Source organism: Ricinus communis, chromosome 6 (genome assembly GCF_019578655.1).
Source record: "Ricinus communis isolate WT05 ecotype wild-type chromosome 6, ASM1957865v1, whole genome shotgun sequence".
Classification (NCBI taxonomy): Eukaryota; Viridiplantae; Streptophyta; class Magnoliopsida; order Malpighiales; family Euphorbiaceae; genus Ricinus; species Ricinus communis.
In genome coordinates, this window is record NC_063261.1 from 18,789,846 (window position 1) to 18,842,708 (window position 52,863).

Here is a 52,863-nt window from a genome sequence, read left to right on the forward strand (position 1 = left end):
CTACCGATGCAGCCTAGCACTAGTGAGTATCAAGGTCGTATCCCTGGAGATCGGGTGAACCTAGAGTTACTACTGTTTACTATGTTATCTAGTCTGAAATAGGGTGTGAAAGTTCTAACGTACCAGCTAATGGTTATGAGTGCAAATAAGTAAATGAAGGACAACGAACAATCAAAAGACAATTGCAAGGAGAGAAACAAACCCAAAAGGGAGCATAAGTGATGGAATTCTAAAGATGAATTTTATGGATTGCCGATCTTGCTTACCCGTGCCTAAATCCTGAATTGAATCTCGGTTCCTCTCTCGAGCTTACCGAATTCCTAAACCTGCACTAATCTAATGGAATCTCTTCCTATCGGATTACTACAGATTAGTATTAAGTATGATTTAAAACTATTAAGAGTTATTAACTATGATTTAAAACTATTAAGAGTTATTAATTCTTAATCCGGCGAGTAAATCAACATTATCTCTAAGTGTTAACTACTAGTCCTTACTATTCAATGTCCAGTTGTAACAAGCATTTCTCAATGTCAAGAAACAACCCAATAAACAATTAATTCAACGTCTCAAATTAACTGAATCAAAATTTTATTACTAAATAGCAAGAAGACTGCAAGAATGACAATTATAAAACTAAGAATTAAGCATAATCCATCAACAAAGGTGAACCCCAATGGGTTCAAAAGATCTAGCTACCCATGTTCATGGTTAAAGCAATTGGGGAACAAAATAAGGAAAAGAAAATTAAAGGCATGTACACCCTTCTCTTTCAAGCTGAATGAAAAACCCTAAATTTGCAAATTCGAAATCTCAAACCCTAGTTGCCTCTTGCTCGATTTGAGGACCAATCAGTGAACCTCGCCCAATCTTCAATCTATGAAGGAAATCCGATTGAAACCTTGATCCAAGTCTCATTTTTTCTTGGTTTCAGCTCAAAAAATCCTTAGAGAGAGAAAAATTAGGCTTTTGGATGTTCTAGCCTTAGCCTCCCCTTTTTCTTTCCTCTTTTCATTCTTTTAACTATTCCCCCTGTCGCCGCTAACACGACCGTGTTCTTGGCCGTGTTGGGGACACGGGCTGGTGTTCCTGGCCGTGTTACTCTCTATGGTCGTGCTCCCTAAGAACTTCCTTTTCTTTGACATTTTGATGCACGCAACACGGCTGTGTTGATGCCCGTGTTAGGAACACGGCCATGTTCAGCTTCCTAATGCTCGTTTCGGCAGCTTTGACGTCCAATTATGCTCCAATTCTTTCCTTTTTCATTCTTTGACTTCTTTTGGGCCTAATGCACATAAACATACACATAGGGTGAGTGTTGATTCCAATTCACATCCAAATATCCATAAAATCGATCTTAAAAACCCCATTTAGATGTGTGTATTTTACGCACATCAAATAACCCCACACTTAGCTCATTGCTTGTCCTCAAGCAATCAAAAGTAAAGTAAGGAAAATAAACCACTAAGAAACAATACCTAAACTGACAGGCAAGCTAGAGAGCTCCTGCACATATCTTTAACAAGCGCAAGTCAAACAAAAAGAAAAAAAGCAATCAATTCAAGTATCACAACCAAGATGCCAATAATTCACACAATACTGTCTCAACAAAATTATTCAGAACCAACTCCTCACCAGATTCACTCTAAATCACTCAAAGTGTTTAAAGGGTAGTGTTTAATCGCTCAATACATCAGCTACTGCCTTACTTACTATATGCTTGCTCTTAAATCCTACTCCTACCACTTATGGAGAGTCAACAACCATGTCAAGAGGTCTTTATAAAGGTTGTAATGGGGATTAGGTAAGGGTAGGTAAATTTGGTTAGAGTTGAACCTATGGTGTTCTGCAATGAAATACATGACCTGCATACAACCCACAATGATCACAAGGGGTAAACAATGGACAGTAGTCCAAGGGAAATAGGAATCAAGTCAAAATGTTTAGCTCACTTACTTTCTTTCTTTTCATCACCTTTCCCTCTTATTCTTTTTTTCTTTTCTTTTCTTTTTCTTCTTTCTTTTTTTTCATAAGGGAAGAACATTCACATAATAGAGTGAATTTCTTTTTGGATTGAAGTAAGCTGCTACAAGATTCCAACGTTATTCCCAAGATAAAAATTCCCAATAAGAACAACTCATATGCAAAATCATAACCCAAAGCAGAATAAAACTAAGTGGTAATGGAATATGATAAAAGAAAATGGTGAAAGAGGGGGTTATCTACAGAATCAATAAACGAATGAAGGCTATTTGGCTAGAATGAAAACCTAAGTGCCTCTATCATACCAAAGTGTTAAACTCTCATTGTGGCCCTCATAAGCATTACCGAGCAAGTTCTAAAAGTAAAGATAGTAATTGGCACTCTCAACAAGAAATAAATACAAGCATATAAAGTGTATGCTTACAATTTAGGCTCAATTTCTCACAAGTGTGCTTTTGAGTAGGTTCCAAATAAAAATCATCAAAACAGAATTAAATAAACCAAAGCAACTTAGTGCAAAACTCAAACTAATTATCTTACATTCTTCCGCAAAACTCAACACTATCGGTTTTACCCGATCACATGGACATAAACAGGATTTGAAAAGCAAGTCAACAGTAAGAGCATCGAAACAAAGTGAAAATTTTTTAAAATTTTACAAAAAATTGCACAAAGAATAAACAAATAACTGATATGGAATAAATGAAATGTGATATATACACTAGAAAAGGATCTGAATTTCATATACAAAATAATAGAATATGAAAGTAAGTATATATTGATATCACCACTCCACACTTGAAGGACACACTGTCCTCAGTGTACAAAATATATGAAATGAAAAAGGAAAAAGAAACTAATACTGCCTTGATTATGGCTCCGGAGTGAAAATAGGTGCATCAGCAGGTATATCAGAGGGTTGGCTAGTCTGTGGTAGAGGAATGGCTGCAAATAATAAAATAAAGAATTAAAATCAAAATTGAAACAAAAATTAAATAAAATATTAAAACTAAAACTAATAAAATGTTTCAAAATGAAAGGGTAAAAAAAATAAAAAAAAATAATAATAAAAAAAATAAAATAAAATTTGGGGTGCCTCTGAAAAGCGCTTCTTTTTGATGTGATGAGTCTTCTTAGCTGGACTCATGGTGAAAAGCAAACGGTGGGGATTGACGACCATCCATCCTTCTTCCAAGCAAATGGCTTCAAGTATCCACTTAAAGGGATAATCGTCGACTTCCTCTTCCCGACTATGAAGCAAGCTGCTAGTATGTTGGGCAAGACTCGCTCCTCGTATAATTGCACGTAGTCATGATGCTCTAGGGGCTCTTCCAATTTGAAAGCTGGAGTTTCACCAATTGGAAGGATCGATGGTTGGGCAATTTCTTCAGGAACGTTGATAGTTTTCTCTAGTCCTTGGCTTGGTTCACTTGCTAGAAGAAACTTGAGCTCCTCCAAGACTTCTTCATTGGATAACTTGTGCTCATCTTCCATCATCAAAGGGACTTGTGAAAAATCTACCAACAATTCCTCTAACTGCAACTCAGCATCATCAACTGTACATTCCTGTTGATAGTCTTTCAGAGGAATTATGTTCGCCTCTTCCTTTTCTGGTTCCATCTCCATGTTCAAGAAATCGTCCTGCACAGAAGCATCATCGTCAAACATAGTAGATAAACCAGAAAAATTCTCACCTGAACGCAAAGTGATGGCACTCAAATGCTCCTCGGATTCAGTAGCGTTTGATGGAGTTTCCAATTGCTCTTCACCTAGTAACTTGAAGATTAAGCCTACTTGATGCTCTATGTTGTTAATCGAGGCTTGTTGATCTTCAAGTATCCTCTCTGTTTGTTGGAATCTGTCATCAAGACTTGTAATGAACCTCATCATCAGCTCCTCCGACACTAACTCTTCATCTTGAGTTGAAGGTGCAAGATTAGGCTGCTGATGTGGTTGCTGAGATTCTTGTGGTTCTAGGCCATCTAAGCTCCATCCATAGGGTGAATGAGTGCTCCACTCTTGATTATAGGTGCTTCCATACGAGTCATTTGGCCAATTGCCCGTATAATTCACCTGTTCACAGTTATAAGAATAAGGAGTAAAATCACTACACAATGGACAATCATTACTCAAATGTAAACCACAATAAAAATCACAAAAAACTTGAGATGAAAGGATAGGAGTGGAAAGTTGATCGGTAGCCCTGCAAAACGATTCCACTCGAGCTTCTAAAGATGCACGGGTATCCCAATTTTTAGCACTCTCTTGGTTCCTATTCCCATTTTCCAATGCGTCATACAAAGAGTTTGAGTTTAGCATTGAACCTCCTTATCATTCACTATCTGAATCATAAACTTAAACTAAATAAATATGTACAAATAAAATAAAATAAATAAACAAAAAAATCATAAAATAATAAGAAAGAAAAAAAATGGCTAAATTAACAAATAGCAAATTTCACTCTAGTTTTCAAACAGCTCCCCGGCAACGGCGCCAAAAACTTAATGAGCTCTTTATGCAACCTACACCTAAGGCAGTGAACCTACCGATGCAGCCTAGTACTAGTGAGTATCAAGGTCGTATCCCTGAAGATCGGGTGAACCTAGAGTTACTACCGTTTACTATGTTATCTAGTCTGAAATAGGGTGTGAAAGTTCTAACGTACCAGCTAATGGTTATGAGTGCAAATAAGTAAATGAAGGACAACGAACAATCAAAAGACAATTGCAAGGAGAGAAACAAACCCAAAAGGGAGCGTAAGTGATGGAATTCTAAAGATGAATTTTATGGATTGCCGATCTTGCTTACCCGTGCCTAAATCCAGAATTGAATCCCGGTTCCTCTCTCGAGCTTACCGAATTCCTAAACTTGCACTAATCTAATGGAATCTCTTCCTATCGGATTACTACAGATTAGCATTAAGTATGATTTAAAACTATTAAGAGTTATTAATTCTTAATCCGGCGAGTAAATCAACCTTATCTCTAAGTGTTAACTACTAGTCCTTACTATTCAATGTCCACTTGTAACAAGCATTTCTCAATGTCAAGAAACAACCCAATAAACAATTAATTCAACGTCTCAAATTAATTGAATCAAACTTTTATTACTAAATAGCAAGAAGATTGCAAGAATGACAATTATAAAACTAACAATTAAGCATAATCCATCAACAAAGGTGAACCCCAATGCGTTCAAAAGATCTAGCTACCCATGTTCATGGTTAAAGCAATTGGGGAACAAAATAAGGAAAAGAAAATTAAAGGCATGTACACCCTTCTCTTTCAAGCTGAATGAAAAACCCTAAATTTGCAAATTCGAAATCTCAAACCCTAGTTGCCTCTTGCTCGATTTGAGAACCAATCAGCGAACCTCGCCCAATCTTCAATCTATGAAGGGAATCCGATTGAAACCTTGATCCAAGTCTCCTTTCTTCTTGGTTTTAGCTCAGAAAATCCTTAGAGAGAGAAAAATTAGGCTTTTGGACGTTCTAACCCTAGCCTCCCCTTTTTCTTTCCTCTCTTCGTTCTTTTAACTATTCCCCCTGTCGCCGCCAACACGGTCGTGTTGGGGACACGGGCTGGTGTTCCTGGCCGTGTTACTCTCTGTGGCCGTGCTCCCTAAGAACTTCCTTTTCTTTGATGTTTTGATGCACGCAACACGACTGTGTTGATGCCCGTGTTAGGAACACGGCCATGTTCAGCTTCCTGATGCTCGTACTTAGCTCGTTTCGGCAACTTTGACGTCCAATTATGCTCCAATTCTGTTGACATTTAGGGATTTGTATCTCTCCCACATTGTTAAGTTATTAATTTTTGAGGAGTATTTCTCCCACATTGCTAAGTTAACAATGTTGAGGTACCTTCCAAGCCTATATAATAGAGGCTTCACCTTGTTATTCTATCATCCCAAAAATAAGAGAAAAATATTAGAGAGTTAAGCAATTATTGTTCTCTTATTATAAAGAGAGAATTGTAATGTTTTCTCCTTTATAAATAGAGAATTTGTAACTCCTATTATTTTCTTATAGTAAAATTCTTCTATCCTTGCCCGTGGTTTTTACCCTAATTTGTTTAGGGGTTTTTCACGTAAATCTGTGTGTTCGATTGTGTATTTTGTCTTACTTTATTTTTATTTTCTCAAATTATTAGCTGTGATTTTGCTCTATCAGGTTCATATTTTTCTACAATTTTGGTCATGGCACAATATTACTATAATGCTAACTATGAAGTATTTCCCATGTAATATTTGTTTATGTCATGGTTTTAGTTCATGATTAGAAACTCTAACAGATTTCCAATTAGGTGGGCTGTTATAAGAGTGAATATGAATATCTTTTTAGTCCAGGATTCTCATATAGACAATTTCCTCCACCCTTTCAATTACTACTAAATCTACATCTTAACCTAGGTTTAAACAAGATGCATTAAACTCCAATATTACGTCGCTATAGAATAAATATTTTAAAAAATTAAAAAAAATAGAAAATTAGTGTCAAGTGCATCATATGGAAAATAAAGTAAAGCAAGTAACATCTTTACTAATAAGTATTGTGGTGAGTATTTTGCCTGAAAGAAGGCACGGAAAGAGTGAGAGTCAAGCTGAATTGTCATAAACAACAATCTAATCCTACTATAAATTACCATAATGTTGATAACCCTGAATATATTGGTATTGCATTTTCTTCCTTTCTTTTTATTTTCCTTCCGTTTTTGTGTGTGTTTTCTTAATACCTACATATTTTTAGCATTTATATATAACTCAAAATGGAAATAATAATAAATAAGAAAATCTTACAGGATTTAGAATATCTAAATGAATCTAAAATCATTATAGTAAAAATTATTTTAGATTTCACCATAATGATTCTAGATTATTACAGATTCTGTTATAATGATTTTAGATTTGTTTAGACATTTTCAGTTTTATAATGAGATTTCTTATTTATTATAATTTATTAATACAATGTATTCTGTCGCAATACCATAGGCACTTGTATTACAGGGAGTTCTTGTTCTGTACGGTGGATTGCATGCACCGTTTGGTTGTTTCTTAAAATTAATTTCAAAATCTGAGGCTAATTAAATTAAAATAGAGAGAATTTGTGAATAAATTTCAAATTAGTAGAGATAGACCAATGAGGTTGTAAATTTAAAATGGATTTCAGTTCTATTATATGAGCAATGTGTTAAGCATAAAATATATCCATCCTTATTTCAAATAAATAATTCATTTAGCTTAAACAATATGCTAAATATTGTAAAACCAAAGTGTCCTATGTTTCATAATCAAATCCTTTACTTCAAGAGTTTGGTAAACACTAATAAGGTGGATTAAATATGATAATATCATCATTATTTCATGGACATATATATATTCAAAGAAATCCCATGAATATTCCATCAAATCCCCTTACCTCAGTATTGATCTTTACAATTTAATATTATGTCGTCTTCGATTTGTAGCAAAATGATATGTCTTTCTTTGTGCAAGTTGCAGGTTGAAAGTGAAAAGAATTTATTTTTTTTCTATGCAAGTTAAAATTGGAAAATAAATCGATAAATTTTAGAACTGAAAAGACTAAAAATTCTTTTATAAATTAGAAAGGACAATATCTCGCACGTATAAATAAGTCGATAAGCATCACTTAACACTTGAGAAGATCGGCTCACCGGTCAACCCTTTTTATATTTACTCAAAATAAAATAAACCTTAAATAATCATTGATGTCGATAAGTTTACCATAAATATAATAGATTAGAACTAAGACTACTTTTTATATCATATTTTGGTGAAATGAACTTTAAAACCTTTTAAAAAATTTTAATTGTAAATTCAATATTTATGTAGTTAGTTGAAATAATAGTTCATTTTATGCTTATAAAATTTATAATACTTAATTTAAATTCTTTCAAAATAGATAAAATTTTCTAATAAGTTTTATACAGGTAGCCAAGTTAAGATATTTTATAAAACTAAACTACTCCCATTAATATTATTTGACTAAAAAAGGAATAAAATCTATTTACAAATAAAATGAATTCTATAATAATTTCAACCAAATGTTAGAAATACTTTTAGAAGATTTAGTTAATTATTTTATTCCATTCATATTCCTAATACAGTACGTTTTAATGTATATAGATATATTTTCAAACAACTCAAAATAGGGAACATAATTAATATGAACCAGGAAATTAAGCCTTTTCTGTCATTTCATGACATATTTTTTGCTTAATTGGCTTCAATGGAGGCCGAAATACATGATCTTGCAGACCTGAAACCATTGTAATAGAATCATTAAATTCCCACATGAGTTTCAATTCTTATAATTAAAAAGAAATGGTATTTTTTTTTCTTTCTACTTTTGTTGAATTCCCATGAAAATAACTTTAAAATAGTTTTAGAAGTAAAAGAAATAAAAATATGTCCAGCTAACTACATTTCTATTTCAAGTCACATCTATTATTTTCCTAAGATATTGTTTTTCTTTTCCCCTTTAGTTTGCATCTGGAATCAGTTTTTCCATATATACTAAAGGCTGAAGAAGTCAAATAAACGTTCTTCTCCGAAATCCTGTCAGCGCATCCGAAAGCAAGAAATTGAATAGAAGCAGAAGCAAATGAAACTTGAATGCATAGCAATTTCCAAGTGATAAACTAACCGACAGATTTTCCAGTGTTGAAACAGAAACTTTCAAAGTACGGTTTACAGTTCACAAAAATAAATAGATACTCAGGAGACGAAAGGAAAAGAAAATCAAGTGTATTCGTATAATTCTTGCCTACATATTGTCAATGTTGGTTCAATGATTAAAATTTTCATTGTCCCAAACAAGAATGTAATTCTTTTAGGTAGTATTACACTATCATTCTGATCAAATTTCATAAATCGTTCTAAGCTCTTTGTTAAATCAAATACACAATATCTTCATCATTCCAAGTTAAATATAATGTTTGTAAAGCCAAAAAAAAAAAAAAAAAAAGAAATTTCATCTTTGTAATTATGCTTTAAATTCCTTGTAACTGCTTTCATAATCTTGCTGGTTATTTGAATTGCTTAATCTTGCAAGTTAACAAGCGGCAGCGTCCAAGATCTTCCCCTTGGGAAAGCTCCCTTCACCACAAATACAATTCGACAAATCAGTGGAATACTTGTTGCAATGAAAACTTGCAAGTTTCTTAAGACACCCTTCACCTGTGATTTAGCCCACCTATGCCATTGAATCCCCGTACCTTAACCTCAAATCTCATCTTTCACAATCTAGAGCTAATAGGTATCAACAGTTATATAATCCATTTTAATCTCCTTTCATCCTTATTCAATCTTTAGCCAAAAGACCAAAGGCCGGAGTAGATGAATTAGATTAGCTCGAGATAGTGGAAGAAACTCTTTTAGTCGACAAGAGAATATGAGACTTTTGGTCAGGGCACAATATTGCTATCATTCTAATCATGATACATTTCCCACGTAATATTTATTTTATTCATGGTTTGAGTTCATGATTAGAAAACTCTAAAAGATTCCTGACTAGGTGAGCTGTTAAAAAAGTCCACATGAGTATTCTTTTAGTCTAGAATTCTCATATGGACCACTTCCTCCACTCTTTCAGCTACTATTGGATCTACATCTTGACCCAGGTCTAAACAAAATGCATCAAGCTCCAATAGTATGTCACTGTAGAATAAACATTTAAAAAAAATTAGAAAACTGGAACAAGTTTTACATGTGGCAAGTGGATCATATAAAAAAAAATAAAGCAAACAACATTATTACTAATAGGTATTTTGGTGACTTTCTTGCCTGAAAGAAGGCATGGAAGGAGTGAGAGTGAAGCTGAATTGCCATGAACAATGACCCAATTCATCTTTGGATTGCTACAATATTGACAACCCCTGAATATGTTGATATTGCATTTTCTTTCTTTCTTTCTTTCCCCATTTTTATGTTTGTTTCCTTAATGCTTATGTATTCTTGAATGGCATTTATATATAAGTGAAAAGGGAAATGATAATAAATACGAAAATCTCATCAAAGGATTGTAAATATCTAAATGAATTTAAAATCATTATGGTAAAGATTATTTCAGATTTCATCATAATGGCTCTAGATTATTATGAATCTCAAATCATTATAACAGAATCTAGATGAAATCTCAAATAATCTTTACTATAATGATTTTAGATTCATTTAGATATTTACAATCCTTTGATGAGATTTTCATATTATAGTACAATGTATTTGTTTCAATACCATGGGCACTTTTACCACAAGGAGTTCTTGTTTTGTACAGTGGTTGCATGCTCGGTGTTTCTTAAAATTAATTTCAAAATTTGAGGCTAATTATCAAAATAGATAGAATTTCTAAATAAATTTTAAATTAAAAACGGTGAATTTAAAATGAATTCCGGTCTTAATAAATGAGCTATGTGTTAAGCATAAAACTTATCTTTAATCCTTCACTTTAAAAAACTAATTCATTTTGATTAAACAATATGCTAAATGTTGTTAAACTAAAGTGTCCTATGTTTGTATTCAAAACCTTGAGTCAAGGAGTTGGGTAAACACTAATAACGCGGTCCGAAGTGGATTAAATATAATAATATCATCAGTATAGACATATATTTTCAAAGAAATTCCATGAATATACCATTATTTCAGGTGGTAAAAAGTTAGAATTGTAAAACTTGAAAAGCAATAATAGTCTCATGATAATATAGCTTTAAGAAAATCACTAAATAAAATAACTTTACAAAAAACACCTTAGAAAAGGGCAAAAGATAATATATTCACATACTTTATTATCAATTCTTCACAGTGTAGATCAAATTCGTTGATACATGTCCGACGATGAATTCTACTTTCAATTCTATATAAATTTTTTAAAAAATAATATAAATTTCCTTACCTCGGTATTGATCTTCATGATTAAATATTATGTCGTCCTCAATTTGTAGCAGAAAAAGATCTATCAGGAATTTATTTTTTCTTTTTTCTATATGCAAGTTAAAACTGACAAATAAATCGATAAATTCTAAAATTTAAAAATACTAAGGATTTTTTATAAATTAGGAAGGACGAAACCTCTCACATATAAATAAGTAAATAAGTCTTGCTTAACACTTGAAAGGATCGGCTCACACGCCAGCTCTTCTCATATTTACTCAAAAGGAAAAAAAATCTCATATAATAATTGATGTCGGTAAATTTATCTTAAATATAGTAAAATTAAAATTGGAGCACTTTTTACATTATATTTTGTTGAAATAAATTTTATAAATTTAATTATAAATTTAAACTTTATTTATTTAGTTGAAATGAAAGTTCATTCCGAATTCTACTTAATAAGCTTGTAAAATTAGTAATAATTAAACTAAATTATAACAAGATAGATAAAATTTTAAATAAATTCCATATAAAAAAGTATATCAATATATTTTTACTAGACTAAAATACTCCGTTCAATATTATTTAACGCAACATACATATAAATTTAATTACAGAAAGAAATAAAATCTATTTATATATAAAATGAATTTCATAATAGTTTCAACCAAACATAATGCTGACATTTCTGAAAGTCTCAAATTAGCATAAATATTCAAATATTTCCAGCTAACTACATCACATCTATTATTTTCTGCTTAAATCAATTGATATAAAGATGTAATGCACTTACCGTATGATATTGTATATTATTTTTCCTTTAGGTTGCATATGGGTCATTTTTTCCATACTAAAGGCTGAAGGATTTAAATAAACGTTCTTCTCCGATGTAGCTTTTCCCCCGGAAAAGATGCCTAAATTTACAACGCTCTGGTAGTTAAGGGTCGGGATACTATTGGTCAAGAAATTAATGTGACTTGTGAAGTGCAACAATTATTAGGAAATAATCGAGTTCGGCAGGCTGCAACTCGCCTGCATGAAGCCGGAATAGCTAGTAATTGTCGGTCAGCCATACGACGGTAAATTATTTTCCGGGCCTTGTACACATCGCCCGTCACACTATGGGAGCTGGCCATGCCCGAAGTCGTTACCTTAACCGCAAGTATTTACTAAAATCCCCTTTTAGAGGAGAAGGATGGATTGTTAGTACCTTTCCAATTAGTCCATAAAGATCAGACACCCATATTCTAGGACCATACAACCCAGTTTTTGGATATTAAATGAACCTCTCTATAAGGTAATTTTGATGTGGCCGATTTCCCATCTTTTGCAATCAGTTTTGCTACAGCACCTGCAGCTCTATCTAATTGTCCACCCTTTTGTATCCGCCTGTTCAGTTAATTCTAGCATTCACTAACATCACCGAAAACATTATTAAAATACTTTTACGAGAAGGTTTTATTGAAAATGTTAGAAAACACCAGGAAGACAACAAATTTTTTTTGGTTTTAACCCTACAATATAGAAGGAAGAGGAAGGGACCCATAGAACCAAACAAATTCCAATTGTTTCGAACTTTCTCTTTTTTTTTTTGGAATTACGACGAAACCTAGAAATCAATCACTAATCCAAATTGAGTACCTCTACAGGATAGACCTCAACAGAAAACTGAAGAGTAACGGCAGCAAGTGATTGAGTTCAATAGCTCCTCATAGAAAATTATTGACTCTCTGTCAGCAAGAAATTGCATAGAAGCACATGCAAATGAAACTTGGAAGCATAACATTTTGTAAGTGATTTACTGACAATTAAAATATTAGCTTACTGACAGATTTTCTAGAGTTGAAACAGAAATTTTCTAGATGTGCTTTGTAGTTTGCAAGATTACTTTGATATTCAGGAGCCAAAAAGGAAAATTTGTATCCACATTATGATCAACTTCTTGATCTTGATTCAGAAAACCGAGACATCTCGTAGATTGCTCCTAATCTTGCTTCTCTTGCTGGCACTTTCACCGCAGCGAAGCTTATAGTAACTGCTGGTGGTCTTCCAGAGTTGGCCAGCAGACCTGCTTGTGACATTTGGCTCCTTGGTTCGAAGAAAATCGATGTTGCAGGTTCTTTCCATTGCAAATTTTCAGTTTCCTGTAGGCTATATCGACCAAACAGAGAAATGCAAGACTATACCGCCTTTTCTAAGAAAGCGTGCAAGCAGACTCCTGGCTGCAAAATCAAGCCTAGCAGCAAGTGTTGATTCTGTTAAGGGAGATTAATCAGGAAACACTGGAAGAGCACTTAAAGAATCCTTTTATAAGAAAATTGAAAGAAGCGGAAGCTATTCTAAAACTCGAGCATGATGATACTCAACTACATTTTGATTCACAAATCCAAGCTTTTTCTGGAATGATATGTAATTAATTTTTCATTAGTTCTATGTTAGATAGCGAGTACGTCAAAAACTGAAGAGCTAATAATTCATCTAAGATCTGTTTTGTTTCTAAATTTTGATACATATCCTAAATTTCTGCCAATTATAGTTACTTGTTAGCTTATGTTTTCTGCTTGACCTCATTCTAGTTCACAATTAAACGTATCATAGAACCGCATCAAACAAGAATATGAAGCCTAAAACTCAAACTGGCAAAAGGATTATATCCCTTATTGAGCTAGAATACATGTTTAAATATGCAAATCATCTTTAGAAAAAAAATCATAACCACTTGAGTGCTGTTAATGGCCACTGATTGGTATTCAACAGAAGGGCATGTACTGATATAGCAATAGCTAATAACATTTGTGCTCAAAAGAGGCATGCCTGTTATCTCACTTGTAAATTGGATCATATACTTGCTTTTAACCTGTTGTTCATAGAAGGCACAAGAATTTCCTTGCAGTTTATAGGCAACAGGAAAAAGTTCACGCTGACAGAAAGTTAGAAAAAAAAAAAAAAAAGGTTTCCCAGCTCAATGCTATTGAAATGTGTCTTAGCCAATGATAGGATTTCAGAACAGGAGACAGAGAAAAGCGTGGTGTTAGACAAAAGGATAGGACCAAAGATAAAACAAAGCTTTTAGAAGTGAGGATTGGCATGTTTACAGGGAAGAGAATCAAATTGCTGTTTGGCTAGCGAATAAGCCCTATACTATACAAGAGGCCTTCATGAGTTGCAAGCTGTTCCTCCTGAGATTTCTCATAGGTTAGAGAGGGATATGTGGAGAGTGGCCTGGCCTAGGTTGGTGAGAGCTTAGTGTCTGGGGCTGTTTTTCTTTTTCTTTTTCTTATCCTTTCTAGTTTTTCTTGTCTGTTTGTTTTTGTTTTTCAGGTTTGAAGCAAGATATAATAATTTTATTAATTTTAAATGTACATGAATTCAAGGGATGACAAGGTAAATTATCGTAAATGAAATATCGAAATATAAACTATGGTACTGACTCCACCATTTTGGGTCTTGAAGCATCCTACAAAGTCTCAATCTGGTGACCGATCTTTGGATCAGAAAATTTTCACTTCCTCATATTTCTTCCAGCCACAGTTCTCTAATTCTATACGTGCAGCTAAAATGGCAGAAATAGTCCTATCTGCAATTCTGCAGGTAATTTTTGACAGATTAGCTTCTCCAATCCTACAAAAGCTTGGTAACTTGTGGGGTCTTAGTGACAACTTTCACAAACTGACAAGCCTTGTTAATGGCACAGGCTGTACTTGAAGAAGCTGAAGATCAACAGGTGACCAATAAAGCTGTTAGAACTTGGTTATTCAAACTCAAGAATGCAACTTATAATGCTGAAGACGTGCTTGACAAGCTCACAGCTCTTTCAAGAAAACTTAATGTGCAAGAACCACACCAAATTCTTGGAACTTTTCAAGCAACACAGGTCAAGCTGGATGCTGATGAGGTCAGGAAGATGCTTCAGGAACTAGAAGCGCTAGCTATGGAATGTTCCGTGTTCCATTTAAGACAAGATGACATAGTCACTGTGCAATCTGATAAAAGGGAGACAGGCCCTTTCATTCTGGAATCAGAAATTTTTGGGAGGAAGGAAGATAAGGAGAAGATAGTCAAACTGTTACTGTCGAAAGAAGTAAATGTGTCGTTCATTCCTGTCATTGGAATAGGTGGACTAGGCAAGAAAAAACTTGCTCAGCTAGCATATAATGATGAAGAAGTAATGATTTTCATGATTTTAAGATTTCGGTTATATCAGATGATTTTGATGTGAAAAGGGTAATGATGGCAGTCATTGAGCTCTCCATCTTGTCCATATTATTTGGAGGGCTTGGCTGAAGAAGATTGTTGGAAGTTATTCGAGCATCGAGCATTTCAACAGGAAGAAGAGAAGTATCAGAATCTCTTACCAATAGGAAAGGAGATTATCAAGAAATGTGGAGGCCTGCCGTTGGCTGCGAAAACGTTGGGAAGTTTGATGCGTTTCAAAAGAGGGAAAAGGAGTGGCTGTTTGTGCAGAACAGTGAGCTTTGGAAGCTGGGTGTATGCCACACTGGAGTTTTACAAGCTCTAAGGCTGAATTATCTTCATTTACCATCTCACCTCAAGGATTGCTTCTCCTTTTGCTCGATTTTTCCAAAAAGATATGAAATCCAGAAGGAAAAAGTAATCCGATGGATGGCAGCAGGCTTAATACTATCAGATGGTGCAAACAAACCGCCAGAGGTTAGAGGTGATGAGTACTTTCAGGATTTATTGTGGATGTCTTTCTTTCAGGATACAGGAGAAGCTGGCAAAAATGGCATAAAAAGATACAGAATGCATGATATTGTTCATGATCTAGCACAATCCATCACAAGAAAAGAGTCTGTCATACTAGAGCAAGCCTCCCTTCTGGTAATCTTGCACAAACTCGTCATTCATCTGTCATATGTGATTTTTGCTCTCCTAAGATTCCCATATCACTGTACGAAGCCAAGCACTTGCGTACCCTCATATTATTTCCACGAGGTGAATCTAATGAAACTGCTTGTATCTTAGTTACAAGTTTTCCATACTTACGTGTACTAGATTTGAATGTTTATGTACTTGATGAGTTGTGTTGTAGTATAAGCAATTTATTGTGCCTAAGATCTTGATCTCTCTTACACACCTATCGGGGTCTTAGGCTATGGTACTATTGAGAAACTACCATTTTTGCAAACATTGAATCTATGTGGTTGCTATAATCTTCAGGAATTGCCTTTTATTGCAAACATGATAAACCTAAGGCATCTCAATATAACTGGATGTGAAGCACTAACTTCCATGTCGCCTTTCTTTAATGGAAGAAGATACAGTAGCTACATTACAGATGAGCAAAAGCTCAGGACTATATCGGGGGAAAAATTATGACAAGTCAACATTAAGTCCAATGGAGGGAGACAGAAAAGCTGCATCTGAAAAAAGCAAACAGAATCAATCACCTGGACCATCATCAAGACACCTTCTTGATCCTAATGTGGAATGCTGCCAAAGGGCTCCAACCACATCAAAATATGAAGAAACTCATCGTGGAAGGATACAAGGGAACAAGATTTCCAAAATGGATCTTGCCGAATCTGACTGAGTTTATCTTATCAACTTTGAGAACTGTAATTGTCTTCCTGTATTACGGAATGTCGTGTTTCTTTGTACTCTCTCCCTACATGGAATGCCTGCTGTGACCTACATTGGAAGAGAGTTCTATGGTGACATTACTGAAAGGCCATTCCCTTCACTCAAAGAAATTGTTCTCTGTGATTTTCCTAACTTGCAGGAATGGTTTGCTGCAGATGGAAGAGATGCCTTCCCTGTGTTGAGCAAATTGATTGTCAAAAAATGTCCGAAGCTGACTGCAGCGCCGATAGTTGAGTCTCTTCAACATTTGGAACTGCATAGCTGCAGTGCAACATTATTTAATTCCATGCATGCTCTATCCTCCCTTAAAATCCTTGCAATTGAGAAAGTTGCAGACTTGGTATCTCTCTCAGGAGAATTTCTCACTAACAATCCTTTTCTTACTTCTCTGGAGATCATCTCTTGCCCCAAACTTTGCTTATTTCCATCAGAATTGTGTACGCTTGCTGCACGGAAGTCATTAAAAATACGGTGGTGTGAAGTTCTATCCTCTTTGCCTCAGGGTTTTCAGAACCTTAAGGCTTTGGAGTCTTTAGAGATTACTGATTGTCACAGTATAGTTTCCATGACACACAATGGAATTGGAGGTCTGAGTTCTCTTAGAAGTTTATCCATTGAGAACTCCAGTAATTTGATTTCTCTATCATTGAGTTTGCAGAATCTCACATATCTTGAGCACTTGACCATCATGTATTGTCCAAGTCTTGTTTCTTTGCCAAAGGGTTTGCATCACCTCTCTGCTCTTCGCAGTTTAACTATCATAAGTTGTCCTCAGATTTTATCTCTTCCTGAAGAGTTGCAATGTCACAACACTGGATTGCTTAGAAATTGGGAGTTGTCATGGGTTAGTAGCCTTGCCGGAGAAACTTGGTGACGTTACTTCTCTCAGATCTTTGATAATCTCAGACTGTCAAAATCTAGAACAGTTACCAGAAGGTGTGAAACTTCTGACTGCTCTACAACATCTCTCTATTCAAGCCTGTCCCAATCTCGAAGAAAGGTGCAACGAGGAGTCTGGGGAAGATCGGCTGAGAATAGCTCATGTTCCAATCAAATATATTGGATCATCTGCTGCTATGCATTTTTATGAGACAGGCAGTTCTTCAGTCTGAAAACATAATGGTCTTGCTTTTCTTGAGCAAGTAATTCCAACTCCATCATTATTAGCTTATTTTAGTATTAAAAATGCTTTTCAATTTACATATTCCATAATGCATAAATGATATCGATCTAGTTTCTAAAGTTCAATTGAAACTTTTCAGCCATATATCAGGTGATTGCTTGTTCTGCGATATGCTGTTAGCTCGGCTAGAAATGGAAATTCTGCTGTCATGTTGGCATCATGGCTTCCTTAACTGAATTCAGACATGAAATGGTTGACCTTCAGTACCAGAGAGTATTGGATCATGTAAGTGAACATGGATATTTTGTTTACAGATATGAATTTGATTGAACTGTACTGGGTACAAGGACATATGGCTTCTTTTTCCTTCCTAGATTTGTGAATAACAACTGCTCATTACGGCCATGTTTAGTTCATAAACTTTCTGTATTTGCTTTGTGAACTTATTCTATCAAGATATTGATACAGATTCTTTTTCTCTTCATCCTTACTTCATAACCGGATACTAGCATTCTTTATCAACAATTGATGCCTTGAACTCTATAATTTTATAGAATCTCAATGAATGTGGGGTTTGATTACATTTGAAAATTTTTGTTCCCAATCAAAGAAAACAGTTAGAATTCTCATCTAATATATGCATTACAACAGTAAAAAATCAACTCTAATTAATTTCTCTTCTTCGAATTTTATCTTTTCAAACAGCTGGAGACGTGCAATACTTAGCGTTGTAGGGAAGAATAGTTGTTCTAACTTGTTTAATTGTTTCATATTATTTAATTTAAAAACTTAATTGTTCTAACTTAAAGTTTAAAAGTTTAATTGAGATTTGGCAAAATGTTCGGAGATTATTCGTATTTTTTACCAAAATAGTTAACGGTAATAATAATGAAGTTGCGAAAAGGGCTTTAATTGTTTCATATTATTTAATTCAAAAAATTAATTGTCCCACCTAAAATTTCAGAGCTTAATTAAATTTGGCTAAAAATGAAGGAGTTATCCGTATTTTTTGTCTATGATATATTTATTAAATTGAACTAATGATATGTATAAATTAATTATAAAATTTAAAATATTATTACTTTTCTAGATTAAGTAAAAAAACATCTCTAGTTTTACTGTTTTACAATTTTAAGTATATGATTTTTGTTTTAGAGCTAAAAGACGTATATGATTACAAATCATGAAAAAAAAAAAAAGAATTGTTATCATTAAAATTTTTTGATTTGTAAAATTCAGTCACCTTCGATCAATCATCAATATCACATTGTTTTTATCTAATAATGTGAATTTTGGAGCTTACAATCCTAATTCCATTATTTATTTATTAAATCGCGATTTAAAAAGTCACTTATCGGACGAGATCAATTTGTCAAACAACGACATTTTTGAGTTGTTAAGATATAAATCTATATTATCAAATATAAAATTATAATAATAATGTCTGACCAAAATAAAAATGATTAAATTTTTACTAATCGATATTAATAAAAAAAATATTTTTTTATCATAATTTTTAACCATATATCTTCCTTTATTTGAAAAAATCACATACCAAGATATTTTTCTTGTAATTATTTTTATTTTTTTTTATATAACCATTTATCTGGCGGTCTCATACACTAACAAGTAAAAATTTTTTAGTCTTTTTAAATTCTATCAAACTTTTAAAAAAAATTTAAAAATATTTTTCATCATTTGAGTTAGTATCTTCTTAAAAAATTTAATATATCAGTATATAATCCTAATTTAGAGTTGGATATGATAAGAGTATTTCTTTTTTTTTTAACTGAAATGATATATAGTTTGATTGTATTTTGCATTATGTTATGCGGAAAATTAAACAAAAGAGTCATGAAACTTCTATTACGGAAATACCCTCATTGTATATTCTGAAAGCAACATAATGTACCCCTCAGTGTGACAGAATCAGCCTAAACCTCTAACAGAATTCCAAAACTGCTCTCTCTCTCTCTCTCTCTCTCTCTCTCTTGCCTGAGCTCTATTTCCATTTCCAAAATCTTCTGATATGGGTATGTGTTTTTGAATCTAAGGGTCAGTAATTACATATCAAACAAAAACCCATCTGCTTATATATGTTTATATGTTCTTTTTCTATGTGTTGGATGTGTTTTTTTTTGAAAAAAAAATGCCACCTTTGTTTTTCCTCATAAAAAGATGTGTCCTTTGTCACTTGACTATTATTTTTAGCTCTACCTTCTAGATCTTTTAGCTCTAATTGGCATCTTTAGAGGGTTTTTTCCATGTTTCTATTTACTGCTCAGTCTACCATGTTTTGTTTGAATATCTCTTAGCTTCTGGGTTTGTTTCATATATTATGTTCAGATTGATAATTGTGTAGTTTGTTTGTTAATTTGACATGTTATTGATGACAGATATATTATTACCGATTAGGAATTTTTCTCTCCCTTTTTTTTTCTTTGATTTACCAGCTTTAAATGAATAATTTTGTGATAAAGTAGAAGGATAATATATGATTTTCATATTCTTTCTCTTTTCGAATGAGTGAGAACTTAGCTTTCAATATGCAAAATATGGGAAGTTTATAGGTGTAAGACCTGGAGTATTACAAATGGATAGTAGTCTTTTAATTTATAAGAGCAATATAGGTGATAGTTCTTGTTTATTAACACAATTTTTTGATTGCTGAACAGCTAGCATAAGATGTGTGATCTTTGTGATGTATTAAATTGTAGACAGTAGGCATTTGCCAGAAAAATGCATTCTTTAGATATACAATTGTAGGTCAACAGCATCTTTTCTTTTCGTTTTTCTACTAATTCTGGTTTTAAGAAATGATGAAATTAATATTTGATCAATTTTCGTGGTTGAGAGTATTGGGGAGGTCCTCTTTGTTTATTCACTGATCCCTTTTCTATATAACACTCATCAGATCTCAGAGCCTTAAAGATAAGTTGTTTGTTCTGCATCGCGAAACAGATTTTTGAAAAGTAATAGTTTCTATCTTCTATTTCTGAACATATTAGCTGTATAATGTATATCTATAGGACTGCCCTTTAAAGACCCCAATGGTGCTTTTATTATCTGGGGACCATCAATCTATCTAAACTGAGTCAGCTCTTTGTTCTGCATATTATCAGTATGTTTTGTAAGAAGAAAATGCATATTATTAAGTTGTGCTTTCTATAAAAGCCTTTTGCATAGTTAATAATTAATTTAAGCTGATTTCTCGAGTTGACTGTTAGTCTTTTCATGAACAAAACACAGTGCTTCCTCTGCAAAAAGTTGGAATATGATGTTCTGGCATCTTCTTGGCCTTGTGTGGATGATCGCTCTGGAAAGGAGCTCATGTGGGACTGTTCGGTACAGGTTGCATGTATTCCTCAATGCTGATGGTTGCTTGACATTTTTGTGAGCTTAAATGCCTGATTATTTTATCAAAGAGGTCAATTTCTGCATTTGACTTGATAACGGAATGGAGGACCACACTTTTTTTGTTGGTCAAGAGTTCGCTGATGTCAAGGCTTTTCGGAATGCAATTAAAGAAGCTGCAATTGCACAACACTTTGAACTTCGTATAATAAAAAGTGACCTGATTAGATACTTTGCTAAGTGTGCCTCAGAAGGTTGTCCATGGCGTATTCGTGCAGTTAAGCTTCCTAATGTTCTAACCTTCACAATAAGAAGCCTAGAAGGGACTCACACTTGTGGAAGAAATGCACAAAACGGTCACCACCAAGCTTCTGTAGATTGGATTGTGAGCTTTATAGAGGAACGACTACGAAATAATATCAATTACAAACCAAAGGATATATTGCATGACATTCATAAGCAATATGGGATCACTATTCCTTACAAGCAAGCTTGGCGTGCCAAGGAACGGGGACTTGCGGCAATTTATGGCTCTTCTGAAGAAGGATACTGCCTACTTCCTTCATACTGTGAACAATTAAAAAGAACTAACCCCGGAAGTATTGCAGAGGTGTTCACTACTGGTTCAGATAACCGGTTCCAAAGGCTCTTTGTGTCTTTCTATGCATCCATATATGGCTTCTTGAATGGATGCTTGCCCATAATTGGGCTTGGAGGAATCCAACTTAAGAGCAAATACCTTGGTACTTTACTTGTTGCCACGTCTTTTGATGGTGATGGTGGACTATTCCCACTTGCATTTGGTGTTTTAGATGTAGAAAATGATGAAAGCTGGATGTGGTTCTTGTCAGAGTTACAGAAGGCATTGGAGATGAATGTTGAGAATATGCCCCAGCTTACATTTTTTTCTGATGGACAGAAAGGCATTGTAGATGCAGTAAAGAGAAAATTCCCAAGTTCTTCTCATGCATTTTGCATGCGCCACTTGAGTGAAAGCATTGGCAAAGAATTCAAGAACACAAGGCTTGTACATCTTTTGTGGAAAGCTGCATATGCTACCACTACTGCTGCTTTTAAAGAAAAAATGGTTGAAATTTCAGAGGTTTCATCTGCAGCTGCAAAGTGGTTGCAAGAATTTCCTCCCTCCCGGTGGGCCTTGGTGTACTTTGAAGGAACACGGTATGGCCATGTATCTTCAAATATTGAGGAATTTAATAGATGGATTCATGAAGCTCGAGAATTGCCTATAATTCAGGTCATTGAGCAAATTCATGGTAAACTAATGGCTGAGTTTGAGGACCGGCGCCTGAAGAGTAATTCTTGGTTCTCAGTCCTCACTCCCTCTGCTGAGAAACACATGATTGAAGCCATTAATCATGCATCAATATATCAAGTCCTTAGATCAGATGAAGTTGAATTTGAGGTTATATCAGCAGAGCGCTCAGACATTGTGAATATTGGGACACATTCTTGTTCCTGCCGTGCTTGGCAGCTTCATGGGATACCATGTTCACATGCTGTTGCAGCAATCATTTCTTGTAGAAAAGATGTATATGCCTATACGGAAAATTGTTTTACTGTTGCTAGTTACCACAAGGCATATGCAGAAGACATACACCCCATCCCTGAAAAAGTTGAATGGGGAAAGATGAGTGACGGTCCGATTGATGATGATGATGCTCAAATTGTTCGTCCCCCAAAATTTCGCCGGCCACCAGGACGCCCAGAAAAGAAACGAATTTGCGTAGAGGACATAAATCGTGAAAAACATACAGTGCATTGTAGTAAGTGTAACCAAACTGGTCATTACAAGACAACTTGCAAGGCAGAGATTATGAAGAGCATTGAACAGTTTTAGGTGTCTAATTTTGTAACTTTAGAGATCACCTCATAAACTAGTAGTCAGAGTCTTGAGTAGTGTTACAATGGTTAGGGTGTATACCAGTCATTAGTGCATGTAAAATAGGAAATGTCCATTGTAAGCATATGTAGCTGTAACTGTTATTTGTAGGCTGTGTACTTGATATTTGGTTTAAAAAGCTGGATAGCTGAGCTTTATCCTCTACGTTTATAAGCAAACATTGCCATTTTCACTGTTGTGGTTGAGATCACAAAGTTCTTGTTACTGCTGCTGCATTATTTCTGTGGAACAATGGAGAGCTTAAGCCTTGGATAGGAAAACTATCTAGCAATTTGCAGACAGCTGATCCTTCTTCTTTCCTCTATTCAGAACAAAGATTGAAGCTGTCCTTGAACATTTCTATGGATATTAGTACAACTGAAACAGGCTTCAAGTACCAGTGCATGCTAGAAAAGCAAATTTATCTTGGGATCCTTTTTAACTTCTTTCTGTGCCATTCTAGATTCTGATATCTCCTATTTGCAATCACGATATCACAATGGGTTACAGATACACCAGCAATGGTATTAGTTAGAAAACATTCTTGGACCCATAAATATGCTGAACTGTTCGTTACAATATCATGACAATAAACAGCGCAACATAGGGAAAATTCTCAACCTCCAAAAATTGGCCTTTTACAAATGCTAAATGTTTCACATTTCATTGCTAGAAATTATCTGAGTACTACAGAAACAACTAGAAAGGACGCAGCTAAGATAATCTTCAAGCCAAAAAGGTGGTCTGAAACAAAGTATAATCCACATCACTTGTATAGCTGCTTGAACCTTCTGCACGCTTCTAAAACATTGTCCCTATGACCAAAAGCACTAACCCTGATAAATCCTTCACCACCAGGTCCAAATCCACTCCCAGGTGTGGTAACCACATGAGTCTTCTCAAGAATCTCGCTGAAGACATCCCATGAACTCCGGCCAGGGAAGTGCACCCACACATAAGGGGCATTTTTCCCCCCATACACATTAAAACCAAGTGAATTAAACGTGTCCATTATGATATCAGCATTCTCCTTGTAAAACCCAACCACCTTTTGCATTGCCTGCAATGAGATGAAAGAAATCCATGATTCTAATCGTACTTCATTTCAGACTAATATCTCCAAGAGTTTAAATAAAGCATAAAACAACGAATAAGCTAAGAACACAAAACTGACATTGTGGCCTTCTTCTGAAAGGCAAGCCAGACCACCAGCTTGGACAACATTTGATGCACCATTAAAGCAAGTACAAACAATCCGATTGAAGTCCTTGGCAACGGGAAAGCCATCTGAAAAGAGAAGCTCTTTCGGGACCACAGTCCAACCTAGACGGACTCCAGTAAACCCAGCATACTTACTAAATGATGCCGTCTCGAGTGCAACCTGCAGCAGTGCAGAAACAAACACATAACTATCAGTATCCATCGACAGCATGGTTACCTAAGGATAATAGTAGATGAAGCAAATCTCAGATCACAAGATGGATGCTCATGCCAACCAATCAAAGAGCAGAATAATGAAAATCTGTCTATTTATCTCATCAATCTTTCAATCAATGCAAAGTAAAATATAGACTAAGCACAAGGACTAGATGGAAAATAGGATGTTTGATATCTACTGGACAAAGACTATTCTATTCTGTTCTTGAGGCCAATAACAGAATAGCTGAGAGCGATAACAATTTTAATATGGAGATCACCACTGCAGAAAAGAATCGCAGGAAGGCCGTGCATGAATATGACAAACAACACTGCAAATTCTATGCTTATTACAAGGTTATGGATTGAAATGTCACAACCAAACACATACATGAGATCATTTCCTTGTCATGTCCAATATACAATTGGCAACATTTGCAAATGACGAGAGTGCTCCAATACTTTTACAGTAACACAAACCAGTAACCTAGTCATGGTATTACAATTAAACAATAAATCAAGGATTGATATCATAACCAACCAGGAGAACTATAGATTGTGAAATAGAAAAATTCCACAGCTATAACCGATATATTATTCTGGTAGTAATACTGTATTCATCAATGAGATGGACAAGGAATTGTTTAGAGAAGAACTGGAACTAACTGACAACAAAATCATGGCTAGTCTAGCAGGAGAGGGAAAAGTGGTTTATCCACTGAAAATTACCTCTTTGGCTCCAGGAATCTCAAAAATAGAACGTGGCTTATCATCAGATATATACATAGCATAAGCCGAATCATAGACTATAATGGATCCATTGTCCTTAGCAAATTGTACTAGCCGTGTTAGTTGCTCTCTTGTTGCAGCCGAACCAGTAGGATTATTTGGTGAACAGAAAAATATGATATCTGTTCGAGAAACCTTAGACAAATCAGGAAAGAAGCCATTCTCGGGATTACACCTCATATACTCAATGTTTCCGTATCTCTCAGCATCCTTCTGGTACAGTCCAGTCTGACCCATAATGACACTTGAATCTACATAAGCCTGCAAATTACAAAAAGTAATCAGAACAAAGACTTATTGTTCAGAAATCTGCAATCTCTTTCAATCCCACAAACCTTAAACCTGCAACTCTAGGTTGATTCTGAAAAGTCTATGACTATCACCACTAGTACCGGACTACTGTCTTTGCAGCTAAAAAGTCAATATTGGCAAAATAAACAAAATTCCTACTCAGGAATCTTAGACGATGAAGAAACATAAAAAGAAGTGGGACGATGGAAAATTTCTTACAATTATACTACTGATTCAAAGAAAAGATACACAAATTACCGGGTACGATGGATCTTGCACCGCAATAGTAACATTAGACCCGAAAAGAACCTGTGAGAAAATTAATCAAGATAAACCAAGTTTATTCTAAAATGAGACAAATTGGGATTGAATCACATGTACTTTATCAAGATATACGAAAGAATTAAATTGACCTGAAGGCGAGATATGTCACATTTTGCACCATCAGAGACAAAAATATCATCTTCCCCGATGCCAAGGTCTCCATAAAATGTCGAAGCAATTGCGGTTCTCAATAGCTGCACGATTCAACAATTTATGTACTCTTCAAATGCCAGAAAGTTCATAATCTAAAGAATGACAACATGATTCAGCTCTATAACCTTGAAAAATAGAATGATAATTTTCAAGAAATTATATTTTCTTCCAAGTCTACCAGATGCTAAACTGCCAGTTACATAGCCCATCCTATGTTATTTCTGCCAAATTCTAACATCTTGTGTGCAAAAGATCTACTTGACTATGGGTAGAAAATCAAATTTTGCAATTGTAAAACATCTAAAATTCCGAAAAAAAGGTAAGCTAGTTATCAAGATTTCCACATACTTTTTCACCTTGTTCTGCTCCATAACCGCTGTAACCCTCAAGAGTTGACAAAGCTTGTGATCTCTGTCAACAGCAAAAAAACAAAGAAAACAAAGTGGAGGGAACTTTCTCAGTAAAACAGAGTTGCAGTAAACCTTCTTTCTTCAAATTGTGAACTGCATGCTCACTGACACGCCCATATACAAGAATTGACTTGAAATGACAACCTCTCAAAATTACAATCATAGTGCCAGTTGCAGACCACTGCTATTCACCAACTTACACCTCAATCTCAAGAAAACAAAAGAATGGATCTTTTTCAAATAGTATACCATGGGGCAACATTAAATAAATGAAACAGATTACATAGAAGGAAGTCAAACCTTTGCCATTGCAGAAGTTATAACCTCTGGGATGGGCTCAGTGGTGTCACCAATTCCAAGACTTATCACCTTTGAATCAGGGTATTTCTGCAGATGAGCATTCCTTCTGCGTGCAATCTTTTTGCGGAAAGGGAGAAGGAAAAGAAAAGAATAAGAAAAAGGAGAAAACAAATTACGTAAATAAATGTACTTATGGCATACGTAGATTCTTAAAAATGCCAATTAGTTAAGAACCATTTAGGCATGCACATACGAAAAATACAATAAAGCAGGTGAAAATGTTTTTGGCCCTAAATCCAACATGGTAAACCAATTTTCTTTGTGTTAGTACTTTTCTGAACTCTTCCTTGGAATTACAAGGATGCAGGTAACCAACCAACACTATTCAAGGTCCAATGACATCAAAAATTTAATTCTGCTTTCAAACTTCTAATATTCCGCTGTAGCATACATTCAATCAGGAGAGTAGGATAGTTTAAACAGAAGAAGAAGAATGAGGACACTCAGAAAATGATGAAACTGGCATTGAAAGGAGGACAAAACAAACCATTGCAAAGAACACAGGGTCATATGTTAGTTGGAGCAAATTCTAAAGCTACATGTATATGTATGTTTAAGGAACAAACTTCCAACGTCAATAGTAAAACAACTCAGAGCGTGCTCCTTATATGTTGACACTGGAAAAGTAGCTCAAACCTCAAATGTCAATGAAAACAGAACACATTATCAAATATATGGAATCCAGTTTCAACACAATTGATAGAACCGAAAATGTAATCCGAAAATGTCAAATAAATATCCACGGCAACAAACACATTTACATAGTAACAAACTTAGATAATGACATTTGCATACCTCTGGAAACAGGTACCCAGCTTGAAGTTTGGCCATGTTTACATTCCTAGAAACCTTTGTCTTGTAAACTTCACAACAACATCAACAACAAATCAATAAAAGATACAATTTTATCAAAACCAATTTATTAGAAAAGAATAACAATATAATCAAAATAATTCCATTTCCATATAACATCTAAGCTACCTACATTCTACTTAAATTTCAAAAGAATAAATAAATAAATAAAAGGAAACCCACTGGTTGTCTCTTCTTGTGGAGCTGCCACACATCTACAAATTCCAAAATTTTTGGAAGGAAATGAAACATCCCTATTCCTAGTTTGCCACAAAAGGAAAAAACAAAAAAAAACATTAGTAACATTAATTAACAGCTCTGGGAGCAATGAAAAGAGAAAAGAGAAGTACCTATAGTTGAAACTTGAAGAGGCTAAGAAAGCAGAGGAAGAAGAAGAGATTGAAGTGGATAGATGTTGTGCAATTGACATGTTTACTCTTGCAAGTGAATCTTGAAGAAAACAAAGGGAGACTCTTTTGAAACAAAGGTCCTGCCTTTTTTATTTGTTTATTATAAAACAGACTTAAAACCCTAGCATTTCAGTCAAACTTGGGTTACTGGTGACTGTTATTTCCTTCTGTTAAAAAGGAAAAACCACACGTGCTATATTCAATAAAATTAGCCCAATGGGCTAGCTGTTTGGGAGTTGGGACCTAACAGCTAACACGTAACGCAAAAAGTTCTTTTGTTTTCTTAAAGAATGTGCGTGTTTATGTGAATAAAGGGGAAGTCTTTAACAAAAACTAGGGTTAGGGTTCTTAATATCTCGAGAAAGGGGAAGAAATTTGCTTTAATAAAATTCAGGTCTTTTTCTTTTTTCCCTGCCTGTCGTTCTTGTTCCATTGATCAATTCGGTAAGCATTTAATTTTACTTTCTTTCTTTCTTTCTTTCTTTCTTTCTTTTTGTGTGTGTCAAGTTAAGTTGCTTTTCCTCTGGATTTGATTTATTGCTGTGTGTTTGATGTTGTATTGTACGTTGCCAAAACTGGCTTTGACTTGGACAAAATTGAACAGTTGTTTTTTCTTCTTGATGCGCGAGTCTTTTTTTATTTCTGTATGGATATCTGCAATTATTTTGAAATTTTGGACCCCGGTATTATTTCCATTTTGTTTTAGCTCTTTGGGCTGAATGTGATCTTTATAAGTGTTGCATTGATTTGTATTGAAAATTTAATTTTTTGAAATTCTTTTGAAAATACATTTCTTGTCTTCTCAGTAATCAATCTGTATACACTTCTTTGTATGGTCTTGGCTGGTCTGTCATATGGTAATAATGATCATGAATACTTTTCAGTCAGTGGAGCTTCTAGCACATCTCATGTTTGCTCTATAATTCTACTTTAGTTTTCTTCCCACCTTTGTTCTGTTTCCCTGAGAGCAAATCCCCCAATATTACTTTAAAAGTTATATTGGCAACTTGTTAAGTGCTCTTAATCTTAGCTTGCAAAGTTCTAGACTATAATTTAAATCGCTGTACTTTACTATGTATTTTCATAAAATCTTTTTTATGCTTAAATTACTCAGGTATATTTTGGAATTTCTTAGCAGGCTTGATGGATCTGGAGACAGAAAATAGAATAGCTGCAATTCTTCTGAGAGAAGCAGCAGAATTGCGGTGTCAAGCTGAGAAGGAAGGCGTGCATGTTTATCTTCAAAAACCTGGTATAAGGGGCCGGCCGAATTCACGGTTCCTCACAGCTACTGTTCGTGGGGTACAGCAAGGTTGGTTGGTATTTAGTTCCTTATTCGTTCTTGCTTCACCTTTCATCTGATTTTAGTTGAATGCCATATGAGAAATGTGAACAATTAGGCAAGTGGATATTTGCCAGTCCTCTGAATGGTTTTTCATTTTCATGTATGAAGGCGCATTTTGCCTGGAGTTATGTTTTGGTTTCTTGAAGAGCAGGAGTGGTGTGTTGGTCTGCTTATAAGCTATGTGATATGAATTGAAATCTAGGTAATTATGAACTGAGAAGCAAATAAAGTGTGCTCAATCGTCATCAATTTGAATTATGTGATATGCAAAGGCGACCTGTGCTAGTCTAGGGGAGGCAGGCCTGAAATAAGATGGTACGGTATGGGTAGAATCTTTAATTGTATATCCACTGATCAAATGGGTGGCACTATAGCATGTAGTAATGTTGAAAGCATGACTTGTGATGTAAATTGAATGGTGCTTTCTCATTCTATATTCAGTTGGAGACCTTAAATAGCCCTCTTTTCACTCTGCACTTTAATGTGGTTGTATTTATTCTCTTTTTTTCTTTTTCTTAATATCTTAATTGGTTCCTTTTTCTTTTGGCTGGAGAATAATGCCTTGTCTTTCTGTTACATTATCAATATCTGCTTATTTTATCCTTTCTAATTTATTCCATTTTTCACTGGCATGCAGCAAATCGGGCAGTGGAAGTCAATGAGATGTGGCGGGTCCGGCAGAAAGAGCTTGAGTTAGATGATAGGCTTAAAGGAAGATCAAGACATGAGAGTAGCAGTAGCAGTCAACACAGGGAGAACAATCGCTCCCCTAGAAGCACAAGTAAGAGACAAGCTGTAAATGGTGACAACAGTAGTGCTTGCTCTTCAAGCATAAATATACCTGGCAACTGCTATTCCAGAGAAGATGAAGGCTTGAGAGATGAAGAAGTTGAGGAATTTTTGCATTCAAGGTAATTAGATCAGCTCACTTCTTCCGTGAGTGTGGAATATGTATTCATGCTTGCATATGCTTGCAAAAAGATGGTTGTTTTTTCTTGTGCAGACGAATCTCGCGATGTTTGACTAGATTTCTTTTTTAAATGCCCTGACAGGGTCAAGCGCGGTCGAGGTGCAGTAGGGTCAAGGATGGATGAAACAGGTCCTTATCTCCCACGTTCTCCAGAATCCAAGGAGAAACTGTCTTCTAGCCTCGACAGACGGGAGCATCGAACTGTTCTGGGTCCAGAGAAGCCTTCACCATTGAACTCTTATGAATCTTCAGAAGAGGAGCTTGACAAGGATAGGCGAAAGAAGGCAAAGAAGGTTCAATCGAGGAGTTCGGATAAGCACTCTAAGAAGCACAGAATGAAAGAACGATCTAGGGATAAGAAAAAGAAGAACAGGAAGGAGAAGAGAAGCAAACATTAGTACACATCATTTTGTTCATTAATTTTTTCTATACTTTGCAAATTAGTTGTGGTGACCTTGTACAATAGTTCATGTTTTTGTATAGACGCCATAGCTAACTTAATGTAAAAAGTCCTGATGCATGGATGTGCTTGTATTTGCATTTCAGAACCACAAAAGTATGCCGAGTTACCTAACGAACTGCAGGTGTTCCCCTTAAAACGTCCTTTCTAATTCAGGAAGTGCATGCTCAAAAAATTTTTAAATCAGAATTTATACAATTGAGAAAGGAACAAAGGTTTGCTAGGCTTTTGAGATCCCTAGTTAAATAACCTTACAAGATTTGTTAAATAACTTAAAATTGATGTCAAAGTTTGTATGTCGCCATTGTAGAGAAGAGTGACTGCCCAACTGACCTTTCAAAAGGTTAGCGAAATGCGTTTACAGAATGTTTGGGAAGAACAAAGTAGAATGAAAATTAAAATGAAAACAGACTTTACGGCAGACAGAATTTTTTCTTTCCCTTGAGCAAAAACGTAAAACTTACAGATCTCAGGAACCACAAGTACCAAAAATCACTACAGTGTCTTTGTTTTAATACAACCAATACACATACTACATGGCATACAAGAGTCCTTGATCATTCTATTCCTGGATTTACTCCTGCTCTAGTATAATCTAACTGCTGAAACAAATTCAATGAATTTTTCGTGGTTATCTAAACTGCAGCTTCTTGCTGAGGGTCATGAATCCTCGATGTGATCCGTCTCGTCGTAAATCTCCTCCTACAATGTAGAAAACCAAAGGTCAGGACATAGCCACTGTAGTTAATAGGGGGCATACTATTCCACATGCAGTTCAGAGACTTCTTCAAAGAGTATCCATATATTTAAGAAAGTATCTGAGCACACCAAAAGATACATCTGTTGGAAAATGAAAGGCATGTGACACTTATTAGACCTGACCAACCATGATTCCATACTCTCTCTCACAAGTCATACCCGCCAGTTTGTTCTCTTCAAATATCCACAAAATTGTCTAGAGAATGTTAGTTCTATTGTAAAAAGACCTCCACCTACATCTGCATGTGCATAGATTTAGTTGATTATGATGATAACACGCACCAAATAGCAAGAATGCCCCAGCATCTATATGATTAAGTAAAACTTAAATCAAATAGTTGTCAAGAACCGTTTGCTCCAGAATTTATGGTTAAACAGCTTCATGCTAAACTTATCTTCTTTCAACATCCAACCAATCTAATATTCACCTTCCAAAATTCATGAAGAGATAAACATGCGCCGCCTACTAGTAGTAATATTGCAAAAGAAAAGAAAATGGTAAAACACAACAGATACCTGCAAAAGCTCTTCAATGACATCTTCCATAGTTATGATGCCCACAGCTTCTTCTTCTTCAGGAAGTTTTGGGAGTGGATTTCCATTAATATGCAGGATCTCTGCATCAATGTCTTTTGACCACTTCTTGCTCCTTGAGCCCTTAAATGAATTGTTCCCGTTATTAGGAAAGCTCTTCCACTTCTGAAGCGGGTGTCTCCTATTCTTTAAAATCTTCTCTTGAGCAAGCTTTTCACCATCAATATCAACTTTAACTTCTTTTACTGGATCTATTTTAAGAGTAAATGAGAGACAGCATAAAGTTTCAATATGATTTCCCATGATAAGTCCACTCCTGTACAACTAAATAGGTCTTGCAAAAACAAGGAATGATCAGGACAGGTAGTGGAAGGAGTTGGTATTTACCGTCAGCACTATTGCCGTTTGGCTGCTGCTCTGTCTTGTTGAACTTCCTTACAACAACAGCCATGTGGCTGTGACCTTTCTGAAACTCATTTAATATATCATATAAAGGCAACATTTCTTGAACCCTAGAACACATAGTACATTGAGTATCAGTTCATGTATAATATGCATCACACTGGACGGAATCCAGAACGGTATAACTGGATAGTTTCATCCATGTGATACCAAAAAATGAACACTAGGTACCTCCAAATCCTGCGAATAGTTACATTCTTTACAGGTACTTCATCTTCTGGATGAATTGTCAACAAATTCTTGACCTAGAAAATTGGACAGTGCATTCACATGACTAAAGGTCTTAAAGCAGAAAGCAATCAAAAATTTGAAGAATTAATCTTGTCACATGAGATCATGTTGAAAGAGGCAAAAGACCATGGAATGAATTAAGTGTCAAACAAAATCAATCACAACATAATATTAACAGAAGACACTGAAGCAAACAAACCAAGACCACGAGGAAGCAATAATACTGGTTCAGCATTTTCCCAAATTTACCCTTTAGCTAACTATTGTGAAAGGCTAAATTGTTAAATATCTCCTAAATTGGGAGATATTAAACACTCCTGTTAAGATATGAACATTTAAGTGAATTGAACAGTAGACAGCTTGTATATGTCTGACAACTTCATGTGATCTTTATGGACATGCATATTAATTCAATGACCAAATTCTATCATATAATTACAGGCCAAACAAGCTACAAATGTTCAAGATACACCATGTGCTTATCCAAATTGATTCTTTTGCATATCCATTTAACACCCAAGTGTGTCCCATGAAAAAATTAGCAAACCAATTATTCAACTAAAGCCAGTTCATCATGAAAATATTCCATATAGGGAAAATAACCCAAACAGAATCCTCTTTCATTTTCATCAAATATGTCACTATCTTCAATTTACCAGAATAAGTCCAATTATATTTGTAGGTTGCTCATAATAAACTGGCACTCTGCTATGCCCTTTCTCCAATATCAAACTCATCAACTCCCTGTACAGAAGAAGTATGCAATGCAACTAATAAGGATGAAGTAATGCAACAGAAGCAAGTTTATTTTTCGGTTACACCTGTACTGAATATCTTACTTGTCAAGTTTGGCATTAATGTCAATCGCAAAAGTTTCAGATATAGGAGTCATGGCATCACTAGCTGTTTTCTCTGTGAGCTCAAGTGCTCCAGCTATAATTGTTGTCTCATCATGGGTCAATTCTCCACCTTTTCCAGCCTGAAAAAGTAAGTAACAGGATCAGAATGCTGATAGTAATTTTTCATAAGAGCTGGAAGATGCAAACAACAAAATCTAAAACCTTAGCCGGAATTGGACAAGAGAAATTGCGATAAAAGTAAATTCAGTAGAAAATTAATGGCATAAAATAAATGAGCAAGAGAGTATTGAAAAGAGAAGGTAACTAAGATACTGCAAATAAACCACCAATAAAAGACAACAGTTGGGCACAAAGACAGAATTGCATGCAGATATTTTGAAGTCCAGAAACCTATAATACGCACCTCATTACCATGAAAATTTACAAGTGTTTTCAGTTCAGCTCTGCGAAAGAGTGCTACATGTCCATGACCCAGAAGATAGTCTAGAAGCTGGAATATAACGCGTAATACAGTTATTTCATGTATTATTTCACTGATATAACGGGACTGAAGCCTCTAAAACTGACATGCACTCACCTTGCTTATTGGGTAGGCAACAGGAAAGCAAATCCACACAAGAATGCGAACAACTGGAGCCACTGTGGCGCCAATTGCCAAACCATGTCGAGAACAAACAGATTGAGGTATAATCTGGAGATCCAAGTAAAAGAGCAATTAGCATCCACAATACCCCTAGTTGCATACAGCCATCTTAAAAGTATATATGTAGCATAAATCTCCACAAAAGAGTTCAGATTATATATCTCCATTTCTCCAGGGACAGTATTTTCTTTCAAACACAACAGATCTCACATTTTCACAGAAATACCTCATTGGTTGACAAAATTAATATGCAGGTGGCACATAGAAAACAGGTCAGACTCATGACCGCTTCAATAGTTCCACTACATTGTCCTGACTTCAAATCTCTCAAAAAAATGTGAAAAATAAAAACGGGTTTCTCACCTCACCAAATAAGAGAATCAATGTGACCGAGATTAGAATAGCACCCCAAGCTGTCACCAGACCATCAAGAAAAATTGGGAGTGTCTGGCATAGAGGATAGTGAGTTATTGGATTTTAGAATGTAACCAAAACACTTCAGATATCAGACTAACAAGTAGATACCTCCATAGCAGCAGCATTGCAGATGAGCAGAGTGCAGAGCAACAAATGCTGATTTCTGACAACTGGCAATATTTTTGCTATAATCACAAGGTACAAACAATCAGAGTGTGTAGTATATAATGAAAAAGCAGAAACTTCCACTCTGAAAGTAGAAGTTCTATGGAATTGACGTTTTCTACAGAGATTCAGCACAAATAAAACCATCATGTGAACTTACGTAACTACCACGCCAAACAACTTAGATTCCTCAGAAATATTTCCTTCTTATAGCAGTATTTAATTGTCGTCTTAATAATTATCAAGGACATCCTGCTAAAACAAATTGTATGATAACAAGAGCATTTTCCTTGAATGAAATGTCAATTACATACAGTCAGTTAAATGTTTCTTGATGCAGCATTACTGAGATCATAAACCTCAAAATTTTCCATAGATTAGCTTCAAAACACACCCTAAGATATAAGGAGCCTAAACTCGTAAGTGTAGATTTAGAGCCATCAGACCACAATAGAGTTAGCCGCATCAGTTATGACACAAAGCTTCTAAATAGTGGCATTAAGCTACAAAAACTGAAAGTAAGTTCCTGGTCACTGGCAAAAAAGCTACTAAAACCAACAATGTTTATCAAATTAGAACTGGTAGCTTTCCCAATAACAAGAACTACGGATTCTAACTACTATAACATGAGGAGGAAACTGCTCGCAGGAACCAAGAAATCAAAATGGCAGGCACAGTGAAAAAGGGGGCAAAATGAAGAGGCATTGAGCTTGTCAGAAAAGCAAATCTAATCTAAGTACCAAGAAACAGAATTTAGCCCAGTAAGAAATGATATGACACAAGGTCCTTTGAGAATTAGGATTCAACAACTGTGGTTAAAACCATTCACAATTGTAACACCAATCAATCAATTGGCATATAAGAAATTGCCAACACATGATGGCTAAAAATGGATAAGATGGAGAGATAGAGAAAGAACAAATATTTATTGTTAAACCAACATGCTAATTGCTAGTATGCCATGAATTTCTCATAGAAAGTCTCTGACTAAATCAAAGAATTGCACGGGAAGGAATATTTATTACAGAATTCCCAGGCTAGTAAACTTTATATTAAAGTCAAAAGCTAACATCTTCCTTGTGCAAATTATGACCACCATGTTGAATGAGTTATTTTTCTTTTTGAAACTAAATGAGGTAAATATTACTGCAAATCAACATCCAATACAATTAAAACGAAACCAGCAGGGCATCTATCCCACATATTTGGATCAGGCATTGGAACAGAGGCTCCTGCTAAACAATGAGCAGCCTGATTCATTGATATCCTAACAAAAGAGATTGTGCAATCACCAATCTCATTAAGAATGAGGTTATTTAATTGGTTAACATTTTTAATTACACCTACAAACAGTGAGCACCAGCCAACTAATTGCACAGAAAGACAACCACTTGGGGGAATGATCAAAGGAGAAAAAGATACACGAGTAACAAAATAAAAGCATACACTTCCAGTAAAACACCATCAAGTAAAATCTTATGCCAAGTGTAGACATTTTGTTGCTTCTAATCAGCTACGAGTATTTTGCTTTGCACAAGCATATAAAGCATCAAACTCAGATCAAGTGATTATAAACTCAGCTAATTGGCATTCAAGCTTAAAAATATTTTAAAAGAGAATAGGACTCTCAACTTTATCATTCATGTTCTAGCCGTTTACTTATGTTTCTTTTGATAGAAAATTTATGAGTTTCATTCAATGATCCGGAATCAAAATAAGAAATAATTTATATATCCATTAAGCACATTTTAAACACACATTTCCTGATATAGTGGGTCCTACCAAGAATAGAACTCCACCATCCAAAATCAATGACATTATTTTTGTTCTAAAAGAGAGAGAGACGAACCAGCATGTTTGCGATCTTTAGGAGTACCAGACTGAGCAAGAACTTCAAGATCAACAATACTCATTGACATAAGCCCTAAAGTAAGGCCAGACATCAATCCAGCAAACAACACTAAAAATACTATTACCACTATGTGTATAAAAAACTCCGTTTCGCAGCATTTGTACTCCACCGCCATTCACTTTCTCCAAATGTAAACCACCAAACAAAAACAATCAAGATGCAGTGGCTTATTTGTTAGAGAAACGATAACCAAAGCTCAATCGCCTCCATTTTCAAATTCCAATATCTTTTTAAGGACAAAATAAAACGTCTCGAAACGTTTTCTAAAAAAGAAACTCTAGTTTTTAGGATCGTGAAGATGCGTGTAATGGCATACGAAATTAAAAAGAAAAAAGCACGAAAGTTGCGTGTCCTTATATTTCAGAAATAGAAAGAGCTTTGAAAAACGCGCGCCTCCACGCGTGTTAGAAAGAGAGCAGCAGGTGAAAGAATTTTCCGGTGAAATATCAGAGAGAGAGTGAGCGCGCGACGGAAAAGTGACCGTCCGGCCGCGACAGTAGAGCTTATAGAGAGAGAGAGAGAGAGAGAGAGAGAGACGTAAAGGACTGTCTTTATGGAATAGAAAGGAGGGGTGAGCTGTGAGTTGTTATTTATACAAAAATGGTGTTGGCAGTGGCTAAGGCTGTTACCAAATTGCCAATTCTCTGTCAGTCAGTTGTTTGTTTTCTTTTTTAATTTCTATTTTACTAATTTACTATCCTTATCTATAAATTTCTTTTTCTTAAGAAATTGAGATTAATTTAATATGCAATAAATAACTTAATAAATGTTATTTCAGTGACACTAGTAAATAGAGAAAGCCCTTCAAACTCGAATCTCCATGGTAGTAATAAATTGCTTAGTATTCTGCTCCCTCTCTCCAACTGGCTATTTTTAAAGGTAATTTAGTTTTTGTAATTAGTATTATAATTTTTGATTTTGTATTATATATTTTTAATAATAATTAATATACTATCGATAATTTAAATATTAATGACTTGTAAATTTATTTATAATTTTTGAGATTCGAAATAAATAAAAAATTAGTCACTGCTATTTTAAAATTTAAAAAATCAAAATTAATTATAAATATTAATATTATTGTTAATTGATAAATGCTATGTTAAATATTCAATCATTAAGTTAATAATTAAAAAGAGAACGTGACTATATTTTTGGCCTTCACTTATCAAAGTTGTATAAGAAAAATATATATGAATTTTTTATTTAAATAAAAAGAATCAATATTTAAAAATTATATTCTAATTATTTATTATTTTCTATTCATTACAAGTTATAGCCTATTTTTTTAATTTAATTTAGCATATATATTTTTGACATGTAATTAATATTTATTATTTTATAAAAATAAATAAATAAAATATTTATATATATTATTTGTAGATATATAAAAACTATCATGGATATTATTAAATAAAAAAGTCACTATTATAACATAATAATTTCTATACTCTTAATATTTTTTAATCTTTTAAGAGAATTAAACTCAATATATTCACATTCATAAAAACAAAAGAAATCCATTTAATACTTACATTTTCTTTTATATAACACATTTTCTATAGTCATCTAATTCAACTTATATATATATAAATTGCAACCACAAAATTACAAAATATATATATATATATATATATATATATATATATATATATATTGAAACTCAACAGAGAGTTACAAAAATATTGCACCATTTTTGCTTTTGGGTATTCTTTTGAAGCATAAACTGTTAAATTAGCTGAACACATGAAAATACTTATTTTATAACCTTTTTTTGTTCTCATTTTTGGTCAGTCAGTTTTTCCCTTTTTCTATTTTTTATTAATATTTTATTTTAACTTGGCAAAGAAGTGCAATGGTGGGGGATGGGTTCTGGTATGGTATTAGGCTCTCAGCATTCACTTTATTGTTACATACATTGGCTCTAGAAATAATAATTGACATTAAATTCTGAATGTGCTCCTATCCCATGAATGTATCATTTCTTCTATTGCTACTTTCTACTTCTTATTTGATAGCTAAGGAAAAAGGTTCCATTTCGTAAAGCTACTTTGGGTGATTACCGAATCATGCATGCCTTCAAGTATTAGTTGTTAGTTTGTAATAAACATGCTCATCACTAGATATATGTTGGGTTTCTTTTTTTTCTCTTTTATTAAGTGAACCACACCTAACCAGGTCGGTTATGATTTGCCGGTTTCGATTCAGGAACTATCAGTTTTTCAGTCCACAGTGCTTAAAACTCGTCAATTTTAGTTCACACTTACAGTTTCGAAACCGATTCATGGTTATGTAATTTATAAATTAGTGTTGAGAAGTGACCGAAACATCAACAAACAAACAAATAAACAAAAAAATTAATAACATAGGGATTTTACGTGGTTTGGTAATGTGTTTACGTCCTTGGAAGCGATAAACGGCTGTATCTATTATTATTAGATAATTATTTCCCTTTTTAGATTATATATATATATATATATATATATATAACTCTTGGTACAATTATAAAAATATTATGTACCGTACCGCAAGGTATTACCTCCGCACCCCTCAACCCACTTAGACCTAGCCCGCGGACTAATTATGAAACTCCTCTATTGGATAGATTTTGTTGCTCTGCTCAGTTCGCTCGTTGCACTGCGCTCTATCCGTTCACTCCGTTCCGTTCTAGTATCTGTTCCTTAAACTGGTATACGAGCTATATCTAACAACTATCTTAAAATCATCATATGTATTTAATAAAATTATATTAAAATTCTCAACAATATTATTAATATTGTTGAGAATTTATAGCTTTTATAATGAAGATAAACATTACAATTGATTGCAGTTTTCAATAAAAAGATTTTAAAAAACTATCTTAGATTTGTTTATTATGACAGAGGAAAGGAAGAGAATAAAATCCCAGGGAATTATATTCATTATAATTTATTAATTCATAAAGCTTCAAATGTTATATAATGTCGACAAAATTTCATGAATTCTGCATAAAAGCAGCTGGCCTGCTCGTGAGTATTCATGCAATAATAATATATTAATTCTCAGGTGTGACCGTCTGATTGCAGCATAATTGTCCTTTTTAACACTTAATAATAAACAAAATCTCCTTCTTTTGTTGTAAAAGAATAAAATAAAATAAAGAGATATGATTTCCTTATTTGCATTCAGAGACAATTGTAAAAGAGATTATTGTGTAATTTTATCATTTTATAATTTTAATATAATAAGTATTCTTAAATAAAAAAATATGTAATTAAAATTTAATAATTTAAAATCTTATTATTTGATTGACAAAATTATCTCATTGGACCAGTAACTTCTAAATTATAATTTAATAATTAAATAATAAAATTAAAAACTGTTAAATTCTAAACTCCAACTATTAAATAATATACTAATAGTAGTTAATTAAAGTGAAGATTATTCAACTTTTATACTTATCCTTTGATTGATGCAAGAGATAAAGAGTGAGAAGTACAGCGTTGATTTGGACTGAAGCTTGAATAATTAATATATTATATGGTTTGTTATGATTTTCTCTCTATTTTTCTATTTTATAATATTTATATTGTCTGTGGTCTAAGATTGACACATATGGTCGACCAAACGACAATGCATATCAAAGATGACAACTCTTTTGTAGTTCTTGTGCATATATTAATGGAGATATCATAATTAAACAAGTGGCCAACATCAAAATTATTTGTCAACAATATAATGCTGGCAATTTCACCTTTTAGAAAAATGGGTCAATTTTGAGGGTTTTTTTTTTTCTATATATAATTTATACTTTTTTTAAAAATTTGAGAATTACATTAGTGTTTTATTCAAAAAAATATATATTTATAAAAATAAAATAATTTGTCAAATTAAAAAGTAATTCATGAAAGTAAAATAATATGTTAAATTAAAAAATTTAAATTTATTTTTTAATATTAACTATGATTCCAAAGACTATAAGAGATAAATAAATACCTTCTATTATATATAAAAAGATAATTATAAAATATTGTTTTAAACCTTAAATTTTTTAACTTAATCTTATTAAATTTATTTAATATTTATTTTATTTTAAAATTATATTTTTAAACGTTAAAATTATTATTTTCTTCTTTTTTTTCTTTTCGGAGGAAGAGACGGGAGAGAATTCTAAAACAATAGAGAAGATAAACTTTACATCTATACCAAAAATTTGTTAAAAGATATTATTAATCAAATTGAAGGGCAAGAAAAAGAAAACTATATTTTTTTATTTTTTTATTGTTTTTTTTTTGTTAAAACTACTTAATCAGTTCAGTTTAATTTTGCTTAATAAAATAATACATACTAATCCTTCAATGTAATATGATATATAATGGTTGGAGTTAGTTAATTAACAGCAAAAGAGCAAACTAAACACATTAATCAAAATTAACAATTTGGAAACAGAATGAAAAAGAAATGAAAGGAAAAAAGAAAAAAGAAGAAGAAGAAGAAGAAAGAAAATGCAGCTATTAGGGATTATGGAGCCTTATTAGAGGCAAAGCGACCCTCCAAAATTCAAAGGGCCGAGTTTAGACGGTCATGTTAATTTGTTAGGTACGTACTCTAAGATTTAAAGTCAAATATTATTCATTACTTTTAATGTCCAAATTTATTTATTTATTTCAAATGAATGCGACTTGGTTAAAAAGAAGCATGCGATGATATGCAATGGCACAAATAATATGAGACCCTATTAACTATAGAGTTGGGTAAGTAAAGCATCCAATCTACTTATTGACATATATAATTTTTTATGCTCAAATTTAGTAGAGTCTCAGGTCTAATAATTTGGCCGGGTTTCATAAAAAAGCTTATTCAAATTCTTGAAGTTTATAGATTCTTTGATCCATTACTTAATTTCTGATCTATTATTAATTTCTTATCTATATGTCTGAAATTGGTTAATTAACACGTGATAAATCTTAGAATAACAATTCTTAGCATTTATTTTCCAATACGTTCAAACTTTTAATATTGTCAAGCAATCAATTATGTTTACGTAAGTCTTTAACTTTATGCAATCAAATCCTCAAGCTTTCCGATTCTGCTTTTGTCATTTATTTTACGGCAAACCAACTACTTACATTTGATACTTTCAAGTCCTTAGTTAAGAAATCCTTAGCTTATAAATCCACATATATTAGGTTACAATTACTTTATTTCTCAAATCCTTAAGCTCACTTTAACTCCTGGCTCATTAATTACAGTTTTTACGTCTCATTTCAATTCCATAACTCAAAGTTTTAGTCCATTTATTAGCTATGTGTTTGATTTAATAAAGTAATCTAGATCTCTTTATTACTTGTATAAATTTCTGTATTAAAAGTGAAACATCTCATATTCCAAATAGTGAAACTACATTCATTATATTCATTTCAAGTAATTCATTTATTACATGATCGATGATACTTAAATCTATTTGTTCAAAGGTTTTAAATTTGGACACATAATTTTTATTTTAAATTTATTTGATTCTAAATTTAAAAAAAGTCCAATTATTTTTTAAACAAAATTAAAAATATTATTTATTTAAAGTCCGTCTAATAAACCCGGGCTAGTCCGAAATTTATAAAATAAACTTTTTATATTTTTTTTTTGACGAATTCAACTTTGTTAAAATTTTAAATTCATATAAGTAGGCCGGGCTAAACTGAAGCCTAAACTTGAAAAAGGGCCCGCGAAACTTTAAAGAGGTCTACTGACGCTATTTTAAATTTTAGCTTTTAATTTAATTTATTTGAGAACGCATTCACTATCTTTTTAGAAAATAATCTTATCTTTTTCGTAATTCTGTTTGAAATGATACGCCACCGTTTCACTTCATAAACCCAGAAAACCTCTGCATAGCTAAAATATCTAAAACCTTATTTCCCCTGTATCTCCTCTCTCTCTCTCTCTCTCTCTCTCTCTCTGTTTTCTGCTTGTGACGGTTCGTTTCCACCAGCTGCACTCTTTCCTTCGTCGGCGATAGAACCCCCACCGCAACTCTCTTCCGCCACCACAAAGGTCTCTCCTCTCTCTTTATTGATCATGCGGTGTTCTTGATGTGTACTGATGAAATTTATGTAATCTTATTAATTATCGCTGTTCGTTCCTTGATAATAATAATCTATCGATCTTTGATTTTCCATGTAACATTAACTGTTATTAGCTAAAAGATGTAAACTTTGAAGAAACCCATGAAATCCTTAGTGACGATATTTCAGACATTTTCTTTTTGAATTTGAAAGTTAACAAAAATCTGTAATTGTACAAGTGCTAAAAATAGTGAAGTTATGCTAAAATTATACAAAAATTGTTACCATCTTACTGCTGTCTTCCTTGTTTTCTATCTAAATTTTAAATGATGATGTCTTTTGCATATCAACATTGATTTCTTTTCTGTAGACCGTCATGAGCTCATTCAGCAACACTTCCAATTTTGACAATCTCCTCCTCCAAACCCTACTGGGCCGTCTCCAAATCAGACCCCCTAATGCTGCTCACAATCCGTTACTCTCTCAGTCTCTTGAGGACCTCCTCTTTGATGCTGCTGATAGGTTATCTGATTACTCTGATGACGATAATTCGGATTCTAGAACCAAACTGTCTAAAGAAGAGTCCAAACTCGAGAAGGATATCATTCGGATAATTCTTTCGGGTAAGACTGCTTCGTTGAAACCTAACTCTGGTCAGGCAGTTACAATTGGTGAACATCACATATGTGTTGGGTTTCATGAGGAAAAAGGATCAGATTATCGTGTGTGGGAGTGGCATGGGCATATTATGTTGTTTGATGAAGAGAATGGATATACTCCTGAGTATATATATGGGAATTACTTTGAGAGGTTGCAAGGTAAGGCAATGTCTGGTGGGGTTAGTAAGGTTGACAAGGAAGAGGAGGAGGAGGAGGAGGAGGAGGAGGAGGAAAAGGAAGTGGAGGAGAAGGAAGAGCAGAAAGTGGGGAATTTGGGGCTTAGAGAGTTGATTGATGGTGGGAATTCTGGTGGTGCTCGAGTTCTTCATAGGAACATTAATGCTGGTTCTCCAAGGTTTGTTTAACAGAAATCATTCTCTTTCTCTATTGCTTATCATGTTTGCTGTCCTTTCTGCTGTTTATTGTTTTGCTTGTCCCAGAATGTGTCCTTTTTTGGTATTTGTCAATTTTATAGCACTTAAGAGTTTCTTCTCCCTTCATGTCTCTTACTGTAAGTTGCCTTCAAATTCATGTTGTTTAAGTTATTGGAGGAAGGATTTCGCATAGCTATTGATCTCATGACTGTTTGTTACTTAAGGCTGCGCAAAAATTTGCTTTGTGCAGCAGTGCTATAGTAGGAGGATACCATATCTGGCACAATGTGTTTCTGAATTTTTTTTTTCTACTAAAGTCAATAGATAATGCCAGGGCTTGAGGATTTGGTTGTGGTTTTGCTAGGTCAGTATGGTGGTTTCTGAAATGGTTGGAATGAGTGTTCTAGTTGGATTTTCTAGTAGCCGTTTGAAGTGGTCTTCTAGAATTGATTTATGGTTGGGGCAAGAGTTTAGGACATCATATATTGTTTATAACATCACTTGGCTTTAGTGGCTTCGGTCCTGTGGCTGCTGGACTGGGACCGTTTGTTTCTATTTGTTATTGTTTGTTGAACCATGAGTTTACTACAAAAATGTGTGTAATTTATCATTTGCATGAACTTTCTACTATAAAGGAAAGAAAATCCATCCTCACTTCTCGCCTTTGGAAAACAAACTAGCATTTGGCAATCTAATGCCAGCTTGTTTTTATTGCACTCATGGTATCATTGGAACTAATGCTAATGTCTGATTTTTATTTTAAAGGTTCTGATAACGCAATTCATCCACCATGCTTCAATTACTTTCACATTAAAGGCCTCGTATTGTGTATTCTTTTTTATCCTGCATTTGTATGTGAATATGTTTGTCCAAGTCAGTACTAGAAGATAAGTACAACATACTTTTATGAAGTCTTTGAGTACGCATATATTTGTTTAGTGATATTCAATGTATGCAGAAAGCATTTGATATTCTGATTTACTATTATACCTTGAGAATTGCATTTACTGAAAACTGGTACTCTTCTATATGACTTGCTGCAATTCAAATCTCAAACGTTAGATGAATTTGGGGATTTCATATAAAGACAATTGAAAAGTATGATTTTTCTTTTTGTTTATTGCATGTTTTATTGAAGTATCATTTACTGTTTCTGTTTTCTCCTTCAAGACAATTTGGAACATACTGATATTCCTTGCACTAATAATGCGTTGTATTTTTCCCTGCTGCATATACCAGGTTTAGTTAGAATAAAATCACATCTCACGAGTGGTTTTGGGCGTCCAGTGTGGAGGCTACAATCAGTCCCTTGTTCCCCTTTCTTTGAGACTGAAGCTTTTTGGTTGTCATCTGGCTCATTACTTTTGCAATCCCAACAGTGCATCCTGTGTTTCAAACTTTAGATACCCATTAGATTGTATACATGAAGAAGTTGATTTCATGTTGACAGACATAATTTTGTTTCAAGTTGTTATTCACTTCTGAGCAGAATAAAATATGTACATCTATATTTTCAATCTGCTTAATAGCTCTTGCTCCTTCTCCCTCTCTCTCTCTCTCTCACAGAAACACACACTCATGCATACACAAAGAGAAACACTTATGCGCTGCACACGGAACAATAACTGTGAGGTGGAACTTGGTTTCTCATTAGCTCAACATTCCTATCATGTCCTTCTATTTGGATGCTTTTTTGTGGAGTGAGAACTTCACATGCATGTATGGTTTGTTGAGACTTCGAATCATACCTTTTGTTCTGATGATACAAGGATTATGTGCAATTCTTGCTTTTGTTGGTGCCCAATTAGTGCTTTTTCTTTCTTCCCATTTCCGTTTGATTAGGAGGAAGGTACTTTTTTGGTACATGATTTCTGTGCAAAGAAGGCTGATCATCTTTAGTATAGGAGTTCCTTCTGATATAAATGCAAGATCAAATATCAGATGCAGATGTTCAGCATGGTATCCTTTCCATGTGATGATATAGAAATGATATTACCTCTCTCTCTCTCTCTCTCTCTCATCTGTCTAACCATTTCAAATTTCCCAAACCTGAAATCCCTCTCCAGTTCTCTATTTTGAGAGGAAATGCTGTTCTCTAAATTGTTCCTTCAGGTGTCAACCTGTGCCAGTTCACATTTTCTGAGAAACTGCACAGACAAGTCCTGAATTATTTGATATATGAAAAACTTTTCATCTTTCCCGTTGCTGTATTGTCATTCTGGAAATTCCTCTAAAAGACACTATAATCATCCATGAACTGCAAAGTGGTGAGTCTTGATACCCTTTGAACAGAATGCTTCAATTTTCCATGACATTTCGTTGTCATCAATATGGTTTGATACTTGAGGTGCTGGTTTCAAAAGAACTAAAATTTAGTTGCAGCTAAAAGAAAAAGAATTATTTGGCATTTGTGGACAAGCACCATACCAGAATCATATGATTATGTAAATGAACTTAAATATAATGTGATATCCTAATTTCCACCTACATTTTTAATTTTGGGGATTTAAAAAATCTAAATTCTTATTTCAAGATTATTATTAAGTTAGAAATTTATAAAATTTATTTATAAATTTAAAATCTATATATTTTGAATAAAGTGAAAATTAATTTAAATTTTTACACGATTAAATTTATATGGAATTAGTTATCATTAAATTAAATTTTATAAATTTTATATTAATAAATTAATATATTCTATAACATCATAATATTTTTTAATTTTATTAATTTTATTATATTTTAATTTTTATATTTATCTCAAATAAAATAAATTGTTTTATGAATTCCAGCTTAGCGAGATAAATCTTTCAATAATTAAAAGGCTTTAGAAATGGGCTTTTCATGGCTATGGACATGTTTCTAGCAACAAGCCTAAATTAAATTAGATCAAACCACAATTTCAAAGGCCAGTAAGCTTGAGAATAGAGTTGTTAATAAACAATTAAATAAGCGAGTTAGTGATTCCTTTTAAATAAACAAAAAAATGAAAAAGGAAATATTAATGAAATAAAAAATAAAGAACACACACAAACAAAAAGGAACTCCGCATGAGCTCAACTGTAAATAACTCCACAAATAGATCTGGGAAAGATCTCAAAAAGCAAACTTGTTTTGCCAATATTTGATCTCAGGTAAGTAGCCAAATTCTGTTGAATTAATTTGAGTTTAACTCTTATTTTACATTTTCTCTAACCCATGTCATATTTTAATTAATCTGCTCCTTTTATTACATGAGTTTCTGGTTAGGTGTTGTTCCCAATCACTTCTGTTTGCTTGCAAAACCCGAGTTATAATGGGTTGATTAAAATATGCTATTTGAAATGGGAATTGCAACGAAGTTTGGAATTAGTTAATTGCTTCTTTTGGTTTTAAGTTTTGGACCTGTAAATCGTGGAGAGAATTATATAGTAGAAAATCTAGTTTTTTTTTTTTTTTGTTTTTGTTTTTGGATTGAAAAGATGATAGTTTTAGAACAATGACTATAGTTGGTAGGATGCTCAAATTAGATGGCCATGTTAAATGGATCATATTGAATTTGCTATCTAAAATGGGAAATTTTTCAGTGACATTATTTAGTTTTTTTTTTTTTTTTCTTTGTTTTAAGTTCTACAGTTATATGTTTTGGAAAAAAGTCAAAAAAATCTTGTTAATTTGATTTAGAAGATTGTCTTTGTGACTAATTTTTGTGAGATGCTCAAATTTGATAACCATGTCAAATGGGTCAGTCCAAATATGCTATTTGAAAGTTGGAGATGGGCAGTGAAGTTTGGCATTAGTTATTATTGTTTTCTTTTAATTGTTTTTCTTTATTTAAAGTTCTGCAGTTATAAGTTTTCAAGGGGTTGTAGGAGAAAATCTTGCTATTTGGATTGAAAAGGTAATATATTTAGACCAATAACACTAGTTTTTACGTGATGCCTAAATAAGATAAGCCATGTCAAGGAGGCCAGGAAATCCTGCTAGACGCTTAGGTGATGGTGGAGGCATCCCTTTTGTTGGATCACATTCAAAATCTCGTTCGTCGCCTTTACTGTCTATTTGCCTTGTGGTTGTGGTAATGTCTATTTCTATCTCTGTTCTTTCTGTTGTAATGTTATATCACAAGAAAATGCAATTGCCTAGAGATCGATTTTTATCATTACCTCATGATGGGGTTTATTGCTAACACCATGTAATTTAAAATTTTCAACTTATTCGATTCATTTTTACTATGATAACTACTTATTAAATTGCTTATTTCTATTTTCAGGGTGCAATTCTTTTGATTATCTATTGCTATAGTGGGTCAGGTTCGCATTTTTCCTGTAAATTTAGTCCTTCATTATGATCTGATTTATGAACTCCATTCCTCCCAACCAACTGCTTGGCTAAGTTTTGGAAAGGCTTTTAAATTAAACTTTCCAAATATTATGAAGTTTTTATTTTTTTTTGGTTGCAGAAATGGCAGTTAAATTCTTCTTTGCTTTAAAAAAATGAAAAAAATAAGTTGAGATCTCCGACTATGCAACAAAATAAAATTACTTCTATTCTTTAGTTTCAATTTTACATTTTGTCATTCTGTACTGAACTTATCAAGAACCATCATGCCAGGTGGACATATCAGTGAAAGAGAAGCTTTCAGTAAAATTGAAGGTAAATTAAGGCACCCTTTCAATTTTTTAAGCCCATTTGTTTTGCAGAAAATACCTTCTAAGAAATTATCTGCATATTTTCCTGTGTTTGGTGTACTGAGGGAAAATGATCAAGAAAAATATTATCCCAGTCAAAGGGAAAACTAAGCCATTATTAAAGGAAATGGCTTTTCCTTTAAAAGAGAGAAGTCAAGAGGAAGTTATTTTCCAGAATTTTTATGGAGTTACAAATATAAATGAAATATTTTAGAAAAACCAATAGCTAAACAAAAATAATTTGGAGCAAAACAATGACAGCTCACAATAATGAGACTTTATCAATGAGATGAGTGCTTTTATGGTATTACCAGTATTGACTGAGATTAAATCAATGGCTGAGATTGAAATAACTAACTAAGACAAACATTACCTATTACTGGCTACTGGGATTGGTCACCAAATGGTTATTGGAATGAAAATATAAAATCTTGATGAGTTTTAAATATTTTAATAGTCCTTTTTACTGAAAAAATACATTTTCCAGAAGACTCCAAACATTAGAAAATTATCTAGATATGTATTTATTAATCCACATGCATATTGTTCTCTGCTTTTGGTCTTGCTATGTAAACTATTACATGTAAAACAATAGTCTGAATCTAATGTCACACTGTTATATGCCAGTTACTGCCAGAATACATGATTGCCATTTGCTAATCTTTTGAAGCCATCAGGCAATATTCCATGAAAGAACTTCTGTAACCATTCCAGCAATTAATTATGGATTTCAACTGGCAGGCTCATCCGTGGAAACCAAATGCTTCTACTACTATATTAGAATTTGCACATTTTTATCCTCTTTAAATAAACTGCTTTAGGATTAGAAATGAATAAAAGAGAAACATTTTAGGTGTCTAAATCTAATAGACTGATTCTGTAGCATTTTACAATGTGTCATGAAATACTGCTGGTATGAGAAAATACTGGATTAAAGAATTTAGCAAGCTGAAAGTTTCAAGTGTGTAAACACAGGTGGTGGGTCATGCACGCTAGAAGTTCAAAGAGCAATACCTCTTCTGAAGAAAGCTTACGGTGATAGCATGCATAAAGTATTGCACCTAGGCCCTGACACATGTTCTGTGGTATCAAAGTTGTTGAAAGAAGAGGAAACAGAAGCCTGGGGAGTGGAACCATATGATTTAGATGATGTGGATGCCAGCTGCAAGAGTCTTGTGCGCAAAGGCCTTGTGCGTGTGGCTGATATCAAGTTTCCACTGCCTTACCGGGCAAAATCATTTTCTCTTGTTATAGTTTCAGATGCGTTGGATTACTTGTCCCCAAGATATCTGAATAAAACACTTCCTGAATTGGCAAGGGTATCTGCTGATGGTGTTATTATTTTTTCTGGTAAGTTGCCTCAATGCTTATGCTTTTCTTCTTTTGTTGGTCTTCTTTCCATGCATTCCTGATATGCAAGAGAGCAAGGAATTGCTTAGTCAACGAGTTGAACTTACTCTGTTAGCTGATGTCCAATTTTAGCTTGTTTACCAAATTTTACATACTTGAGGGTAAATAATCTTAAATTTATGCCACTTTGTAAACTTGTTTATCCACTTAAGGGTCAGATTGCAAATAGATCACCAGAATCTACTGATACCGTTTCTCTAGATGCGTCCAGTGTTCCCATCTCAAAGAGAGATTCTTTCGTAAATTTTTTTTTTTGCTTCTGCTGGGAAACTGTCATCTCAAATAATTGAAATTATGCGCATGCTATATGGAGACATCTGAAACCAAGAGTAGTTCTTTCCCTTGAAATGGTCTTAGCATCTTTCTTCAAACTATAATATCATACAGAAATTATTGATTTGCTGACTTGATTGCTGATATCTATTTCTTTATGTAGGATATCCAGGTCAGCATAAAGCAAAAGTTGCTGAACTATCTAAGTTTGGTCGTCCAGTAAGTAGCCACTGTTAACTTCATTTCAATTTATCCTGGAGTTGCTGTTTGCCTTTTCAGTGGCATTTTCATTGCATCTAGGAGTAATTATCTGCCTTAATTGACTGAATGTGGCTTGAAATCAGGCCACAGGTTGTTCGAAGGTGACACGGATGCCATTAAAGATCACATTTGCATTTGTACTTTAGAACGGATGGTGACAATTAAAAGTACACATGCATAGTTTAGAGATGGTCTAGATTCAAATTACTTTATTTTTTTCTTGTAGGCAAAGTTTCGTAGCTCAACATGGTGGATACGGTACTTTCTGCATAATAGCTTAGAAGAGAATGAAGCTGCCTCGAAGAAGTTTGAGCAGGCTTCAGTTAAGAGATCATACAAGCCAGGATGCCAAGTTTTCCATCTTAAGTCGTATCCTTGAGATCTCCTCATTGTATAATGTCTGTTTGCTCTTTCTGCATCCTGGCGAAGCCATGCCAACGAGCAACCTTAAGCACCCATAGAGTAAATTATTTTGTGGAAATTACACCGATTTTAATTCTATAATCATATGATAGATTTTCTGATTAATTATTTACTGGGAAAGTGAGTTTATGTGGATTGGATACTGCAATTTATTCATATGCCTTTGCGCGCCTTCTTCTTGTAGTTACTGTGAGAGTTCTGTTATTCAGTCCCCTTGAAAAATTTCAGAACTGAGCTAAATTATATTCTTTTAATTACAATGTCAAATTGTTGATTTGTTCTATGGCTGGTAGGCTGCCTTTTGCTTTGTGTTTCTATTCTCTCTATGCTATGAGTTGAATGATGAACTTGAAAACATTCTAGAAAAGGATTCAAGTAGAGGTACTTGCAGGATCAATATTTGTATATTTAGATGATGGGAAATGGTTAAACCTCAATTAAGAGACTATTCTATTGCTATCACAATAGCATCAGTAGTTGTCATTCATTGCTCAAAGATGGTTTTCTTTAGAATAAAATTTATTTTTAAGAAAATGTTAACACATGGGTAATTAACCTTCTTTTTCCCCATAAGAAATTAAAAATATTACTATCTCATAATTAAAATTTTAGCCAAGAACCTCTAAATTTTTTTATTCAAAGATAATTCATTCAATTTTTGTATTAATGTAAATTTTCATCTCATCATTATTAGAAAATTGATATTCTAATTTTAATTGTTTGAAATGCATTTAATTTTCAGATTTGTAATACTTAATATTTTTCTGTTATTTTTTATTTAAATTTAAAATTCTTAGTTTCCACTAAAATACTTAAAATATTATAGGACTTGATTGCACAAAAAAGTCATAATTTTAGATCACATCGTCAAAATGACCAAACTTTTACTTCTAATGTGTCGTAAAAAAAAAAGCTTTATAAAACACAAACGCTAACGTGCGCCGATCTGAACATCCAGTGACAGCCATGGCAACAACAAGAGAGCAAACAAAGAGAAAACTGCCACTTTTTCCCTTATTCTCTCTACTCATCTTCACTTCAATCTTCTTTATCCTTTCTCTTTCAAGAAAACCTTCACTCTCTCGTCAAATTCTCAATGTCAAACCAGATCTTATTTCCGACCGGATTTCACCCTCCGGGTCCTGTAATTACACACACGGGTCATGGATCTACGACCAGAACTGGAATCCCAATAAGTATGATAGCACTTGTAGGGAGATTTTTAAAGGGTGGAACTGCATTGCTAATAATAAATCTAATGCCAGAGATATCGTGAACTGGCGGTGGCAACCTACGGAATGTGACCTTTTGCCTTTTGATGCGGTGTCGTTTCTGGAGAGATACAGAGATGCTAAAATTGGTAACTTTTTTTTTTTCTCTTTTGTGGTGTGGGTTTTATTGTAATTGTTGTACACGCAATTGGGTTTTGTTTGGTTTTTGAGAAATGGTGAAGTGGGAAAGTTTTAGTATTTAGTAAGTTGCTAATTAATGGTTGCTAGCTTAGTGGTGCAAAATAGCACTTCAAATTTAATTTTCTTGAGCTTTATAGTTTTGGCAGCTGCCAATAATAAGAACTTTGTGAGGAATTATAGTGTTAATTACTGCAAAATCATAACTTTATAATCTTTCTTTTTTGAATATTTTTATTTGATATAGTGATATCTCAGTGTGTTACTATGTTGTTTTGTCTGTAGAACTTGTGAGTGCTATGTTATGCAGGATTTATTGGGGATTCCGTGATTTGATTTAAAACAATTGGGTTTTGTTTGGTTACTGAGAAATGGTAGGGGAAAATGGATGTCTTTTAGTCTTAGATTGACCTGCCAATTAGTGATGTATAGGCTAGTTGTGCATAGAGGTTTTGGATTCTTGGGTATCAAATGACAAAATGATATTGCAGGTTTCATGTTTGAATTATAGTCTTGTCAGCTGTCAATGTCAAAGCCTCATAAGAAACTATAAGGATAATTATTGCTAAAAACGTAATTTTACATGTAAAAGCTTGCATTCTTTTAGGGATCTTTCATTTTAAATTATCTTGATGTCTCGATGTGTTACTGTGTTGTTATATTTATAGAACTAATGAATGGTCTACAGTGCAGGGTTTATTGGGGACTCATTGAACAGGAATATGTTCGT

The 52,863-nt window shown here is 33.7% G+C and overlaps 10 protein-coding genes across 15 annotated transcripts in view; 8 read left to right on the forward strand and 2 right to left on the reverse strand.

Moving 5' to 3' along the window:
- Positions 1-14,289: 14,289 nt before the first annotated feature.
- On the forward strand, positions 14,290-15,088 carry LOC8268860 (disease resistance protein RGA2). The gene is made up of 2 exons (XM_015721098.2): positions 14,290-14,460; positions 14,564-15,088. The coding sequence occupies exons 1-2, from the start codon at positions 14,290-14,292 to the stop codon at positions 15,086-15,088; spliced, it is 696 nt and encodes a 231-aa protein (XP_015576584.2).
- Positions 15,089-15,249: 161 nt separating this feature from the next.
- LOC125370310 (disease resistance protein RGA2-like) lies at positions 15,250-16,209 on the forward strand. The gene is made up of 2 exons (XM_048375332.1): positions 15,250-15,711; positions 16,051-16,209. Exons 1-2 carry the CDS (start codon positions 15,250-15,252, stop codon positions 16,207-16,209), a joined length of 621 nt encoding a protein of 206 aa, XP_048231289.1.
- A 57-nt stretch (positions 16,210-16,266) lies between these two features.
- Positions 16,267-17,466, forward strand: LOC125370311 (putative disease resistance protein RGA1). Its single transcript, XM_048375333.1, has one exon. It carries the CDS (start codon positions 16,508-16,510, stop codon positions 17,345-17,347), a length of 840 nt encoding a protein of 279 aa, XP_048231290.1. The 5' UTR covers positions 16,267-16,507; the 3' UTR covers positions 17,348-17,466.
- A 2,047-nt stretch (positions 17,467-19,513) lies between these two features.
- On the forward strand, positions 19,514-23,043 carry LOC107261486. Of its 2 annotated transcripts, none has more exons than XM_015721132.3 (2): positions 19,514-19,629; positions 20,846-23,043. In XM_015721132.3, the coding sequence occupies exon 2, from the start codon at positions 21,054-21,056 to the stop codon at positions 22,806-22,808; it is 1,755 nt and encodes a 584-aa protein (XP_015576618.2). In that variant the 5' UTR covers positions 19,514-19,629; positions 20,846-21,053; the 3' UTR covers positions 22,809-23,043. The 2 variants fall into 2 exon arrangements, with proteins under 2 accessions (XP_015576618.2, XP_015576619.2); XM_015721133.3 differs by having other exon boundaries at positions 19,526-19,651.
- Positions 23,044-23,377: 334 nt separating this feature from the next.
- Positions 23,378-28,004, reverse strand: LOC8268863 (LL-diaminopimelate aminotransferase, chloroplastic). Its single transcript, XM_002522006.4, has 10 exons — positions 27,796-28,004; positions 27,629-27,705; positions 27,389-27,456; positions 26,534-26,650; positions 26,172-26,234; positions 25,760-25,864; positions 25,605-25,655; positions 24,996-25,316; positions 24,025-24,231; positions 23,378-23,910 (listed from the first exon to the last, which is right to left on the reverse strand). The coding sequence occupies exons 1-10, from the start codon at positions 27,873-27,875 to the stop codon at positions 23,617-23,619; spliced, it is 1,383 nt and encodes a 460-aa protein (XP_002522052.2). The 5' UTR covers positions 27,876-28,004; the 3' UTR covers positions 23,378-23,616.
- An 80-nt stretch (positions 28,005-28,084) lies between these two features.
- LOC8268864 (splicing regulatory glutamine/lysine-rich protein 1) lies at positions 28,085-30,745 on the forward strand. 2 transcript variants are annotated; one of them, XM_015721119.3, is made up of 4 exons: positions 28,085-28,299; positions 28,991-29,167; positions 29,838-30,111; positions 30,253-30,745. In XM_015721119.3, exons 2-4 carry the CDS (start codon positions 28,999-29,001, stop codon positions 30,566-30,568), a joined length of 759 nt encoding a protein of 252 aa, XP_015576605.1. In that variant the 5' UTR covers positions 28,085-28,299; positions 28,991-28,998; the 3' UTR covers positions 30,569-30,745. The 2 variants fall into 2 exon arrangements, with proteins under 2 accessions (XP_015576605.1, XP_002522053.1); XM_002522007.4 differs by having other exon boundaries at positions 28,994-29,167.
- Positions 30,746-31,042: 297 nt separating this feature from the next.
- On the reverse strand, positions 31,043-37,269 carry LOC8268865 (DUF21 domain-containing protein At2g14520). The gene is made up of 11 exons (XM_002522008.3): positions 36,551-37,269; positions 34,645-34,721; positions 34,483-34,566; positions 34,054-34,167; positions 33,880-33,966; positions 33,456-33,595; positions 33,273-33,360; positions 32,557-32,630; positions 32,311-32,435; positions 31,906-32,174; positions 31,043-31,332 (listed from the first exon to the last, which is right to left on the reverse strand). Exons 1-11 carry the CDS (start codon positions 36,726-36,728, stop codon positions 31,291-31,293), a joined length of 1,278 nt encoding a protein of 425 aa, XP_002522054.1. The 5' UTR covers positions 36,729-37,269; the 3' UTR covers positions 31,043-31,290.
- A 5,207-nt stretch (positions 37,270-42,476) lies between these two features.
- Positions 42,477-45,204, forward strand: LOC8268866. The gene is made up of 3 exons (XM_015721118.3): positions 42,477-42,643; positions 43,025-43,668; positions 44,927-45,204. The coding sequence occupies exons 2-3, from the start codon at positions 43,031-43,033 to the stop codon at positions 44,934-44,936; spliced, it is 648 nt and encodes a 215-aa protein (XP_015576604.2). The 5' UTR covers positions 42,477-42,643; positions 43,025-43,030; the 3' UTR covers positions 44,937-45,204.
- Positions 45,205-46,663: 1,459 nt separating this feature from the next.
- On the forward strand, positions 46,664-51,007 carry LOC8268867 (probable pectin methylesterase CGR3). 4 transcript variants are annotated; one of them, XM_015721116.3, is made up of 7 exons: positions 46,664-46,821; positions 47,515-47,744; positions 47,940-47,979; positions 48,281-48,322; positions 49,333-49,707; positions 50,204-50,259; positions 50,528-51,007. In XM_015721116.3, the coding sequence occupies exons 2-7, from the start codon at positions 47,625-47,627 to the stop codon at positions 50,678-50,680; spliced, it is 786 nt and encodes a 261-aa protein (XP_015576602.2). In that variant the 5' UTR covers positions 46,664-46,821; positions 47,515-47,624; the 3' UTR covers positions 50,681-51,007. The 4 variants fall into 4 exon arrangements, with proteins under 4 accessions (XP_015576602.2, XP_015576603.2, XP_048232074.1 ...); XM_015721117.3 differs by having other exon boundaries at positions 47,623-47,744; XM_048376117.1 differs by having other exon boundaries at positions 46,665-46,821; positions 47,507-47,744.
- Positions 51,008-51,591: 584 nt separating this feature from the next.
- LOC8268868 (protein trichome birefringence-like 13) overlaps positions 51,592-52,863 on the forward strand; it is a 3,441-nt gene continuing 2,169 nt past the window's right edge. Inside the window, exons 1-2 of the mRNA XM_002522011.4 lie at positions 51,592-52,084; positions 52,827-52,863. The exon at positions 52,827-52,863 is cut by the window's right edge and continues 141 nt beyond it. Of these exons, the coding sequence (XP_002522057.2) occupies positions 51,691-52,084; positions 52,827-52,863 (431 nt within the window). The 5' untranslated portion in view covers positions 51,592-51,690. The remainder of the gene's footprint in view (positions 52,085-52,826) is intronic.

Coding starts and splice junctions, on each gene's coding strand:
- LOC8268860 (XM_015721098.2), top strand. CDS start 14,290: ATGGTACTGACTCCACCATTTTGGGTCTTGAAGCATCCTACAAAGTCT. Junction 14,461..14,563: donor TCCTATCTGCAATTCTGCAG/GTAATTTTTGAC, acceptor TTAATGGCACAG/GCTGTACTTGAAGAAGCTGA.
- LOC125370310 (XM_048375332.1), top strand. CDS start 15,250: ATGTGGAGGCCTGCCGTTGGCTGCGAAAACGTTGGGAAGTTTGATGCG. Junction 15,712..16,050: donor TAGAGCAAGCCTCCCTTCTG/GTAATCTTGCAC, acceptor TATAATCTTCAG/GAATTGCCTTTTATTGCAAA.
- LOC125370311 (XM_048375333.1), top strand. CDS start 16,508: ATGCCTGCTGTGACCTACATTGGAAGAGAGTTCTATGGTGACATTACT.
- LOC107261486 (XM_015721132.3), top strand. CDS start 21,054: ATGGAGGACCACACTTTTTTTGTTGGTCAAGAGTTCGCTGATGTCAAG.
- LOC8268863 (XM_002522006.4), bottom strand. CDS start 27,875: ATGTCAATTGCACAACATCTATCCACTTCAATCTCTTCTTCTTCCTCT. Junction 26,235..26,533: donor TAACTTCTGCAATGGCAAAG/GTTTGACTTCCT, acceptor TGCTGTTGACAG/AGATCACAAGCTTTGTCAAC. Junction 25,865..26,171: donor GAGCAGAACAAGGTGAAAAA/GTATGTGGAAAT, acceptor TGAATCGTGCAG/CTATTGAGAACCGCAATTGC.
- LOC8268864 (XM_015721119.3), top strand. CDS start 28,999: ATGGATCTGGAGACAGAAAATAGAATAGCTGCAATTCTTCTGAGAGAA. Junction 29,168..29,837: donor TGTTCGTGGGGTACAGCAAG/GTTGGTTGGTAT, acceptor ACTGGCATGCAG/CAAATCGGGCAGTGGAAGTC. Junction 30,112..30,252: donor GAGGAATTTTTGCATTCAAG/GTAATTAGATCA, acceptor ATGCCCTGACAG/GGTCAAGCGCGGTCGAGGTG.
- LOC8268865 (XM_002522008.3), bottom strand. CDS start 36,728: ATGGCGGTGGAGTACAAATGCTGCGAAACGGAGTTTTTTATACACATA. Junction 34,567..34,644: donor GCAATGCTGCTGCTATGGAG/GTATCTACTTGT, acceptor CCTCTATGCCAG/ACACTCCCAATTTTTCTTGA. Junction 33,967..34,053: donor TTGCCTACCCAATAAGCAAG/GTGAGTGCATGT, acceptor GTTATATTCCAG/CTTCTAGACTATCTTCTGGG.
- LOC8268866 (XM_015721118.3), top strand. CDS start 43,031: ATGAGCTCATTCAGCAACACTTCCAATTTTGACAATCTCCTCCTCCAA.
- LOC8268867 (XM_015721116.3), top strand. CDS start 47,625: ATGTCAAGGAGGCCAGGAAATCCTGCTAGACGCTTAGGTGATGGTGGA. Junction 47,745..47,939: donor CTATTTGCCTTGTGGTTGTG/GTAATGTCTATT, acceptor TTCTATTTTCAG/GGTGCAATTCTTTTGATTAT. Junction 49,708..50,203: donor TGGTGTTATTATTTTTTCTG/GTAAGTTGCCTC, acceptor TTCTTTATGTAG/GATATCCAGGTCAGCATAAA.